The sequence below is a fragment of the Miscanthus floridulus genome, chromosome 19 (assembly GCF_019320115.1).
Source record: "Miscanthus floridulus cultivar M001 chromosome 19, ASM1932011v1, whole genome shotgun sequence".
In the NCBI taxonomy this organism is placed as follows: domain Eukaryota; kingdom Viridiplantae; phylum Streptophyta; class Magnoliopsida; order Poales; family Poaceae; genus Miscanthus; species Miscanthus floridulus.
The window spans coordinates 87,279,110-87,348,186 of record NC_089598.1 but is presented as its reverse complement, the minus strand read 5'-3'; the positions used below and the strand labels follow the sequence as shown (position 1 = coordinate 87,348,186).

The 69,077-nt window shown below is 46.4% G+C and overlaps 7 protein-coding genes, 1 long non-coding RNA gene and 2 pseudogenes across 13 annotated transcripts; 8 read left to right on the top strand and 2 right to left on the bottom strand.

Moving 5' to 3' along the window:
- The first annotated feature begins 9,022 nt into the window (after positions 1-9,022).
- On the top strand, positions 9,023-14,087 carry LOC136527994 (plant UBX domain-containing protein 4-like). Its single transcript, XM_066520869.1, has 4 exons — positions 9,023-9,681; positions 12,046-12,334; positions 13,310-13,405; positions 13,496-14,087. The coding sequence occupies exons 1-4, from the start codon at positions 9,089-9,091 to the stop codon at positions 13,853-13,855; spliced, it is 1,338 nt and encodes a 445-aa protein (XP_066376966.1). The 5' UTR covers positions 9,023-9,088; the 3' UTR covers positions 13,856-14,087.
- Positions 13,979-21,847, top strand: LOC136527993 (protein STRUBBELIG-RECEPTOR FAMILY 8-like). Of its 5 annotated transcripts, XM_066520864.1 has the most exons (13): positions 13,979-14,077; positions 14,165-14,257; positions 17,457-17,589; positions 18,592-18,673; positions 18,819-18,884; positions 18,957-19,028; positions 19,119-19,190; positions 19,920-19,991; positions 20,067-20,132; positions 20,225-20,290; positions 20,379-20,683; positions 21,007-21,266; positions 21,563-21,847. In XM_066520864.1, the coding sequence occupies exons 1-13, from the start codon at positions 13,979-13,981 to the stop codon at positions 21,845-21,847; spliced, it is 1,671 nt and encodes a 556-aa protein (XP_066376961.1). The 5 variants fall into 5 exon arrangements, with proteins under 5 accessions (XP_066376961.1, XP_066376962.1, XP_066376963.1 ...); XM_066520865.1 differs by lacking the exon at positions 20,067-20,132; XM_066520866.1 differs by lacking the exons at positions 13,979-14,077; positions 14,165-14,257 and adding an exon at positions 16,909-17,324 and having other exon boundaries at positions 18,663-18,734.
- A 2,035-nt stretch (positions 21,848-23,882) lies between these two features.
- On the top strand, positions 23,883-27,747 carry LOC136527350 (nudix hydrolase 2-like). Of its 2 annotated transcripts, none has more exons than XM_066520054.1 (9): positions 23,883-24,291; positions 25,174-25,394; positions 25,858-25,923; positions 26,228-26,365; positions 26,541-26,618; positions 26,709-26,759; positions 26,867-26,901; positions 27,231-27,339; positions 27,469-27,747. In XM_066520054.1, exons 1-9 carry the CDS (start codon positions 24,099-24,101, stop codon positions 27,664-27,666), a joined length of 1,089 nt encoding a protein of 362 aa, XP_066376151.1. In that variant the 5' UTR covers positions 23,883-24,098; the 3' UTR covers positions 27,667-27,747. The 2 variants fall into 2 exon arrangements, with proteins under 2 accessions (XP_066376151.1, XP_066376149.1); XM_066520052.1 differs by having other exon boundaries at positions 23,884-24,291; positions 25,165-25,394.
- Positions 27,748-32,975: 5,228 nt separating this feature from the next.
- Positions 32,976-35,985, top strand: LOC136529002 (nuclear intron maturase 4, mitochondrial-like). The gene is made up of 2 exons (XM_066522021.1): positions 32,976-33,146; positions 33,253-35,985. The coding sequence occupies exons 1-2, from the start codon at positions 33,068-33,070 to the stop codon at positions 35,607-35,609; spliced, it is 2,436 nt and encodes an 811-aa protein (XP_066378118.1). The 5' UTR covers positions 32,976-33,067; the 3' UTR covers positions 35,610-35,985.
- A 4,363-nt stretch (positions 35,986-40,348) lies between these two features.
- Positions 40,349-43,358, top strand: LOC136528976 (nuclear intron maturase 4, mitochondrial-like). Its single transcript, XM_066521988.1, has 2 exons — positions 40,349-40,519; positions 40,626-43,358. The coding sequence occupies exons 1-2, from the start codon at positions 40,441-40,443 to the stop codon at positions 42,980-42,982; spliced, it is 2,436 nt and encodes an 811-aa protein (XP_066378085.1). The 5' UTR covers positions 40,349-40,440; the 3' UTR covers positions 42,983-43,358.
- A 954-nt stretch (positions 43,359-44,312) lies between these two features.
- LOC136526320 (uncharacterized) lies at positions 44,313-45,908 on the top strand. Its single transcript, XM_066519023.1, has one exon. The coding sequence runs from the start codon at positions 44,313-44,315 to the stop codon at positions 45,906-45,908; it is 1,596 nt and encodes a 531-aa protein (XP_066375120.1).
- Positions 45,909-48,969: 3,061 nt separating this feature from the next.
- LOC136529921 (uncharacterized) lies at positions 48,970-60,623 on the top strand. Its single transcript, XR_010777475.1, has 3 exons — positions 48,970-49,228; positions 49,314-49,449; positions 60,093-60,623. It is a non-coding gene; the product is annotated as an uncharacterized lncRNA (long non-coding RNA).
- On the top strand, positions 49,966-51,339 carry LOC136528614 (uncharacterized; annotated as a pseudogene).
- Positions 53,593-55,633, bottom strand: LOC136528612 (uncharacterized; annotated as a pseudogene).
- LOC136529920 (uncharacterized) lies at positions 57,453-59,332 on the bottom strand. Its single transcript, XM_066522969.1, has 5 exons — positions 59,206-59,332; positions 59,013-59,059; positions 58,793-58,925; positions 58,202-58,251; positions 57,453-57,758 (listed from the first exon to the last, which is right to left on the bottom strand). The coding sequence occupies exons 1-5, from the start codon at positions 59,330-59,332 to the stop codon at positions 57,453-57,455; spliced, it is 663 nt and encodes a 220-aa protein (XP_066379066.1).
- Positions 60,624-69,077: the final 8,454 nt, after the last annotated feature.

Sequence of the window (69,077 nt, the reverse complement as noted above, 5' to 3'; positions counted from 1 at the left end):
GTAAAAATTGTACTAAAGCATACCATATGTTTACTTTGTAGATCTACTCATGTGGAGTCCAACAAAATTAAAATTTTCATTTCATGATTTTCCTATGATTTACTATGATTTTTCAAAAATTTAGCCAAAATAAATAAAAAAGAAAAAGACAAAACCGTCTTTGAAAACCGCTTATAACCTATCAGGGTGGTAAAATGAATGGTTTTAAAAGTTCAGAGAGGTAGTTTACCTGATTTTAGAGTTTATGGAGGAAAGGTAGACTTTCGCAAAAGTTAAAGATAATGTTGACTTTTTCCGACTATAAATCTTAAATCTCAGGAGCCCAACCATTTGGCCCGAAAGCCTGCATTTTGGTATTGCGCACAACCAGCCCTTTCGCATGCCACGGCCTAAGGCCCACGGCCCTGATGGAGAAGGTAAAAATAAAAGGGCACCTAAAAATGGAAAAAGGAAAAAATGAGACGGCCAAGCCCCAACAAAGACGGTAAAGTTACAACGTAACTTTCTCTCCATCTGAGCCCTCCAAATCAGATCCAAAGGCTGTATTTTCTCTCAGCTCTTGGGACAACCTGTCAGCCACTCGTCGCTCTTCCCTTCGGCTCTAGTAGTCTGGTGGCAGGCGGAGGAGCAGCACCATGTAAGGTTGGGGAATGGGGGAGTCAGGCTCCAACGACGGCGCCAGCGGCGGCCATGTGCAGAAGTTGAAGCTCGACTACTGGTTGTTCACAACTTCACGTTCAGCGGGAGCGGGCTTGCTGGCGGCGATGCGCGAGGGAGCTCAGCGCGGGAGGCCTACAGCGGCGCGACGCCACGCGATGCGAGATGCCGGCGGCGGTTTGGCACTGCAGGCCAGCAGTGGGTCGGCGCAAGGCACCGGAGGCGCTGGAGGCCTGCGGTAGAGCGGCAAGATGCGTGATGCCTGCGGCGTCATGGTGTGGTAGTCACCAGCTGGAAGAGCTATACTGGACCACACACCCGAGTCGTCACTACAGCAGCTGCGCCAGTAGGGCTAGAGACCGACCTCCTGCTCTTCCTGCTGCTCAACGTCGTAATGTACGGAACCAGGTCCTCCGTGGTCGTCTGGGCCTCCTCCCTACAGGTCTGTGGCATGCGCTGCGAGCGTGCGCGGCCGGCGTGGCGAGCTCATGCCTCGCGACTAACGCTGTGTGCCTGCACGGCCAGCGCGTGGGGCGGCGTGGCGAGCTCATGCCTCGTGGCCAACGCTGCGTGTGTGCATGGCCACCGCGCGGGGCGGCGTGGGCACAGGGCATGTCGAGCGCGCAAGGCCACCGCGGAGGTCTGCACGGCGAGCGGCTACCGTCACGGACACGGCGTACGGCGGCCGTCGCGGACATGGGACACGGCGAGCGTGCCGCCATTGCGATGGGCGGCGTGGTGAACGCACATGGCCGGTGTGCCGAGCTGGCGGCCAGCGCTGTGTGCGTGCACGGCCAGTGTGGCGAGCGACCGGTCGGCATGGGCACAGGGTGCGGCGAGCGAGTAGCCGTCGCGGGCATGGGATGCGGCAAGCGTTTGCGGCTGTTGCGTGTTAGGATTGATCTCCCACCAGTTAGGCCCAACGGCCTAACTGGGCCTTGTTCTCATGCCCTGATTGGGGGCGCCCAACCCTACATGGTTGGTGGGCCCCCGTCGCACAGCGCTATAAAGGAAAGGTGGGGGCCGAGGCTCGTAGTACGAGGTTCACCGCGCCACCAGTCTCCCCACCGACATCCTAACCCTAGACCCGATAGAAAGAAGGGGCGCTGCCAGCGATGGGAAGTACCACCGACGCCGGCAACGCCACCCAACGCACACGTCGCCACCGAGGACGCCACAGTGCCGACTCCCTCTCCACCGAACGTCGCTGCCGGCGCACAGATGGCATCCGTCAACGAAACCCCAGCCAGAGCTTCAACAACTACGGCATTCGATGGTTTGCGACCTATCACCTCTTCCTCTATGTCTCTCTGTGAAATCCGAATACTCTATTACTATGCTAAGTATCCCGATCCGATGAATATACCTAAAATGAAACCTAACAATGGTGCCGGAGCCACGGTTCGACAAGAAATCAGATCGGGAAGAGAAACCGACCGATCTGATGCGGATCGGGAAAGAAAAATAGAAAAACCAAACCCTAAAGACCTAACCCTAATTCCCCAAACCAAATCTGAAGAAGGGATTGAAGAAGGGAAAAGGGGAGGGTCGGATTCTAAGAACTCTAGACACAAATCCGAAAGAGAGAAAAGGGGAAGAAGAAAGAAGAAGGGTCGAACCCTAACCCTAATCCCATTTTTTCCATTCGGATGAACGAAAAGAAAGAAATAAAAGGCAAAGAAAACGAATTGGCAAGAACAAAACCTTAACCCGAATTGGCAAGAACCAACCCTAAACCTAACCCTAGTTTTTTTCCCATTCGGATAAACCCGAAAAGAACAACTCAAAGAAAGAAAGGGGAAAGAAGGGGTAGGGTTAGGGTGCGTCGGATGAACTTTCACCGGTGCGGAAGAAGAAGAGCCGAACCGGTTTTTCACCGGCGCCGGAGAAGAAGCCGAGCCGGGGCGCGGGCTCGCCGAGCTCGGCCAAGGTAGCGCCGCGGCCAGGCCGCTCGACGGTGGCGTGCTCACCCGTTGGGGAGCACGCGCGTCAGCGAGGGGGCCGGTGACGGCGCAAAGGACCGCCCGCTCTGCTTTCCTTGCTCGCGGCTGCTCGGTGGCGGCTGTCCTCGCTACTGCGACTGAGAAAGGAGAGAGAGAGAGAGAGCAAGAGCCGAAATGGCTAGGGTTTCCAGGGCGCCGGCCGTGGCCTGGCTTTTGATCCACGCGAAATGGCCGCTCGACCATCGGATCAGATCGAACGCTCGAGATGCGCTGGGCCAACTCGCCGGCCTAGGTGGGAGCGAGCGCGCGCGGCGCTTTGCCGGCCCAGGCCCAGGTTGCGGCCTGGGTGCGGCCTGTGCGCGCGAGGCAAGCCGGGCCGAGCCGGTTTCAGCACATTTTGGGCCGCGCTGGGCTGAAAATGAAAAGAAGAAGAAGGAATTTTTTTCTTATTATTTTCCAAAAGCAAATTTAAATGCATATTTTGATGAATTTGAATGATTTTGACACAATTTTCTGTGCAAATTTTATCCAACGATATTTTGCTCCGAAAACAATGAATTTTTTAGTGCTTCTGGAAAATGATAATATGAAAAGATTATTAATGTTTCCGCTGTGCATGATAATTATTGTTCTCTTTGATTAAATTTGAACCAACGGGATAATTTAATTTTAAGAGAAATGAATTTCTGATAATTTTGATGCGATTATGATATTGTTATTTCCTGACCAACGTTGTTAATAACAATATTATAATTTTTGATCCATGAGAAATTGTGCATTAATTTTACTTCTGCCCAACGGTGATGTAAAATGTTTGTATGAATGAATTATAAGTTTTAATTTGACCAATGTTGAGTTAAAGCATGGAATTTTATGTATAAATGTTTCTTACTTACTCTGGTGTGATTTCAGGAGGCAAATGCATTGTGAACATTGCTAACATTCCGACACTCAACGGAACCAATCACCGTATATGGCGGGAGAAGTATGAATTGGAACTTGCGTTGGGAGAGGTCGATTTTGCCATCACCTCACCATGTCCTAGTGAGCCAGAGGACCCGGTGAGAGGTGATAATGAATCTGACGCTGATTTTGCTTCTCGGAAGCGTGATCATGCTGAAATAAGAATGAAATATGACCTTGAACACAGGCAATGGATTCTCTCCAACCACAAGTGCCTGTTGGTGGCCAAGGCCACCATAGAAGATCAGATAAGGGGCTCAATCCCTAAATGTGCTACTGCAAAAGAATATCTTGAGAAAATCAAGAGTCAGTTTACTGGGTCTACCAAGGCCACAGCAAGTTCACTGATTAAGAAGCTTGTGAATGAGAAATTCACTGGTGGTAGCATAAGAGAGCACATTTTGAAGATGAACACTACGGCATCTAAGCTAAAAGAAATGAATTTGAAGGAGGAGGATTTCCTGATTCATTTGATTTTTGCTTCTTTGCCGAAAGAATATGACACCTTTATTGTGAATTACAATATGCAGCCTGAAAGATGGGGCATAGAAAGACTCATCTCAATGTGTGCTCAAGAAGAGGAGAGGATAAAGTCCTCACAAGGTGAATCTGCTCATTTTGTGAAGGACAACAAAAGAAAGAACTTTAATGGCAAGAATTCTAAACCACAAGGGAAACCTAAGTGGGATAAGTCCTCATCCTCCAGTTCACAGGGAAAGAAACTCCAGGATTCTGAGAATCAGCAGTATGGTGGAGCTGAAAAAGATCAGTGCAAGCACTGCTTCAAGAAGGGACACTACAAGAGGGATTGTCCAGACTTCCTGAAATCTCTGCTAAAGAAAGGTGATGAATTTATTACATTTGTAGATGAATCCCTGTATTTATGTTATGATACATCCACTTGGTGAGTTGATTCAGGTGCAACTACTCATGTTGCCAATTCCTTACAGAGGTTAAGTGGGACGAGAACCTTGCAAAGAGGAGAAAGAACGATTAAAGTTGCAAATGGAGTGCAAGCCAATGTTGAAGCCATTGGAGTTTTTTCTTTAGAATTGAATAATGGTTTTGTACTAAGACTTAAAGAAGTACTTTATGTTCCCTCTTTGCGTAGAAATTTGATAAGTGTTTTGAAACTTGATGATGATGAAATTGATTGCCATTTTGGTGATGGCAAGTGTAAGATACTGGTTAATAATAAATGTGTTGGTCTTGCCTTCCGACAAGACAAGCTTTATTTATTATCTCTTACTGAGAATGCGAACAATGTATGTGATGAGAATGTGAATGATTCCCCATCTGTGGATGTAACTAAGAAGCGGAAGAGAATTGATATTGTCTCTTCGAAATTATGGCATTGTCGCTTGGGCCATATTTCGAGGGGGAGAATGGAACGATTGGTTAAGGAATCAATTCTCCCGCACTTAGAATTTTCAGATTTAGAACAATGTATTGATTGCATTAAAGGAAAGTATGTCAAGAAAATTAAGAAAGATGTCAAACAAAGCACAGGAATTTTAGAAATAATCCACACAGACATATGTGGTCCTTTTCCTGTGAAAAGTGTGGATGGTTATGACTCATTTATAACATTCACAGACGACCACTCTCGTTATGGCAATATTTATCCAATTAAAGAAAGATCGGAAGCATTGGATAAATTCAAAATATTTAAAGCTAAAGTTGAAAATCAGCACAATAAGAAAATCAAGATAGTACGATCAGACCGAGGTGGAGAGTACTATGGGCGACATACCCCATATGGCCAAATTCCTGGACCATTTGCAAGGTTCCTACAGGAAAATGGCATAGTTGCTCAGTACTCCACACCGGGGGAGCCTCAGCAGAATGGAGTGGCTGAAAGACGTAACCGTACCTTAATGGATATGGTAAGAAGCATGATGAGTTACTCCACATTACCGATTAGTTTATGGATGGAGGCACGGAAAACCGCTATTCACATACTTAATCGAGTACCAAGTAAATCGGTGCTTAAAACACCGTATGAATTATGGACAGTAAGGGAACCCTCACTTAACCATTTGCGTGTGTGGGGCTATCCAGCTGAGGCAAAAGTGTTTAACCCAAACATAGGAAAGTTAGACTCTAAGACAGTCAGCTGCCATTTTATTGGCTATCCAGAAAGATCAAAAGGATATCGCTTCTATTGTCCTAACAGATATACGAAGATTGTAGAAACAAGACATGCTGTGTTCTTGGAGGATAACATGATCAGGGGGAGCATGGTAGCATGAGAAATCAGCCTACAGGAGAATCAGGTACATGTACCCACTCCGATGGTTGAAGAACCATTCTTCACGCTACCTGCTGCTGTTGCACCGACAGTGTAGGACACTGTAGTGCCAACACCTGTTATAAGTTCTCCTGTGGCGATAATGAATGAACATGAGGAACCTGTCCTTGAGGAACCTATCCTTGAGGAACCTATAGAACCAAATGTTGCACATGAGGAAGAACAACAACAGCCCAATGTGGAACAAGTGCCGGAGGCACCTAGAAGGTCTCAAAGAATAAGAAGATCAACTATTACTGATGACTATGAAGTTTATGAAACAGAAGAATGTCAAATGGGGGATGATCCCACCTCATTTGAAGAAGCCATGAGAAGCGACCACTCATCAAAGTGGCTTAAGGCCATGGAAGATGAATTGAAATCAATGAGTACCAATAAAGTTTGGGACTTAGAAAATATTCCTAAAGGAGCCAAAACAGTAGGCTGCAAATGGGTCTACAAAACAAAATATGACTCCCAAGGGAATATAGAAAGATTTAAAGTGCGACTTATGGCGAAAGGCTTCACGCAAAGAGAAGGAATTGATTACAATGAGACATTTTCTCCAGTCTCATGTAAAAATTCCTTCAGAATTATAATGCCACTTGTAGCCCACTATGATTTGGAGTTACATCAAATGGATGTAAAGACGGCTTTCCTAAACGGGGATTTGGAAGAAAATATTTATATGGCACAACTGAAAGGTTTTGTCGTAAAAGGAAAGGAAAATATGGGATGTCGCCTGAAGAAATCAATCTACGAATTGAAACAAGCTTCAAGACAGTGGTATTTGAAGTTTGATAGAACGATAAAAGGTTTTGGGTTTGAAGAAAATGTTGAGGACAATTGCGTTTATGCAAAGTTCAGGAATGGAAAGTACATATTCCTAATTTTGTATGTGGATGATATCTTGCTTGCTAGCAGTGATATCAATCTACTAATGGAAACGAAGAAATTCTTGTCCTCGAACTTTGATATGAAAGATCTCGGTGAGGCCTCGTTCGTTTTGGGAATAGAGATTCACCGAGAAAGGAGAAAAGGGGTTCTAGGATTATCACAAAAGGCATACATAGAAAAGGTCCTGAAGAAATTTAGTATGCATGCGTGCAGTCCTTCACCTGCTCCTATAGTCAAGGGCGATAGATTTGGGGAACATCAGTGTCCCAAGAACCAATATGAAATTGACCGAATGAAAGCGGTACCGTATGCTTCAGCTATTGGAAGTTTACAATATGGTCAAGTGTGTACACGCCCTGACTTAGCTTTTGTTACCGGGTTACTTGGCAGATATCAAAAGAATCCAGGAATTGAACATTGGAAATTAGTAAAGAAAGTCATGCGTTATTTGCAGGGTACGAAAGGCCTCATGCTTACGTATAGAAGATCTGATTCCCTGCAAATAGAGGGGTATTCAGATTCTGATTATGCGGGAGACGAAAGAAAATCCACGTCAGGATATGTATTTACTCTCGCAGGAGGGGCTATATCATGGAAAAGCTCCAACCAAACCGTAACTACATCCTCGACAATATATGTCGAGTTTGTAGCATGCTATGAGGCAACGGGGCAGGTGAATTGGCCGAAGAAATTCATACCCGGATTGAAAGTGATTGATGATATAAATGAACCACTGAGATTGTATTGTGATAACAATCCAACGGTACAGTACGCTCACAACAATAGGTCAAGTGGTGCTGCCAAACACATTGACATAAAGTACTATATTGTGAAAGATAAAGTTCAGGATCATATAATAAATCTTGAGCATATAAGTATAGAGAAAATGCTCGTGGATCCGCTCACAAAGGGCTTACCACCCAACGTGTTCAGAGAACACGTAGCCGGCATGGGTTTAAGAAAAAGCCTATGATACCCGAACATACGAAGGGCCCAAAGAAAGTTTACATTTCAAAACGGAGAAGTGTATTGTGGCTGTTAGTCTAACGGCACTAATTGCTGTGACGATGGGACAGTTCTATGCACTAATCTATAATGAAATAGGATGGAAGCAAGAAAAATATGAATTGAAAGTTTTGAGTATGAAATTGAAGAACGAAGAATAGATGAGAGATCAAGGGGGAGAATGTTAGGATTGATCTCCCACCAGTTAGGCCCAACGGCCTAACTGGGCCTTGTTCTCGTGCCCTGATCGGGGGCGCCCAACCCTACATGGTTGGTGGACCCCCGTCGCACAGCGCTATAAAGGAAAGGTGGGGGCCGGGGCTCGCAGTACGAGGTTCACCGCGTCGCCAGTCTCCCCACCGACATCCTAACCCTAGACCCGATCGAAAGAAGGGGCGCTGCCAGCGACGGGAAGTACCACCGACGCCGGCAACGCCACCCGACGCACACGTCGCCACCGAGGACGCCACAGCGCCGACTCCCTCTCCACCGAACGTCGCTGCCGGCGCGCAGATGGCGTCCGTCAACGAAACCCCGGCCGGAGCTTCAACAACTACGGCATTCGATGGTTTGCAACCTATCACCTCTTCCTCTCTGTCTCTCTGTAAAATCCGAATACTCTATTACTATGCTAAGTATCCCGATCCGATGAATATACCTAAAATGAAACCTAACATTGCGAAGGTCGGTATGGCGAGTGGGGCGGCCAGCGCGGCGACGATGGGTCTCCTTCGGAGCGGAGCGGTGCCTCAACGTGGCACTTCTGGGCCCTCCGGGGAGGCGCGGATGGCAGCGAGATGCAGGAGAACTGCGGTGTGGCAAGCTGCGATGCCGTGATCTGCTCTGCTCCTACAACGTTCTCGCGTTGTTGGACATCGGGCGTCTCGCCGGGCGCCCAGGCCGACCTGACCACCGGTGCCATCATGGTTGCGCTCCTGTGCGAGGGGATGGCGACAGAGGCGTACGAGGTCATCGTGAAGCATATGGATGCCGAGTGGCCGACGGCTTCATCCGAGACTCTCGGAGATTCAGAGTTCGAGCGACTACGTGGCCGCCGGCTGGCCGGCGAGGTGCACGCGAAGCCGCGGAGGTTCGGTGCGACGAATGGAGCTTTCGAGTCTTCAATCCAGTAGTGCGGCCGGGACGTTCGCGTGAAAGAAGAAACAGGTCACAAGCCTTGAATCCATCTCCCTCGTTGGATCTTGATTGGACGTTGGATAGCATAGGGAAAGTTACAACGTGACTTTCCGAAGCAAAGTCACTGAATCTGCGTCCACACCAAACCCCGGCCCCAGCCGCCAGACCATCTCGACACGCGCCCGCCGCAGACGAGATGGCCGCCGGGGACGCAGGCCGCGCGCCGACGGCAGCGGCCGCGCAATCGCTGGTGGAGTCCTTCTGTGGCGTGACCTCCGCGACCCCCCAGGAGGCGGCCTTCTACCTCGAGAGCCACAACTGGGCCCTGGAATCCGCCGTCCGCTCCTACTACGACTCCGCGGACGGCGAAGCCGACGCCGGCGCGGCCGATCCAGTGCCCCCGCCACCAGCTGCACCTGCCGGAGGCGGGGAGGACACCGAAGATGAGGATTACGTGGTCGGCGGCGGCGGCGACGAGGACGAGGATGATGAAGACTACGTCGATGGCGACGACGGAGACGATGAGGACGCCGCGCTCGCCGCTGAGGCCGTGGCGGAAGAGGAGAGGAGGAGGCCTGTGAAGAGGCAGAAGAGAAGCCACGACACGCGGGGTGGGAGCGGTAGCAGAAGCGGCAGCGGGGCCAGGGCGGGTGGTGCGAGTGCGCGGGGGAATGTGAGGACGCTCTCCGATCTCGGTGGTGGCAAGGGAACCGCGGGGTCCGACGAGAACTCCGAAGACGACGATGAATGGGCACCACCGCCCGAGTACTTCACTGGCGGCGAGACGAGGTGATCTATAATCTCTAATCTCTAGTGTTGGGATAGTTGTCTCCTTCCCAACTAGATCGAGGTACTCATCTCTAGGGTTTTAGATTGTCTTGTTTAAGTTCAAAATGGGTTGCTGCTGGGATGATGCTATAATTAATTGTTCTTATGTTGAGATGCTGCTATAATTAAATGTGTTTGTGTTGGGATGATGCTATAATTAAATGTGCTTGAAGTGGGGATGCCTTCGTGTTTCTGATTAATCCCCCATTTGCTGCATTTAAATCTGACCCATACTCTGCTCAATGGAGGTGTTTTGATCTCTAGTTCCTCTAGATTGCTTGATTTGTTCTTCATCTCTAGTTCCTCTAGATTGCTTGATTTGTTCTTCAACATTAATAACACTAGCCATTAGCCACAAATAAACAATGCAGACCATGTTGCAGCACTTTTGAATCTTTTGATAATGGTGCAATGACCTTCCATAGGCTAGGAGTTTATGTTTTAATGATAAGGTGCTAGACATTATGATTGGTACTGTTCTGGAGGGCTATGTGTTCGTTTTGACTTACAATCATGAGAAAAGAGGTCCAAAACTTGGGTATCTAGCCTGTATCTAACAATATGTCCAATTTTAGAGTTGCTTAGGCTTGCTATGCAGCAATCAGAAGCCACTGGTTTACCCTAGCTAGAAAAACCTAAGAGTAAATTATTTGTGAAGGTAACATTCACAAAATTTGATGGGAATGCATAGCATGATCTCATTATTCTTAGCAGTAGACTTGAGTTCTGAAATCATTCAAGTGAGGGGTCAGAGGCTAGATTAGCACCCTGCTTGACCTGGAAGCAAAGGAGATCGGGGTTTGAACTGAACTCCAGCTGGCCGTCCCACAACTATATCAAGGGTGCGACCAGCTGAACTGGAGGCCAACTCAGTTGGCCTGAAATAGAATTTCTTGTCCCGATTGTTGACATCTAACCTCTGTTTAGCATTGGGTGGATTATGATATCTTGTTTGGTACATCTGCTTTTAGATATTTAAGACCTGTGTTCCTTTTAATCTAGGTTGCAAATGAAGATATTAATGTGTATTAGACTACCCAAGTTAACCCCAGTGAGGACCAACAATTGTATGATAGAACTTACCCTAATATAATTGTCTGAACTTACTTTTGGACTTTCCAAATACTGCTTTTTACAGCAGCTTAAAAACCACTGTGGCACAGCACAGGGCAGCTACTGCAAAGATGTCCATAGCATGATATGTTCATGAAATCCTGGTAGTTTAGGTACTAAGTAGTTAAGAATGATAACATGCTTTGGATCTTTAAAATGCATGCCTTCATTGTTGTAAAAAAGTTAGGTGATAGACGAGTGGCAGGGCACCACCTGCAGCCTGACAAGTGTTTAGGTGGGCTAGGGCTTGGCAGAAATTAGCTCATGCGAAGAGAATGCCATGTGGCGCATAAGTGGGGCTCTTAAATGACTTGTTAACGGATTAAAGCGATGGCCTGAGCCAAAACCCCTGGAAACTTTTAGTATGACAACTAGTTACTGATGAAAGCAGGTTGAATTGGTGAGCCCTGCTAAATGTTAAGCTTCTTGGTTGGCAATCTATTTTATGTGTTGTTGATCAGTTATCAGGTTCAGGGATAGTTGATATCTTTCTGGTTGTACTTGTTTAGATTTAACTCCTTAGTTTGGATCTTTTCTTCATTATCATATTAAAGCAAGAACAACATTTGAATTTTGAATGCTGATGGGTTCTTGGTTGCTCTGCAATCAGCCATTTTTTGGGGATCTATTTGAGTCGTGGAATTCAGCATTCTGCAATTAACCAATTAAAAATTGCATGTTGGATGCTTGCCTCAGCTAAACAGGAGGAAGTTGGAATAGTCCTAGTTCTGTTGTAAGATAGTAACAACTTGTCAACTCCCTCAACAGTTACCCTTTTTTTTTTGTTCAACTGTTTCCATATCATATCATGCCTTTTCTGAGAAAAATAAGTTATATTCTCATCAACAGCATTACAACACCATTGAAGTTGGCAGGATCTCGTCTTTGCTTGCCACTTCTTTCATCGTTAAACTAACCAGGATTCCAGTCCTGACTTGCCTCATTGATTTGTACACTGTACAAGTTTGGAAGCTGTAATGTAGAATCTTGTAGATGAAAGAGTGGAAGCAGTCTGATGGTGTTTGTTTTATCATGTACTGACTTTTTAGTCACAGTTCTTTTTTACTCTAATGTATATTGGCACGGGATCCATGCTTTTGATTCTTACACAAATTATATAGCAATGGTCAGTAATTTAATCATATGCTGTGCACCCTTGATATACCAGTAGTCATCTATATTTTATGCTTAATTTTTTTCTTTTGTCTTCAGTGGAATGGTTGTTAGAGATCGATCAAAACGTAAAAACAACACGGATGAGGTATTCAAGCAAGCTAAAAGGAAGGGGGCTAAGCAAGGTCCGTTTGAGGCTCGCCGGCGATCTAGTTCGAGGAACTTTACTGGGACTGGCAGACTTCTGACAGGTGAAACTGTAGAGCGTGATGCACCACAGCCACCAGAAGAAATTGTCCATAACATCTACTTCTGGAGTAATGGCTTCACAGTAAACGATGGCCCACTTAGAAGTTTCGATGATCCAGCAAATGCATCTTTTTTAAAGGTAAAGAACTCTGTTCTGTGGTACTGCGCCTATCACATTTCTGCTTTACTATGCCTAATTTTATGTGAAGCACCACCCATCTTTTCTTCAAACATATATATAGCGTGTTCACCCTTATTTTCAATCCAGAATGGTACTTCTAGTTAATGTTTTTGTCCTGTTGGCACATAGCCCAGTACAGTACGATGTGTGTCAGACTTTATATTGAATAATAGATTTCTGAGTAATTAATGAGTTAGAAGAATCAAGGGATCATATGGAACTGTATTTTCTTTTCACTTGGAACAAGTATTATTACTTCTCTGCTGGTTTTCATCATAATGGTTTGCAACTGTTTTGTTTTTAGACTGGTCTCCTAATTATTATATGAATGGGGCAGGAGCTGTTTGGTAGGTGAGAGGGAAATTTTTAATAACCAGTAGCCTCAAATTTCCCACAAGGGGGCAGATTGCTTCTGTTTGAGAAATCTGTTTCTCAGCGAAGTCTTATTCACGCCTGAATTGGTATCTGGTTAGGAAATGATAACTCAACCTAATTTAAAAATGGAAGTAACACTTTGACGTATATTTGTCAAGTTTTATGAACCAACCAATTCAGGCATAGGCCAAGGGATTAAGCAAATGCTTATTCTTATTGAGTTATATATACTTAAGCACTTACCTCATATCTGAAGGTTCCACCAGGTATTCAAAATGGAGTGGAAGAGAGTCATGGTATTTTTTTCCCTAAATTGCTTAAGTCGTGTTGCAAACTCGGGGCCTCTTGGCTCTGCACTAGAAATAAAAGGCTTAAGCTATAGATGAAAGGTGGATAATGTATGTTTCAACATTAATAAGATATTTTTGGTACATTGTCGTTTACTGCCTTTTATCGTGTCTTCTTGATACTTGTTATCTCCTTCGGTTGTTATTCTTTCTTGTTTAGTTTGTGGCATTGCATGTTAGTTTCTTCATTCCCTCGTATTCTTTTTACTAGAACATTAAGGATTCTGTCTGCCCAACTGAGCTTGAGCCGGCTGATGGGAAATCTAAGGTGAATGTGAATCTTGTCCGGAAGGAAGAAGAATTTACTGTGAGTATCATCAGCCTGAAATGTTAGATTGCTTCAATCAGTTGTTCAAGTATCTAACCTTAACGGTATCTATCTCTGCCTTGGTAACAGGAGCCAGTCAAGCGTGCTGCTCCTTTTGAAGGGGAACGAAGAACCCTCATGGAACCTTCTGATAATAATACTTCCAATGCTGCTGCTTCCAGTAGTGTAACTGCTCCTCGGACAATCACAGTGGACGATTCTTTGCCATCAACCTCCCTCCAAATCAGGTTCGCAGACGGCAGTCGCTTGGTTGCCCGTTTCAACACAAGCCACACAATTAGTGACGTGCGGGCATTTATCGACGCGACAAGGCCAGAAGCCAGCGATTACACGCTGCAGGCCGGGTTCCCCCCAAAGCCGCTTGAGGACGCGACCAAGACCATCGAGGAAGCCGGCGTGGCCAACTCGGTGATCATTCAGTCGGTCTAACTCAGGGGAACAGGTGCCGACCCTATTCCATCAAACACGCTAGGCATCTGAAGCTATCACCTTCCTTTGCTTTGCTGTTCCTTCATTTTTGTTTCTCATCAAACCTGGCTTTTAACCTTCTATATGGCTTGGTCATCCAGTAGCTACTTCTGGTATTGGGAGTGTAAAACAGTGAGATCTGGGTGTCCCACATCTTTATATTCATCTAAAGCATATGGTACAGTACGTATTACTTGGCCTGCTTGTCTCCTTCAGCGTTTGGTGGGTTAAAGTGCCCTCTTGTTCTTATCTCATCCCCCTGGTTGGTAGAATGTCGGCACTTGTGGACAACGTTGGTTGCACCAGATGGCCAATTCATTCCCTATTGCGGTTACTGATGTCCGGACGATTGCGATCTGCAAGGTGAGTTCTTTGTCCAGCTTTTCATATGTGAACAAGTTATATGTCGTTGGCATTCCTTCATGGTGCTGCTGCATAATGGGGTCTGGTCGATCGCAAGTCTTTTCCAACGTTACTAAATAACTGCACATTCATGTGCTACATTTGGTTGACCATAATTTGCGCTCCCATTCCAGTTGCGCGTTGCTATCTGGTGACCTGAGAGGTGAAAACCCCAGCGCCCATTCCGGCATTCCCTCCCGTTGATCCTTCCGTTTTCGTGCATTTCCTTTCCTTTCGTAGTCCAGCAGTTGCGACGTGGCTTTTCAAGCAGCAACGGTAGTGTACGTCTCAGAGTGATCATCGCCCGTCAACTAGGTGAGCGGTGAGCCTCGTCCGCTCCGCTGCCCCTCAGGCCCCGCTGCAAAGAACCCAATGATTCGCGCGTCGTCGTCCCACATCACTGTAGACTAGAGTGTGTTTCAAAAAGAGAGAGAGAGAGAGAGAAACATCACTGTGGAGTGTGGACTACTGGACTGTGTGGTCACTGGTCAGGTCCCATCCGGAATCCTGGATCACGGCTTGAGCCTTGTCGCTTGATGATGCGTTGGCCGCCGAGTGATTCCTCCCCTTTCCGTACGTGCCCAAGGCCGCGCGCGACATCCGGCCGGCCATGAGATGAGACTTGGGAGACCGCCGAGCGCCGACAAAGCAGAGGCGCGGACGGAATGAATGAAATCAGCTGTAAAACTGGCTGCTAGCGCACCCAATCGAGAGTAAACGACGCCGGAACGCGAGGGAACGCCACATGCCGTGGCTGCCCGCGCACCCGTCTGGATCAGGCGATCAGCGTGGCCGATCGCGGGGGCGAACTGGGGAATGGGCGAATGGCCACAGTGCAGGACAAACCGGGAGCTCGCTTTGCCTGGCGCTGCGTTCTTTCTCGAGTGTCTTTGTTGGGAGGGGGCCCTACCTGTCACGGGCAGCAGGGCCACCGCGCAGGTGGCCACAGGCCACCCAAGTCACGGGCGCTCGATTACCTTGCTTAAGTGGTGAGCTCATTGGTGCGCCGGGCTTAAGCGTCGGCGTCAGATTTGCCTCGGCACATGCCATGTCTAGCAGGACGTGCACGAGTCACGACGGTTGCCATCACTTGCTGCTATGATGCCAACTTTCGACGCACTAGTTAGTAGCAGAGCCTGGTATAAAACAGACTGATCGAATCGAGTTTGTATTATGCAGGAGTACTGCGTAGAAGGGAGTACTCAGGTGCAGTACCAACACGTTCCACAAGGTGAGGTGAAGTCAAACTCATCTGGATCTTTTAGACAGCAAGGCCGCGTTTAGTTCGTCTCCTGAATCGGCGCCGGCAAAATTTTCAGCACTGTAGCTACACTGTAGCGTTTTGTTTTTATTTGGTAATAATTGTCCGATCGTTGACTAATTAGGCTCAAAACGTTCGTCTCGCAAAGTACAACCAAACTGTGCAATTAGTTTTTGATTTCGTCAACATTTAGTACTCCATACATGTATCGCAAGTTTGATGTGACGGGGAATCTTCTTTTTGCATAGTGTCAAAGTTGAGAGTTTTGGTGGAACTAAACAAGGCCCAATTAGACGTTTGGACGTACACTGTCTGTTACAGTACCGCAACCGCGTTGTTCCTTCGTCCGTTTCAGCTATCTGCTGTCTGCGAAGAAGAAGAGGTGTCGGTATGGCTTTGCCCCCCATGATGAACATGAAACAACCTTTTTGGGGTGCTGGAGCCTAGAGCGGGCCCAGCATGCTTGATTAAGGGTCTGTTTGGAATGTGGGATTTTTTTTCTCATTCCTGTGTTTTTCCTGTGAAATTGAATTGATTCCTATAAAATTCCTGTGTGATTCCTGTGAAATTCCTGCGTTCCAAACATGCCCTAATGGTTTTTCTGATGTTCCACCCCAACGAATACTAAGGCCTTGTTTAGATTGCAAATTTTTGCAATCTGAATACTGTAGCACGTTTCGTTTGTATTTGACAAACTTTGTCCGATCATGGACTAACTAGGCTCAAAAGATTTGTCTCGTGATTTACAACCAAACTGTGCAATTAGTTATTTTTTTTACCTATATTTAATGCTCCATGCACGCGTCCAAAAATTGATGTGATGGAGAGAGAGTGAAAAAACTTGGAATTTTGAGGCAATCTAAACGAGGCCTAATCAATCCGGCATCCGGCACCCGTCATTCCGATCGCCCACTTTTTTGAGTTGTTTAGAGCTCGCAATCGTCCTCGGTATGGATGAAAACGGTACGGATATTTTTCGACCGTATTTGAAACCGAATTCGTTTAGAAGGGTTGAGATCTGTCCGTATCCGTATCCGAGTCCAGATATCCAACATCCGATACCATATCCGTATCCGAATACTCAAATCGCATATTTATGTTGTCGATATTCAATCGTATCAAATCCGATATAGTTGATACTGTCCGTATTTAAATCTGAATTCGGACAGAAATATAAAAATAAATATAATATCCGTATCCAATCCGTTTTCATCCATACTCGCAGCGTATGCGAGACCCCGGTCGCACTCCACATTTGGCGGTAGTGACAATCGCGCCGCCCGTCCTAGCTCTCCACCTCTCCATTCTCTTCTCTTCTCCCAGCTGCATTTTTAGATACATCCGCCCGGAACCCACGCTGTACCCACACCACACACACACTGCAGCCAGCAGCACAGCAGAGAGGGAGAGGAATTATGCTTTGCCGACACCACACTGCATTCCCTCGGCTGCCTGAAGCAAGCAAGCAACCGCTTCTTCCCAGGCCGCGCGCGCGTGCCTGAGCTGTCGCTGATGGATGGATGATAGATAAAGCTGTGGAGCAGGGTGAGGGCCGGGGGAGGTGCTGCCCATGGTGACCATCGCCATGGCCGTGTAGAGGAGCGCTGCAGACGGAAGAGATTTTTCAGATACAGAGAAAGAGAGAGTAGGGAAGTAGGCACTAGGCAGGCAGGATGAAGTCAAGAACTGCGACGCCGGCGGCCGGCCTCCTCGTCGTCGTCGTCGCGCTTGTGGCGGGGGCGGAAGCCGACACCGACGCCGGCGATGGTAATGCAGTTTTAGCAGGCCACGCTGCGGCGCCGCCTTCCCCGGCTCGGCGTTCTTGGTTTCCTTAAAATGTGTTGTAGCAGCTAAGCTATGAGTATGCCTGCGTGATCGGTGCTCTGGTTGTTCTTGCAGTTGCCGCATTGCGGAATCTCTACAGCTCCTGGAACAGCCCGGCGCAGCTCACCGGGTGGTCCGCCAGCGGCGGCGACCCCTGCGGCACCGCGTGGACGGGTGTCTCCTGCTCGGGCTCCGCCGTCACCTCAATGTATGTAAAAGAGATTCTCAGGCCCCGTGGTTTCTACGGGGCTCCTAAAATATCGGTCACACGAATCTTCAGACATATGCACGAGTATTAAATATAGACTAATTACGAAACTAATTATATAACTCGCGACTAATTTGCGAGATGAATCTTTTAAGTCTAATCAGTCTATGATTTGACAACGCGTGCTACAGTAAACATGTGCCGATGACATATTACTTAGGCTTAAAAAAACCGTCTCACAAATTAGCCTCTATCTATATAATTGGTTTTATAATTAATATATATTTAATGCTCTTTATTAGTATATAAACATTCGATGTGACATGAATTTTAAAAACGACTAAATAACCAAACACCCTCTCACACACCGAATCTAGACTTTCTAGCGATGAAAACGACAAGATATTATGTTCTGTCACATTGAACTGTGATTCTATCTAGTATGACTATGGAAACGTCGGTGTTTACTCTTTTCTTCTCTCACTTCACTCCGGCTCCTTCCAAAAAAAAAGGGGCACGGAAAGCCTCTGATCAATTATCTGAACCTTTTCTCTCATGCCTAGTGGTGCCTAGCATTTACAAGTACATCCACTGCTGCTGTTGCTGCTGCGGCTGCCCTGCTTTTCCACGAAAAAAATGGGTCACCACTGCTGTTATGGCCAAATGGATATTATAATAACGATCAGCACACTGTACTGGTCCTGGAGATAATATATAGATATAACGCACTGCTTTTTCATGCTTGCTATGATGAGAGCTATGGACCTATGGTCATACATTGTGTTGTTCTGCTCCGGTAGGATAGTAAATGCTGTTCGGCATAATTAACTGAAATTCATAGTTTTTTAAGCAAAATTGCCCTTGACAATATCTTCACATATGCTTTGTTAAGCTATTCAAAACTGGTTTAGTATACAAATGAAGTTTGCTGTATAGAAATATTTCCTTCAAAATGCATGTGGACTCTATCATTTTCATTTTCCTATTCAAAATCACTGCTAGATGAACTTATCTGTTGCCTCAACTGGAGATGCTCAAAACTGAAGTACTCTGTCTCTTTCCACGCTTTGCAGCAAACTTTCTGGTATGGAACTGAATGGTACTCTTGGTTATCAATTGTCAAGTCTACAGGCACTGAAAACAATGTAGAAGCTAACACTTAAGATTATAGTTGTTCAGTTTTCTCGTGTCCTTTTCATAATTTATATCTTCCATTTCTAAACTTGCAGGGACTTAAGCAACAACTACTTGCATGATTCAATTCCTTATCAGTTGCCATCAAACCTTACCTATCTGTAAGGCTTCCCAACCTGTACATGTTTATTCATGCTATTTGATTCTTGAAATTTGATTCAAAGCGAACGCAGGAATTTGGCAAAAAATAACTTCTCTGGTAATCTTCCGTACTCTATATCCAACTTGGTTTCACTTGAGTACCTGTAAGTTGCTGTCCATTGCAAAGATGTAATTTCTTCTGTGATGATCTTTTTAGTTAACACAATCTTACTGCAATGAACCACTGTGTGCAGCAATCTCAGCCACAACTCATTATTTCAGGAAATTGGTGAACTATTTGGAAGCCTCAATTCACTTTCAGAACTGTAAGGACTACTGAGCCGTTGTTTTCGTATGCAAACTTGACTTGAATATTGTGTGGTTGAAATTATTAATCATGCACATGCTATTTCAGTATTGAATGTCCTCTTCAGAAAATAAGTGTAATTTTGAGCACAAAAACAATATTCAAAATATAAAATCGCCACCAATAAAATTGCAACATACTTCTTTTGATCACAAATGTAAGCCCGTCTACGTCTGTCTTAAGTTAAAAAAAAGACTCCAATTAACAATAGTATCTGAAAGGAAAATTTATTAATATTATAAAACAAACGCACCTGAACACTTATTTCACTAAGAGGAGAACTATATTATAAAACTAGATTTTATAATGAATCTAGTAATGACAATCTTGTGTTGTAAATCTATATAAATTTTTGGATAATTGATGGTCAAAGTCAAACTAGTTTGACTTAGGACAAAGCTAGATGGACTTCTATTTCCAATCATAGGAGGTATCTGTTGAATCTATAAAAAGAGGTTTTTCAACAAAATTTACTGATGCCATTTTCATGCGGACAATCTAACAATCATATAGACATTATTGGTGAAAATTAAAATAGTTTGACACATGGATCCTAGGGTGACTTATATTGACTGGAAGGAGTATCCATTTTCAAGTGAGGATGATGATAATTTTATTAGTGTTAATACAATATAAGATTAGCTGCTCTTAAACCCTATGAATTCATCTTATGCTAAAATCCTTACAGAGACGTATCTTTCAACAACCTGACGGGGAATCTTCCTTTCTCAATGGGCTCTCTGTCAAAACTTTCTAGCCTGTAAGTATTCAGATCTTCCCCCATTTGTATTTCTCTTTCATGGTTCTGATTGTTTTCTTCTTGCCTGCTATGCAGTTATATGCAAAATAATCAACTATCAGGCACAGTTGATGTCCTCAGCAACATAAGCCTTGCAACACTGTAAGTAGCTTCCCACATATTGATATGACTGCTAATTTTCCTTTCATGAATTTTTATCTGATAATTTGTTATTATGATCAACCTTCAAACAGAAATATTGCAAACTACAATTTCAGTGGCATGATACCTCAAGGATTCAGCTCAATTCCAAATTTAATGTATGCACAAGTATGCTTTATTTTTCTCTTTTCTATTTTAATCATCAAGTACATACATGCTGATGTGTTGGTGCAATTGCAACCACAGAGTTGGAGGAAACTCATTTGTCAATATGCCTGCCTCCCCGCCACCAACTCTGAATCCACATGATCAGCCAAACGATCCTCAAGGACCTGTTAGTGCTCCAACTATCCCAGAGACTCCTATTGATCAAGACGACAAGAAGATGCAAACAGGTCCTCTTATAGGCATAGCGGTTGGCTCAATAGCTGCTGCCTCATGTGTTCTTTTCGTGTTGGTGTTCTGCCTTCACAATGCACGAAAAAGAAATGATGATGAGAGCAGTGAACCAAAAGATATTGTGGGTTCTCTTGCAGTAAACATAGAAAGAGGTATGGTCCTATTTCTTTCTCCACTGTAGTGTTCTACTACCGTACCAGCAATTATTATCAGCTAGTGACTGATAATTCATCAGAACAGAATCGTGATATTGCTCTGAATAGGAAACACTAAAAATAAACTACTAAAACCACAGGATCTAGTGATTTAGTGAGGTAAGCAAAATGGATCAGCAGCTCACGATTTTGCTGTTGTCATAATTTTTTATAAGAAAAGAGTAAAAATAAAACAGCTAAGGTAGGTCTGGCTTGAATTGGTAAATCGTTGCTGCTCAGTCAGTCATATTTTTACATTTCTTGGTGTTTCGTTGCTGCAGCATCTAATAGGGAAGTCCTGAACAACAACCATGAAAATGCTGTTTTAGCAGCTTCAGATCTTCAACCTGCTGGAAAGATGACTCCGGACACAGTGCATAGTACAAATGGTTCTACTGCCAAAAAGCCAAAGGTTCCTGTGACAGTGACTTCATATACAGTTGCTGCTCTCCAAGTTGCTACGAATAGCTTCTGTCAAGACTCTCTCCTTGGCGAGGGTTCGCTTGGTCGTGTTTACAAGGCTGATTTTCCTAATGGGAAGGTAATAGTATATTTGAATATCTGACCTAATTGAAAATTTTGAGCTGTGCCATTTGTATCCCATGTTCCTTATATCTGATACAATACAATAGTGAAACACTGTGACTTGTCAGGTTTAGTTTCCATATTTGACTGTTTGGATCATTTTTACCTTTCTTTTTTGCATTATCAACAACACACGGTCAAATATATATAAAAAATAATGTTGACATAGCATTTCTTATGTCAATTAATTATTAGTTTGTTTTGTTTCGTTATGATTCTGAAACTAAACCTTGCCTGTAAATGTGATGGCAGGTACTTGCCGTGAAGAAGATAGACAGTGCTTCGCTGTCTCTGTATGAAGAAGATAACTTTCTCGAGGTTGTCTCGAACATTTCTCGGCTCAGACATCCAAACATTGTGCCTCTTACAGGCTATTGTGTTGAGCATGGACGAAGGCTTCTTGTGTATGAGTACATTGGAAACGGAACACTACATGATATACTGCACTTTTCTGATGATGGGATGAGCAAGAAACTCACATGGAACACCCGCGAAGGGAAAAAAAACGTGTATTTTTTTATGTGTAAAATTCTTTGACAAGCCGCAGACGGTGACCTGTGCGTCCTGCAACTAGCCTTGCTTTGCGGCGAGGGCAAGCCAAGATTCTCCGATTTGCGGCGCGGCAATTCGGCGAACGCCTTCTGGCTTATAGCTTGGAACGCATGGAGGCACTCAGGCAGGCCATGGTGTTGAGTTCAGCCGCTGGCGCCTAGCGCCTGGCGCCGATGTCAAAAATGGGGGCATTCGTCGATGCCGACGGCTTTGGGATATCCGTGCTGGGCTTTGCTGGGGTTACCATCCGCCACTACGCTGATGGTGACGCCGTCCGGGTCATTTCGAATGGAAATTGTTCGTTTACTGCAGTGCAGCAGTGCTGACCGACCGAAGGAGCGAATCTCTGCGAATGGATTGGGTTGGCAGGCGGGAATGACGCAGGCCGACGGACCGGACGAGCGGTTGGAAGAAGGATTCGACAGCGTGTCACACGACAGTCGACACATATAATAAGGTCTTGTTTAGTTTCTTACCCTAAAATTTACTAATTATTCCATCGAATCGAACGTTTGACATATGCATAGAGTATTAAATATAGATTAAAAATAACTAATTATACAGTTTACGACTAATTTGCGAGACGAATCTTTTAAGCCTAATTAGTCCATGATTTGACAATGCGGTGCTACCGTAACACATGCGCTAATGGCGGATTAATTAAGCTTAATAAATTCGTCTCGCGGATTACTGACGGATTCTATAATTTATTTATTTTATTAATATCCAAACACCATGCAACACCCCTATGTGATACTCAATATAATACCTCAAAATTTTGGGGCCTGGATTTAAACAAATCTATCTGACGAGAGTTGTTGGACGTCCAGTCAGCCAAGCTTGCACTCACACGTAAGACTAGCTGTACTATGCACGTAGCCTTCCGCTGTCACATGTGCGTACACCGGGTGGCTGGCCGCCAATGGCTATCCCTATACGCGTAGCCTAAGTGGGGAAGTCGGCTCTGCTCGGCTCGATGAATCTCAGTTGAAAAATACTGTTTTGACTAAAATATTATTAGAGAAAAATATTATTCCGGTTAAAAAAAAACTGAACAAACCAGATATGGAGTAAGTTGAACGGGGCCATTGCCTAGTGGGCAATAGTAGCCTACGCGTAGCCAAGCTTGCACTCACACGTAAGACTAGCTATACTATGTTGAGGAAAATCAAATCGTTCGATAGCGATGAAATTTATAATCGCTACTGAAAATTATAGATTCCCCTCCCTTTAATGCTATGAATTTAGATTTTTTATCACCTAGTAAATGTCATTGCTGTGATTTTTCATACAGAACTTGAAAGTCCAGCAAGTTTTGTACCCTTTTTACCGGCGCAGCGCACCTGCCCAAGCCGCGCGCGATCCCGCGGCGAAATGGCCAGATCACGCACCCCAGGAGGCAGGAGCGGCCAGCCACGCACCCAGCGAGGCAGCAGCCGTGCGGCTGCGCCGGAGCGACGTCGCTTGCCTGCCCAGCCCCGGAGCACACGCAGTCACGCTCGGACGCTCGGTCCCAGACCACCGTCGCCGTCAGGCTACAGCGTCACAGGCACGCAGATACCATTCGGATACCACATTTTAATAAATATTTAATAATTAAAAATATCAATTAATTAACCAATCAATATTATATTTATATAAACAATATCATAAAATATAAAATTATATAAAATAATTTATATCAACAAATAAATAAACTAAAGTATTAAAATAATCTAAAACAACAAATATATTAGGTTTAAACTAAATTAGAAAAATACGAAAATTAATTTAATCTTTATGTATCCTTTATAATTTTAAATTAATACTAAAAGTTATTTATAGATACACTATTAAATGGTCCCAATGCATCCTTAGTAACAATAAAATTAAATAATTAGTTACTGTTATGGATAGAAAACTTTTAAATAGGTTGATGATACCTTGTTTTCGAATATATCCATTTAGTTACCACATTAAAAACAGATAAACGGACATCTTTGTTACAGGTTTTAGCGGATACGGATATCTATTTCCAGTTTCCATCCTTAGCCTCCTCCTCGGCCAGTTCATCATCGCTTGCTCGTCGTCGTACCAGCCGCCCTTCCCACCACCCTCCTGAGCCTTGACCGCGCCGCTTTCTGTTCTCTTGCCAGCTTGCTTCCTGCCGGTGCCACCGGCAGGCGGACCTCCATCCCCACCTGCCCCTCCTCCCTTCCTCCCAAAATAAAAGCGGGAGGGGGATGCGCTGAGCCGGATGGCGGCCCACTCGCTCTCGCTCTCCCTCCCCGCCATCGTCACGCGCTCGCGTGTGCCCCTCGCGCTTCGCCGCCACCACCTCCTCCTCCCGCACCGCCGCGTCGCCGCCCGGGACCAGGCCCGCCGAGGCCTCGCCTCCGCCTCCGCCTCCGCCGCAGCCCCATCCCGGGCGCGGCCCCTCGGCTACGGAGGTGCGTATATACATACATACGTTCTCAACCCAGCATCCGTCGTGTGCTCCCTAGCCTCGCCGCAGGCCAAGCCCAGCAAATCCGGACGCCCGACGCGTCGCGTCTGGTAGCATTTCGAGGGATTAAGTCGATCCCCGATTCTGCGACGATCGATCCGTCGGTACCTTCTTCCTCTCTCTGTCTTTGCGAGAAGGCGCGCTGCGCGTCGAATCATCGATGTGGGAGTTGATCTTACATGCGCGTCCTGCTCATCCAGCCGAATCCCGAGTCTGATGCTCACCAACTTCTCTGAATTCGCACGCGAATTGGAAAGAGTGGAATGAGTGTACCGGTGTATGGTACGGGTGAGCAGACGTGGGCCGTCCCAGTGGCGGATGCGATTGAAGTGGGCCTGGTCTCTTCTTCTTCCTCTCCTTCTCCATTTTTCTTCTTTCCTCCGTCTCTTCTTGTCCCACATGGCCACATCCTCCCCATATTTCTATTGATGCACCAGCTGTAGGGGAGCCCAGCCCCCTGTAGATCCGCCCCTGGCCGTGCCCATTCCCATGTTCTCGGATACGGCGGGTTTTTTTAGATCTAGCACAAGGAATCAAACAGGGATGGTGGATGGATGGACGAAAAGGTGACTACGATGCATAGTGAAAGGGAGGACACGGGGACAGTTTAGTGGCCCTAGTCCTTTCCCACCCATCCTCAATTAGCTCCGTCTTGTCAAATTCGTTTTGGACGTGGTACGGGGCTTTAGGAGCCGGAATCGTGATCACTGTTCACACCTTGGAGTCTGCGTGGCTGGTTGTGCTTATCAGCTCATGCTATATAAATGTGTGTTTTCGCACAAATTCAGTCTCTGAGTTTATTTTTTCTGAAATTTAGTTGGTGCAGGGAGAAGGCCTAGTGGTGGACTGGACCATAGAGCCATGTCAAGTTCCACGAATTCAACAGTGGCCGCGGAGGTGTATGTGGCTGAGAAGAGTGGGGATATTGAGCCGCTACCTTTTGTGCATGACAAACATGGAGGAGTCATCATTGAGATGACGACTCCGATGGACCCTGGAGTGTTTTCAGCTTCCTTGAAAGCAGCTCTGGCGAAATGGAGGAAGCAGGTGATCCCCCTCACCATCAATGTTATGTATCCTGTCATGCTGAGATGGCTTGTCAGAAAAATGCTATCGGCCTCTAATTTGATATAAGTGCATGCCATTTAAATATCCCAACATTTAAATTTTGAACTGTGGACAATTTACTGCAAAGATCCTGGAAGCACCTTTATACGGTAGGATTGGTAGGTGAAAAAAATTGGTACCACGCATAATGACTATTTTAAAGGTTTAAGTACACTGTAATATCTTCTATGAACCTTGAGGAGCCATCAACCATATTCAAGGCATGTGATATAGACATGCGGAGATTACTGTACTTGCACATTATTATTACCAATTCTAGTTATTCATGGGTACCTCAAGAAGGAGAGATGAGGTTGCAAATGCATAGCCTGCACTTACTTGTCATTGAAATAGGATTTTATGTAAGAGCTTTACATTTATTACTGTTCTTTCCTCATTGTAGGGAATAAGAGGTGTCTGGATCAAATTGCCCATCACCCTTTCCAACCTTATTCCACCAGTTGTAGAGGTAATTAAACTCACCTTTTCCATGTTTATACTAGTGTAACTAGTTTCTTGATGTAACTTGTATATTTCAAAGTGAAGTATTTTATTACACTATTTGAATGACCTGAATTCAATTTTTGTTTTGTTTTGATAGTAGTTGGGAACGGCAACGCTCACAGTTTGCTAACTATGTCTTTTCGATGACCTTTTGTCTTTTCAAGAGAAATAGTTGGAAATGATCATACTGTGTAGTATAGTCTAACAGTATGGAAGGATTCATATTGAATTTGTCTCTGAAAAATGTTTTTACCTCATTGTGTATGTAGGAAGGTTTCTGGTACCATCATGCAGAGGAAACTTACTTGATGCTTGCATACTGGCTTCCAAATACAACACATACACTACCAGTAAACGCAACCCACCGCGTTGGTGTTGGAGCTTTTATAATGAATGACAAGAGAGAGGTAAAAAATGAATGTGATAATTTTTAGGATTTAGCTTGTTATTGTTCTGTTACCTCCTTTACGAACTCTAAAGCATATATCAATCGTTATGAATTATGACACAGGACATTCTGTTAGGCATTATCCATAGATAAAGCTTTTATCCTCCATACCCTGAAATTCTTATTTTTTGCAGATCTTGGCTGTGCAAGAAAAGAGTGGTGTGCTTCGAGGCCTAGGTGTGTGGAAATTTCCAACTGGTGTAGTTGAACCGGTAAATTCTGCACTGAATATGTAGATATAATAAGTATATTCTTTACCAACTTGTCCTATTATAATTCACAAGATATTGGTATATATACAGGGGGAAGATATTAATGTTGGAGCCGTAAGAGAAGTAAAAGAAGAGACAGGGGTATGTACTAGTGTGAACAGAAGCCCAAGTTGTTTCCAATAGACTAGTTTGATTAAATGCTGCCATTGGTTGCTCATTCTTTTTTTGCTTTCTGGATCATATCTCAGATTGATGCAGAATTTGTTGAAGTCCTGGGCTTCAGGTAACGACTGGATTCTAGTCCCAGTTCTTCCTATATTTATCTAGTACTGATTTACCAACTATCTTGTCACACTTGGCTTTATTGCCCATTTGCGGAATATACCAACAACACCAAAAAAAGAGATGTATTGTGCAACAAAATATGTGCAGACATTTTTAATTCATAGCTAGAGAACCAAAAAAAGAAAAAAAATGGCAGTGTTTTCCATTTTTGTTCATTATGAATTTTTCCTAAGACCTGTTTTCCTTTCTTTTTTTTCATTCTCTTGACTCAATCTATTGTGATGACAGTGTTTAGTTTGAAATAAAACATCTCTCCATCATTTGCAGGCAGAGCCACAAATCGTTTTTTGATAAATCGGATCTATTTTTCGTGTGCCTGCTACGACCACTTTCATATGACATTACGAAGCAAGACTCGGAAATAGAGGCATGCCAGGTACTTGGAACCAACATTTTAATGTTTATTTCAAACAGAAAACCCCCATAATATTAAAAGTTTACTTCAGTCCTTCCAACTCAAGCACCATTTGACCAAATGCTTTGATACTGCACTTCTCCATTGCAGTGGATGCCAATAGAGGAATTTGCAGCGCAACCATTTCTCCAGAAACATGAGCTTGTGAAGTATATCCTCGAAGTAGGCCTGGCTAAAGTTGACAAGGAATATGCAGGGTTTTCGCCAATCTCCATAAAATCAGCATTTACAGACAAATTGTCCTTATTTTACATGAACCGGAGGGACCTCGACAGGGCCTCAGGATAGAGTAATATGTAATGAGACAGTGAATTCAAGATAGTGAAATTTCACTTTTGGTATGTGAAAGCGAGCTAAGTCCTTCATACTTGGTTATTTTGTTCACAAATTGGTAGCTTGGGGCATCGGGCACTTGTAATTTTTGACCATATGTCGTCTGCTATACGTCTGTGTGTCAAAACAGTATCGCAATCCAAAAGTACAGCTGAAACTGTTGTACTTATGGACAGTGGCGGAGCTAGATAGGGGTCCCATGGACCACCTTTTAATTTTGGCCCAAGACTACTACCCAATACGTACTAATTTTAGCAGATGCAACTTCCGGACTCACTAGATAGGGGATGTATGCGAGCGTTCGTCTTGCTGGCCGCCTAATAGTCAAGACGTTTAACTGCACGAGTCCCAACGAACTAAGTTCACAACGTCCACGCCACCCTTCGTCTTTGTCGTCACGGCAGCAGCAGAGGCGAGCAGTGCTGCAGCACCATTAAGGTCGTAGGCATAGGGTATGCATCGCACTACGTAGAAAGGGAGGGCGGTTTGGGCGGTTTTGCCAGCCGCTTCTACGAAAAAGTGGCTAAAAATCACTGATTTGTAGGAGTGGTTTATAGTCCGTCTCTACAAATCTGATTTTTAAGGGCGGCTGGATATTGAGTCGCCCCTACAAATCAATTTTCAGAAACTACGAAAAAGAGGTAAAAAAATAGCAATTTTTTTTTAACCGAGGAGGTCCCCACCGGCAGCCACACACCCTCACTGATTTGTAGGGCCGGATTCCAGTCCGTCTCTACAAATCTAATTTGTAGGGGCAGCTGGATATTGAGCCGCCCCTACAAATCAATTTTTAGAAACCACGAAAAAGAGGCAAAAAAATAGCAATTTTTTTTAACCGAGGAGGTCTCCACCGGCAGCCACACACCCTCACTCTATGGTTGCAGCATTTTTTCACGATTTTTGCACACTTTGCGTCGGTCGAGATTCGAACCAGCGACCTCTCTCGCGCGCCATCTCCTCTACCACTACACCTCACATTCACTTGTATCCATAATCCATTTTGATTCCTCATGTATTATACAAAACTGAGCATAAATTGATTGTTGAGGTCCTAAACTAATTCAAATGAAAAAGTTGTCAACTACAAAGTTTTATAAGTTTTCGAGATCTACAACTTTCATTTTGGTAGTTTCTCCATCCGAGGTCACTTATAAAATTTGAATTTGAAATAATATAAATTCGAACGTAGTTTTCCATGACAAGATGGTTTCAAATGAGAAAGTTATCAAGTATAAAGTTTCATAACTTTTCAATATCTACTACTTTCATTTTTCTGTTTGTCCATCCGAGGTCGTTTAAAAAATTCAAATTTCAAATTTTTGGAAATTCAAACGTAGTTTTTCTTGACAAGATGATTTCAAATCAAAAAGTTGTCAACTACAAAGTTTCATAACTTATCGAGATCTACAACTTTTATTTTGGTTGTTTCTCCATCCGAGGTCATTTACAAAATTTAAATTTCAAATTTTAGAAATTCAAACGTAATTTCCTTTGACAAGATGATTTCAAACTAAAAAGTTGTCAACTATAGAGTTTCATAACTTTCCGAGATCTACAACTTCTATTTTGATCATTTATTCATCCGACATAGTGGTAGTAACATTGTTCACAAATGTTACATATCCCTCTTATTGTTTATGAAACTATAAGAGAGATATATAAATTTTGTGAACAATGTTATTACCACTTTATCGGATGAAGAAATGACCAAAATAAAACTTATAGATCTTGATAAGTTCTGCAACTTCTATGTTCATGATTTTTTCATCTGAAATCAATTAGTGTTCCAAAATAACGTTTGGCCTTCTCTATGTGCTCCTCTAAATATTATTCATCTTTTGTCCCTCTCTTTTTTTTCTATTTTTGGGCTGTCGTTGTTTTTTGGGGAAATTTTGACTTTTTATTTTATTTTTTGATATTTTTTCTTTACTTAGGAGCACAAAAGAAGTAACCACATAAAATATGAGCTGAAACAAGTGAAAGACGTGGCCTGTGGAATTTTTAGAAAACTTGCTCAAAATCGACAAAAATTTTGTGACCACGAAAAGAGGATCTTGTGACCACTTTTTGACCAATCTAAAATTTCTGAACCCCGAGAGAGCTGGGGATGGACGGATCCGAAATTTTTTTTGATCGATTTTGATATATGGAACGTCGAAATCGGAGTTCGTATGCGAAAACTAGACCAGTTTTAATAATTGGCTCGAAATTAGAGGACAAAACGGGAACCATAGTTTCAAACAGTATTTTCAAGTAGTAAATGATCTCAACTGAAAAAGTTATCAACCACGAAGTTTCATAACTTATCGAGATCTACAACTTTCATTTTGATTGTTTCTTCGTCCGAGGTCGTTTACAAAATTTAAATTTTAGTGCTTACTTTTTAATATTCGACGTCCATTTGTAGAGGCACTTCATCGTTGAGCCGACCCTATAAATCAATTTATAGGGGCGGCTGGATATTGAGCCGCCCCTACAAATCAATTTGTAGGGGCGGCTGGATATCCAGCCGTCCCTACAAATCAGGCCATTTGTAGGGGCGGCTGATAACACCGCCCGCCCCTACAAATTCATTTGTAAGGGTGGCTCATTTGGCAACCATTTGTAAGGGCAGCTCTATCAACAGCCGCCCCTACAAAAAAAAATTCATCCCATTGCTAAAAAAACGTTTTTTACGTAGTGTCGATCTATGACCAGTTGCCCTATGTATTTGTGTTTCCCTTATTTCTTGTTCTCATCTCTTTAGATTTTCTATTTAACTTTAGTTTAAACATTTTAGTGCATCTGGAATGGTAAATTAAAGCCTTGCACAACTCTCTTGTAGATTTGTTGAATATAATTAAAGAGGAGTGGAGATATATTACAGTTCCTTTTAAAAAAATATGCATAAAAAGAAGGTCGAATGGTTTCAAGGGCCTAAAAAGCAACATATAATAAATACTTACCTATTGATGATACATTACAGTGGTTAAAAAAACTATTTTGCAATAGACCATCCGAGACTAAAATCCTAGCTACGCCACTGCTTATGGATTTGTATTTGTTCAGTCCATAGGCCTTGTTTAGTTGGCGAAATGGTACTGTAGCACTTTTGTTGTTATTTGACAATTAGTGTCCAATCATAGTCTAATTAGGCTTAAAAGATTCGTCTCGTGAATTTCGTCTAAACTGTGTAATTAGTTTTATTTTTTATTTATATTTAATGCTTCATGCATGCGTCTAAAGATTTGATGTGACGGAGAATCTTGAAAAATTTTGCAAAATTTTGGAAACTAACACTACCTAATAAAACGTTGGTTTCCTTTATATATAGAGAAACGCTGAAGTGCTTTTGTTCCGGGGGGGTGTTTTTTGATAAACTTTTGTTCTAAGCCTGTTCGCTTGCTCGTATACAATCGTGGAGATTATAAGTTGGAACAGTATTTTTCTCTCATACTAAACCAGGCAGCAGTAAATAATTCACGATCGTTTACGATGAAACAAATAGGCTGCTAGATGTTCGGATGCTTCTGTTAGATTTCTCTTCCTCTCTCTTTAGGAAAGACAACAAAAGTTGTGCCTCGATTTTTATTTATCTTTCTCTCTCTTCCTGCTCAAACATCAGTATTTTCGTTATGCTTTTATGGAAATGGGATCCGGAAAAAAAAATATAAAAACGCTGGATAGACTTAACACAGGAGGTTTTTCAGCCTGTTCGCTTGGTCGTACTTGGCTTATAAGTCATGGCTTATCAGCCAACGAACAGTATTTTTCTCTCACCAAACCAGCCAACAATACTTTCAGCCATGGCTTATAAGCCAAACCAGCCCAAACGAATAGGGCGTTTTGTTTGGTTTTGTGTTGAACCGGTGGATGCAACTCTCGTTTTAAAATTCGGTGTGGCTAGCGTTTGGATGCCCGTGCAACCCACCCCTGTCCGTACTCGCCCCGCCCAACGCACGCACTCCGCCCTCGTCTCTTGTGCCTGCCGATCCTTCTCCTAACCCCTCTCTCTCCGCGCGGGTGGCACTCGGGAGCCGAGATGAGCGGCTGAGGACGAGCACGCCCCGACCACTGCACCCTTGTTCGCCGGCCCCCCCGTGCCCCCAGCTCGCCCTCATTCGAACAATATAAAACACTTGCAACATGAAAAAACATTTGAATGCAATATATGTCTGAAAATAGATGAAACATTTAGAACATGCACTTTCAACGTATGTGTGAAACACGTGAAACATCCAAATAAAACACTTACAACTTGCAACATGAAACCACTTGATGCAACATCAGAACGAAACAGCTGAAACATTAAGAACATATTGTTGCAACATATGTGTGAAACATATACAATATCCGGATAAAAAACGATTGCAACATATGGCTAAAAACAGATGAAACATTTTGAACAAACGCTTGCAACACGCCTCTAAAACACTTGCAACATCTTCCGATCTACTTTTGCAATATTAAAATAAAATAATTGCAACATATATCTGAAAACTTTAAACATACATGCAATGCAACATAGCGGCGGGGATGGTCAGGGCCGGTCGATTCTAGCCTCGGGGTGGGAGCCGGCGGCGAGCTGTGGTGCGTGAGCACCACCAGCACTAGCCGCGCTCGTGGGTGCCTTTGGCTCGACTAGGGAAGACCTGAGGCGCCACAACACATGCGCCCCAGCGGCCATGGCGGGGTCAGCAGCGCGCAACAACGATGGGGACGGACGAACGGCGAGGGAGCAAGTGGCGCAGATGACTGGGACAAGGCGCACATGCGCCCGGCGATGGGACGCGGGGCGGTTGGGTGAAGGGCACGGCACGGCAGCCGACGAGCGCACGACAGGGTGGAGTGGAGCGGGCGGATGTGCGTCCACACAGTCACGCCGAGACGAACGGATGAGCGAATAAGCGCAGTGGATATATTCTTTTTAAGACAGCGGATGAGTGGATGATGATGAGCCATATCCGAATGGAACGCACGTAGCCAAGCATTATTGTTTAAAATTTTGATTGTAATTAATTAATTAATTTTGTAATCAGACTATGGTTACAAGATTTTAGGTTTTACTTTTGTTGACGTCGCTGACTCGGGAAAAAAATTGAGTGGGGCCCATAACACAGCGTGAACACCCACCGTGGTGATTCGTGGGCCGCGGCCTCGTAGGTCTTCTGGCGTTGTGGTCCCTGATTGCTACAGAAGGGTCCTAGAGGGTTAGGCCCCACCAGCTTGATAAACGGGCCGAGGCGGCGAGGCCCGCGCGGCCGATTCATCCCTGCGGATAACAATGCCGACAGCGCCGTCGTCTCCACTGCGGCGCCGCGCACACCACCTGTTCGACGGAATACCCCACTAGACCAGGGCCAGGACGCCTGACGCCATGTCCTTCTTGGGGTCCGGTCGCGGCCGCCTGCTCCGGGCGCTCTCCAGGCGATGCACGCAGCGGCCTCAACGGCAAGGTGCCTCCATTTCTCCCTCATACCAACTCCGCCCCCGGGCCCCGGCGTCGAAACGCTGCGGAGTGCTGACGCCTCTGTGTTTTTTCCCGTTTGTTCCTGGATCCAGGAGACTATGCCGCGTGCTTCCGGCGGTACAGATCGCATCACTCCTCGGTCGATGGAGTTGAGGACGCGGCGGAGCAAGCCGTCGAACCGCCGCCGGTGTCTCTGGCGAAGAGCCTGGCTTCTCTCGCCGAGGAGTCGGCCGTGGCCGTCCAGAGGCAGAGGAAGCCCCTCACGCGGATGGAGCGGAAGCGACTGGTGGAGCTCCGCATCAAGAAGAGGATCAAGGAGCAGTACCTCAACGGCAAGTTCTACGGCCTCATGGATAAGGTGGTGGCGAATGCTGCGACGCTGGAGGATGCGTACGACATTGTGCGTCTGAATTCGAACGTTGACCTAGCGTCCGCAAAGGATGATGTCTGCTTTGTCACGCTGGCAGAGGAGCTGAGGAGCGGGGCGTTTGATGTCCGAGCAAACACTTTCTCGGTGGTGGCGAAGAGAAAACGAGGAGGACACCTTGTTCTTCCTAGGCTGAAGTTGAAAGTGGTTCAGGAAGCGATAAGGGTGGTGCTTGAGGTTGTCTACAGGCCTCATTTCTCAAAGATATCACATGGCTGTCGCAGTGGGCGAGGATATCACTCAGCTCTCAGGTTCATATCTGATGAAATCGGGGTTCCAGATTGGTGCTTTACTGTCCCGTTGCACAAGGAGGTTGATAGCAATGTGACCTCTAAGCTTATTTCGCTAATACAGGAGAAGATCGATGACACACTGTTAGTTGCATTCATGCAAAATATGTTTGATGCCAAGGTGATCAATTTGGTATTTGGTGTGTACCCCAAGGGTCATGGGCTGCCTCAAGAAGGAGTACTTGCACCAATCCTGATGAACATATATCTTGACAGTTTTGACCATGAGGTATTCAGGATTTGCTTGAAACATGAAGGCCTTGGTTTAGAGGCAACAAATGTTTCAGAAGACCGTGGGTCAAATTTGCGGTGCTGGTTTCGGAGTCAACTGAAGGGCAGGGGTGAAAACAGTGAAGATCAAACAGATTGCCAGACAAAGATAAAGCTATATGCTTGTAGATATATGGATGAGATTTTTGTCGCAGTTTCTGGATCCAGAGATGTCGCGGAAGATATGAAATCTGAAATGGTTGCTTACTTAAACAAATCACTTTACTTGGAAGTTGACGATAAAATTCATCTTGTGCCAATCAAAAGGAACCCACGGGGCTTACAGTTTGCTGGTTTTGTGGTCAGAGTAGAAACGAAGGAAAATGCTAAACTGAAAGCTGTGCATAAGCTGAAGGAGAAGATTCGTTTGTTTGCTTCTCAGAAGCAAGAGATTTGGGACACTATGAATCTTAGAATAGGAAAGAAGTGGTTGGCATATGGCTTGAGAAGAATAAAAGAGAGTGAGATCAAGTCGCTTGGCCTTAGCACCCCTTTGCTGGATCACATTGCACAATTTAGGAAAGAGGGAATGAAGACAGATCACTGGTTCAAAACTTTGCTAAAGGTATGGATGCAGGATGTCAATGCCAAAAATGAGCTAAATGAGGATATTCTCTTATCAAAATACATTGCTGAACCGGCACTGACGCAAGAACTTAGGGATGCATTCTACAACTTTCAGAAGCAAGCTAAAGATTACATTTCATCAGAGACTGCTGCAACGGAAGCATTATTGTCCAATTTGAAGAGTGAGGAATCAACTAGTACCTGCACTGATGGCAGTGTTGTTAAAATTCATGCACCTCTTAGCTATATTCAGAAGTGCCTTCATCGCTATGGTATAATTAATCTCGAAGGTTTCCCTAGGCATGTTTCAGCCCTTGTCTTGCAAGATGATGAGTTAATAGTAAGTTGGTTTGCAGGAATAGTTCATCGTTGGATAATATGGTTTTCTGAAGTTGACAATTTTAAAGAACTTCAGCTTATGTTTGTGGAATGTGTCAGAAAATCCTGCATCAGGACACTATCTGCGAAGTATAGGATGTATGAAAAACTTACAGAAAAGCGGTTTGAACTTGATGATCATGGCATTCCAATGGTGGAGGATTTTGAGGCAATAATTAAGCCTTTAGAATCTAGTTATTCTGTGGCTTCTACTGATGAAGCTTTGGCGTATAGCATTTCTGGAAGCGGTTTAGTTGTGCTAACACTGTCAAGAGTTAGAGTCCCTACTCGACAATTCAACTGCTTTGTTATGGGCTGCCAATCTGCATCACCAAGTATGTATGTGCTTCATGTGAAGGAGAAACAACGTTTCCCTGGATGGAGGACAGGTTTCTCGTCATCAATCGATGGGATTTTGGATGGTAAACGAATTGGATTGTGCACCCAGCATATTAAAGATATATATCTGGGACACATCTCCCTTCAATCAGTTGATTTTGGTTCCCTGATTAGATGACTCAATGATATGGTACCTGCGATTTTCTAATAGTTGAAGGCTTTGTACTGAGTACTGACTCACATGATAGTATGTTCAGTAGTTGTAAATCTAAACATGGTTATACAATCATAGTATATTTTGTAGACACAGCTTGAGTGGTATGCTTGTGGACTATTTCAAATAGAAATTAGCCTACAATTTGAAGTTGCTCCTTTTCAGTGAATGGTTCAGACTTGTGTGTCTGTGCGTGCGTGCGTGTGAGGAAGTGGTCTCTCTGGTCTCTCCCCTGTAACTTATTCTCTCTTCTTAATGAAATTACACGCAGGTCTCCTGTGTCGTCCGAGAAGAAAAAAAATCTAAAATGTGCTTGGCACTAGGTGAAGGTGAACCATGGGTGGTGCTAAGCACTGCCTAGGTAGACTAGATGGCCATTAGCATTAGGTGCTAGGCATTGTTTGTCTAGGTGGTTTAGGTGGCTACTTTGATTTTTTTTCTTTTCTTGAACGCTTAGGTGAAATGTGTCTTGTTGCATTAATTGGAAGAAAACGGTCCAATTACATGCCAAGTCCATGGCTGGGGCTAATCTCTTCAGTGGCAACTTTAATTGTATCAGTGTTTCTAGAAGTTGTAGCTGTAAGCCCTGTTTCCCAGGCACATTTAGTGTATTTAAGTTTTTAGTTAATCTATGTCATTAAGTCCTTAGGTAGCTCAAGAGTTGTGCGGGTACCCAGGCAGCTATTCTGTCTAGTTAAAGCTCTAGTGAGCTGTATGTAATCAATGCAGTACTTATCCTCTATATATTGCAATGCAGTCGCCTGGGAGAGTAGCCCTGACTGATTATTTCTCTGTTACCTCCAACAATTGGTATCAGAGAGTAGGTTAGACACCTTCTCACCTTCTCATCTTCTCCATGACGTCAACCTCCTCTGAGCGCCGGGCTAGGAAGACCAAGGGAGCCACTGAGGGCGAGCTGGGCGACCCCTCTGGCAGGGCTGCGCGCCTGAAGGCAGCAGAGGAGGCGGCGGCGCTGGCTATCGACGCGGCACAGCAGGCTGCAGCAGCCGCGGAGGCGGCGGCCAGGACAGCGCAGGAGCTGCGGGCGGAGATAGCAGCAGAGAAGGGAGATGAGGAGGAGGAGGAGGAAGAAGAAGAGGAGGACCGGAGGAACCGGCGGCCGCGGACTCCGCCGCGGGACAGGCGCCGTTCGTAGTCACCACTGCGTGACCGAAGGCGTCGTGGCGGCGGTCGCTATGAGTCGCCGCAAGGCAGGGTGGTCTACCGCGATTCCGGCAGCGGCACATCATGGCCAATGCTGGACAAGACAAATTATTATGAGTGGAGCCAGACGATGAAGCTCAGGATGCAGGTGCGCGACCTCTGGGAAGCTGTCGAAGGAGGCCCAGTGCAGATTCGCGACGACAGGCGAGCTCTGGAGGTGATCGTCGCTGCTGTGCCCAAGGAGTTGGGGCTCCCGCTCCTCGACAAGGCGACGCCAAAAGAGGCATGGGATGCCATCGCTGCGACTCGTATCGGTGTGGACAGGGTCCGCCGAGCGACGTTGCAGCGACTGCGTCGGGAGTGGGAGAACATTGACGTCAAGCCTGGCGAGCCGGTGGAGGATTTTGCCCTGCGGCTGTCAACTCTGCACCAGCAGCTGGTGCTTCATGGAGACAGGGACATCGATGAGGCGCGTGTCGTGGAAAAGTTTCTGCGCACGGTGCCGACCAAGTACGCGCAGATCGTCGTCGCCATTGAGCAGTTCCTCGACTTCGAGGCGCTCACGCTTGAAGAGGTGACAGGAAGGCTCAAGGCGGTGGATGACCGTGAAGCGCAAGCTGTGACAGAGCCGGTGTCCATCAACGGCAAGCTGCTGTACACTGAGGAGCAGTGGCGTGCGCGTTTGAGGAAGGAGAAGAAAGGCGCAGAAGAAGCTGGCGGTTCTGGTTTCAAGAACCAGCGCGGCGGTGGCGGAGGACGCAGCCGCGGAGGTGGACGCAGACGGGGCAGAGGTGCTGGCCGTGGCGGCAGACGTGGAGAAGGCAATGGCGCCGGCCGTGTTGGCCCCAACACGTGCCTCAACTGCCATCAGGAAGGGCATTGGGCGCGTGAATGTCCCCAGCCGCACCGTGATGGAACAGAGCGCGGCGGCGGGGGAGGAAATCGTGGTGAACGCGGCGGCGGAAACCGTGGAGGAGGCCGTGGCGGCGGTAACCAAGCTGGGCAGCAAGGAGGACATGAAGGGCGTGCCCAGTTTGCTGAGTGTGAGGAAGATGCAGCTCTGTTTCTGTCTCACGGCTTCATTGAGATGGAACAGAGCACGCCGGAGCTCAACTATACAGCGCAGCGCGTTGAGTTCTTTGAGCCACGTGCGCGTGCCTATCTGGGAGCAGATGATGAAGAGATGGCTGGCGGCTGGTACCTTGATTCAGGCGCAACACACCACATGACTGGGCGGCGTGACCTGTTTTCAGACCTGAATACGGACGTTCGAGGCACGGTTCGGTTCGGGGACCCACTGCTTATGGATTTGTATTTGTTCAGTCCATAGGCCTTGTTTAGTTGGCGAAATGGTACTGTAGCACTTTTGTTGTTATTTGACAATTAGTGTCCAATCATAGTCTAATTAGGCTTAAAAGATTCGTCTCGTGAATTTCGTCTAAACTGTGTAATTAGTTTTATTTTTTATTTATATTTAATGCTTCATGCATGCGTCTAAAGATTTGATGTGACGGAGAATCTTGAAAAATTTTGCAAAATTTTGGAAACTAACACTACCTAATAAAACGTTGGTTTCCTTTATATATAGAGAAACGCTGAAGTGCTTTTGTTCCGGGGGGGTGTTTTTTGATAAACTTTTGTTCTAAGCCTGTTCGCTTGCTCGTATACAATCGTGGAGATTATAAGTTGGAACAGTATTTTTCTCTCATACTAAACCAGGCAGCAGTAAATAATTCACGATCGTTTACGATGAAACAAATAGGCTGCTAGATGTTCGGATGCTTCTGTTAGATTTCTCTTCCTCTCTCTTTAGGAAAGACAACAAAAGTTGTGCCTCGATTTTTATTTATCTTTCTCTCTCTTCCTGCTCAAACATCAGTATTTTCGTTATGCTTTTATGGAAATGGGATCCGGAAAAAAAAATATAAAAACGCTGGATAGACTTAACACAGGAGGTTTTTCAGCCTGTTCGCTTGGTCGTACTTGGCTTATAAGTCATGGCTTATCAGCCAACGAACAGTATTTTTCTCTCACCAAACCAGCCAACAATACTTTCAGCCATGGCTTATAAGCCAAACCAGCCCAAACGAATAGGGCGTTTTGTTTGGTTTTGTGTTGAACCGGTGGATGCAACTCTCGTTTTAAAATTCGGTGTGGCTAGCGTTTGGATGCCCGTGCAACCCACCCCTGTCCGTACTCGCCCCGCCCAACGCACGCACTCCGCCCTCGTCTCTTGTGCCTGCCGATCCTTCTCCTAACCCCTCTCTCTCCGCGCGGGTGGCACTCGGGAGCCGAGATGAGCGGCTGAGGACGAGCACGCCCCGACCACTGCACCCTTGTTCGCCGGCCCCCCCGTGCCCCCAGCTCGCCCTCATTCGAACAATATAAAACACTTGCAACATGAAAAAACATTTGAATGCAATATATGTCTGAAAATAGATGAAACATTTAGAACATGCACTTTCAACGTATGTGTGAAACACGTGAAACATCCAAATAAAACACTTACAACTTGCAACATGAAACCACTTGATGCAACATCAGAACGAAACAGCTGAAACATTAAGAACATATTGTTGCAACATATGTGTGAAACATATACAATATCCGGATAAAAAACGATTGCAACATATGGCTAAAAACAGATGAAACATTTTGAACAAACGCTTGCAACACGCCTCTAAAACACTTGCAACATCTTCCGATCTACTTTTGCAATATTAAAATAAAATAATTGCAACATATATCTGAAAACTTTAAACATACATGCAATGCAACATAGCGGCGGGGATGGTCAGGGCCGGTCGATTCTAGCCTCGGGGTGGGAGCCGGCGGCGAGCTGTGGTGCGTGAGCACCACCAGCACTAGCCGCGCTCGTGGGTGCCTTTGGCTCGACTAGGGAAGACCTGAGGCGCCACAACACATGCGCCCCAGCGGCCATGGCGGGGTCAGCAGCGCGCAACAACGATGGGGACGGACGAACGGCGAGGGAGCAAGTGGCGCAGATGACTGGGACAAGGCGCACATGCGCCCGGCGATGGGACGCGGGGCGGTTGGGTGAAGGGCACGGCACGGCAGCCGACGAGCGCACGACAGGGTGGAGTGGAGCGGGCGGATGTGCGTCCACACAGTCACGCCGAGACGAACGGATGAGCGAATAAGCGCAGTGGATATATTCTTTTTAAGACAGCGGATGAGTGGATGATGATGAGCCATATCCGAATGGAACGCACGTAGCCAAGCATTATTGTTTAAAATTTTGATTGTAATTAATTAATTAATTTTGTAATCAGACTATGGTTACAAGATTTTAGGTTTTACTTTTGTTGACGTCGCTGACTCGGGAAAAAAATTGAGTGGGGCCCATAACACAGCGTGAACACCCACCGTGGTGATTCGTGGGCCGCGGCCTCGTAGGTCTTCTGGCGTTGTGGTCCCTGATTGCTACAGAAGGGTCCTAGAGGGTTAGGCCCCACCAGCTTGATAAACGGGCCGAGGCGGCGAGGCCCGCGCGGCCGATTCATCCCTGCGGATAACAATGCCGACAGCGCCGTCGTCTCCACTGCGGCGCCGCGCACACCACCTGTTCGACGGAATACCCCACTAGACCAGGGCCAGGACGCCTGACGCCATGTCCTTCTTGGGGTCCGGTCGCGGCCGCCTGCTCCGGGCGCTCTCCAGGCGATGCACGCAGCGGCCTCAACGGCAAGGTGCCTCCATTTCTCCCTCATACCAACTCCGCCCCCGGGCCCCGGCGTCGAAACGCTGCGGAGTGCTGACGCCTCTGTGTTTTTTCCCGTTTGTTCCTGGATCCAGGAGACTATGCCGCGTGCTTCCGGCGGTACAGATCGCATCACTCCTCGGTCGATGGAGTTGAGGACGCGGCGGAGCAAGCCGTCGAACCGCCGCCGGTGTCTCTGGCGAAGAGCCTGGCTTCTCTCGCCGAGGAGTCGGCCGTGGCCGTCCAGAGGCAGAGGAAGCCCCTCACGCGGATGGAGCGGAAGCGACTGGTGGAGCTCCGCATCAAGAAGAGGATCAAGGAGCAGTACCTCAACGGCAAGTTCTACGGCCTCATGGATAAGGTGGTGGCGAATGCTGCGACGCTGGAGGATGCGTACGACATTGTGCGTCTGAATTCGAACGTTGACCTAGCGTCCGCAAAGGATGATGTCTGCTTTGTCACGCTGGCAGAGGAGCTGAGGAGCGGGGCGTTTGATGTCCGAGCAAACACTTTCTCGGTGGTGGCGAAGAGAAAACGAGGAGGACACCTTGTTCTTCCTAGGCTGAAGTTGAAAGTGGTTCAGGAAGCGATAAGGGTGGTGCTTGAGGTTGTCTACAGGCCTCATTTCTCAAAGATATCACATGGCTGTCGCAGTGGGCGAGGATATCACTCAGCTCTCAGGTTCATATCTGATGAAATCGGGGTTCCAGATTGGTGCTTTACTGTCCCGTTGCACAAGGAGGTTGATAGCAATGTGACCTCTAAGCTTATTTCGCTAATACAGGAGAAGATCGATGACACACTGTTAGTTGCATTCATGCAAAATATGTTTGATGCCAAGGTGATCAATTTGGTATTTGGTGTGTACCCCAAGGGTCATGGGCTGCCTCAAGAAGGAGTACTTGCACCAATCCTGATGAACATATATCTTGACAGTTTTGACCATGAGGTATTCAGGATTTGCTTGAAACATGAAGGCCTTGGTTTAGAGGCAACAAATGTTTCAGAAGACCGTGGGTCAAATTTGCGGTGCTGGTTTCGGAGTCAACTGAAGGGCAGGGGTGAAAACAGTGAAGATCAAACAGATTGCCAGACAAAGATAAAGCTATATGCTTGTAGATATATGGATGAGATTTTTGTCGCAGTTTCTGGATCCAGAGATGTCGCGGAAGATATGAAATCTGAAATGGTTGCTTACTTAAACAAATCACTTTACTTGGAAGTTGACGATAAAATTCATCTTGTGCCAATCAAAAGGAACCCACGGGGCTTACAGTTTGCTGGTTTTGTGGTCAGAGTAGAAACGAAGGAAAATGCTAAACTGAAAGCTGTGCATAAGCTGAAGGAGAAGATTCGTTTGTTTGCTTCTCAGAAGCAAGAGATTTGGGACACTATGAATCTTAGAATAGGAAAGAAGTGGTTGGCATATGGCTTGAGAAGAATAAAAGAGAGTGAGATCAAGTCGCTTGGCCTTAGCACCCCTTTGCTGGATCACATTGCACAATTTAGGAAAGAGGGAATGAAGACAGATCACTGGTTCAAAACTTTGCTAAAGGTATGGATGCAGGATGTCAATGCCAAAAATGAGCTAAATGAGGATATTCTCTTATCAAAATACATTGCTGAACCGGCACTGACGCAAGAACTTAGGGATGCATTCTACAACTTTCAGAAGCAAGCTAAAGATTACATTTCATCAGAGACTGCTGCAACGGAAGCATTATTGTCCAATTTGAAGAGTGAGGAATCAACTAGTACCTGCACTGATGGCAGTGTTGTTAAAATTCATGCACCTCTTAGCTATATTCAGAAGTGCCTTCATCGCTATGGTATAATTAATCTCGAAGGTTTCCCTAGGCATGTTTCAGCCCTTGTCTTGCAAGATGATGAGTTAATAGTAAGTTGGTTTGCAGGAATAGTTCATCGTTGGATAATATGGTTTTCTGAAGTTGACAATTTTAAAGAACTTCAGCTTATGTTTGTGGAATGTGTCAGAAAATCCTGCATCAGGACACTATCTGCGAAGTATAGGATGTATGAAAAACTTACAGAAAAGCGGTTTGAACTTGATGATCATGGCATTCCAATGGTGGAGGATTTTGAGGCAATAATTAAGCCTTTAGAATCTAGTTATTCTGTGGCTTCTACTGATGAAGCTTTGGCGTATAGCATTTCTGGAAGCGGTTTAGTTGTGCTAACACTGTCAAGAGTTAGAGTCCCTACTCGACAATTCAACTGCTTTGTTATGGGCTGCCAATCTGCATCACCAAGTATGTATGTGCTTCATGTGAAGGAGAAACAACGTTTCCCTGGATGGAGGACAGGTTTCTCGTCATCAATCGATGGGATTTTGGATGGTAAACGAATTGGATTGTGCACCCAGCATATTAAAGATATATATCTGGGACACATCTCCCTTCAATCAGTTGATTTTGGTTCCCTGATTAGATGACTCAATGATATGGTACCTGCGATTTTCTAATAGTTGAAGGCTTTGTACTGAGTACTGACTCACATGATAGTATGTTCAGTAGTTGTAAATCTAAACATGGTTATACAATCATAGTATATTTTGTAGACACAGCTTGAGTGGTATGCTTGTGGACTATTTCAAATAGAAATTAGCCTACAATTTGAAGTTGCTCCTTTTCAGTGAATGGTTCAGACTTGTGTGTCTGTGCGTGCGTGCGTGTGAGGAAGTGGTCTCTCTGGTCTCTCCCCTGTAACTTATTCTCTCTTCTTAATGAAATTACACGCAGGTCTCCTGTGTCGTCCGAGAAGAAAAAAAATCTAAAATGTGCTTGGCACTAGGTGAAGGTGAACCATGGGTGGTGCTAAGCACTGCCTAGGTAGACTAGATGGCCATTAGCATTAGGTGCTAGGCATTGTTTGTCTAGGTGGTTTAGGTGGCTACTTTGATTTTTTTTCTTTTCTTGAACGCTTAGGTGAAATGTGTCTTGTTGCATTAATTGGAAGAAAACGGTCCAATTACATGCCAAGTCCATGGCTGGGGCTAATCTCTTCAGTGGCAACTTTAATTGTATCAGTGTTTCTAGAAGTTGTAGCTGTAAGCCCTGTTTCCCAGGCACATTTAGTGTATTTAAGTTTTTAGTTAATCTATGTCATTAAGTCCTTAGGTAGCTCAAGAGTTGTGCGGGTACCCAGGCAGCTATTCTGTCTAGTTAAAGCTCTAGTGAGCTGTATGTAATCAATGCAGTACTTATCCTCTATATATTGCAATGCAGTCGCCTGGGAGAGTAGCCCTGACTGATTATTTCTCTGTTACCTCCAACAATTGGTATCAGAGAGTAGGTTAGACACCTTCTCACCTTCTCATCTTCTCCATGACGTCAACCTCCTCTGAGCGCCGGGCTAGGAAGACCAAGGGAGCCACTGAGGGCGAGCTGGGCGACCCCTCTGGCAGGGCTGCGCGCCTGAAGGCAGCAGAGGAGGCGGCGGCGCTGGCTATCGACGCGGCACAGCAGGCTGCAGCAGCCGCGGAGGCGGCGGCCAGGACAGCGCAGGAGCTGCGGGCGGAGATAGCAGCAGAGAAGGGAGATGAGGAGGAGGAGGAGGAAGAAGAAGAGGAGGACCGGAGGAACCGGCGGCCGCGGACTCCGCCGCGGGACAGGCGCCGTTCGTAGTCACCACTGCGTGACCGAAGGCGTCGTGGCGGCGGTCGCTATGAGTCGCCGCAAGGCAGGGTGGTCTACCGCGATTCCGGCAGCGGCACATCATGGCCAATGCTGGACAAGACAAATTATTATGAGTGGAGCCAGACGATGAAGCTCAGGATGCAGGTGCGCGACCTCTGGGAAGCTGTCGAAGGAGGCCCAGTGCAGATTCGCGACGACAGGCGAGCTCTGGAGGTGATCGTCGCTGCTGTGCCCAAGGAGTTGGGGCTCCCGCTCCTCGACAAGGCGACGCCAAAAGAGGCATGGGATGCCATCGCTGCGACTCGTATCGGTGTGGACAGGGTCCGCCGAGCGACGTTGCAGCGACTGCGTCGGGAGTGGGAGAACATTGACGTCAAGCCTGGCGAGCCGGTGGAGGATTTTGCCCTGCGGCTGTCAACTCTGCACCAGCAGCTGGTGCTTCATGGAGACAGGGACATCGATGAGGCGCGTGTCGTGGAAAAGTTTCTGCGCACGGTGCCGACCAAGTACGCGCAGATCGTCGTCGCCATTGAGCAGTTCCTCGACTTCGAGGCGCTCACGCTTGAAGAGGTGACAGGAAGGCTCAAGGCGGTGGATGACCGTGAAGCGCAAGCTGTGACAGAGCCGGTGTCCATCAACGGCAAGCTGCTGTACACTGAGGAGCAGTGGCGTGCGCGTTTGAGGAAGGAGAAGAAAGGCGCAGAAGAAGCTGGCGGTTCTGGTTTCAAGAACCAGCGCGGCGGTGGCGGAGGACGCAGCCGCGGAGGTGGACGCAGACGGGGCAGAGGTGCTGGCCGTGGCGGCAGACGTGGAGAAGGCAATGGCGCCGGCCGTGTTGGCCCCAACACGTGCCTCAACTGCCATCAGGAAGGGCATTGGGCGCGTGAATGTCCCCAGCCGCACCGTGATGGAACAGAGCGCGGCGGCGGGGGAGGAAATCGTGGTGAACGCGGCGGCGGAAACCGTGGAGGAGGCCGTGGCGGCGGTAACCAAGCTGGGCAGCAAGGAGGACATGAAGGGCGTGCCCAGTTTGCTGAGTGTGAGGAAGATGCAGCTCTGTTTCTGTCTCACGGCTTCATTGAGATGGAACAGAGCACGCCGGAGCTCAACTATACAGCGCAGCGCGTTGAGTTCTTTGAGCCACGTGCGCGTGCCTATCTGGGAGCAGATGATGAAGAGATGGCTGGCGGCTGGTACCTTGATTCAGGCGCAACACACCACATGACTGGGCGGCGTGACCTGTTTTCAGACCTGAATACGGACGTTCGAGGCACGGTTCGGTTCGGGGACACGTCCAAGGTGGAAATCAAGGGCGTTGGCTCAATTGTTTTTGAAGCAAAGACTGGTGAGCATCGTGTTCTTCATGGAGTTTATTTCATTCCGGCGTTGAAGAATTCGATCATGAGCCTTGGTCAACTTGATGAGAATGGCTCAAAGGTGGTGATTGATGATGGAGTACTGCGGATTTGGGAACGCAGCAGCGGTCGCCTACTGGCCAAGGTGAGGCGTGGCGCGAACCGGCTGTATGTACTGCATATGAAGACAGCACAGCCAGTGTGTCTTGCTGCGCGCAGGGATGAGGAGGCGTGGCAATGGCATGAGCATTTTGGGCATCTGAATTTTGAGGCCCTGCGGAGGCTTGGCAAGGAGGAAATGGCAAGAGGGATGCCAAAGATCGATCATGTTGAGCAAGTGTGTGACACTTGTGTCACCACCAAATAGAGGAGGCGATCATTTCCTGCTGCAGCAACATATCGTGCTCAGGATCACCTTGAATTGGTGCATGGTGATCTCTGTGGGCCAGTTACACCAGCAACTTCGGCAGGTAATCGCTATATTCTGCTGCTTGTAGATGATGCCACACGATTCATGTGGGCAGTGCTGCTGTCATCTAAGGATGCTGCAGCAGATGCTATCAAGAAGGTGAAGGCTGCTGCAGAGGTGGAGAGTGGGCGTAAACTAAAAGTTCTGCGCACAGATAATGGAGGAGAGTTTACTATTGTAGAATTTGCTGCTTATTGTGCCAATGAAGGAGTCAAAAGGCATTACAGTGCTCCTCATTCACCACAGCAGAATGGCGTGGTGGAGCGTAGAAATCAAACCGTGGTGGCCATGGCACGTGCCTTACTCAAGCAGCGCTAGATGCCAGCCAAGTTTTGGGGGGAGGCAGTGATGACTGCTGTGCATATTCTGAATCGGTCACCAACCAAGGCTCTAGGTGATGTCACTCCCTATGAAGCACGGCATGGCCGAGCACCCACTGTTGGCCATCTGAAGGTGTTTGGTTGTGTGGCATATACTCGCCGTTTGTCTCAGCTCAGGAAACTTGATGATCGTGGTGAAGCTGGAGTATTTATTGGCTATGCTGAAGGAGCCAAAGCCTATCGAGTTTTTGATCCAGCATCTCAGCGTGTACGTGTCAGCCGAGATGTGGTTTTTGATGAAGGAAGAGGTTGGGATTGGACATCACCAGCAGCAGGTACGTCTGGGGCAGCTGGTAGTGATTTTGTGGTGGAATTTCCTTGGGAGGAAGAAGTCCCTGGAGCTGGAGGTTCAGTGCAGTCACACTCATCTCCTCAGCCCCATTCTGCCTCACCTGAAGCTTTCCCAGCAGTAGAATCGGTGCTTGATGCAGGAGAAGAGGTGTCTGAGACATCCAGAACGCCTTCACCACCACCAGCTCCAGCCAGCCCACAAGTGGAGCACGTGACTCCCTTGGAAGATGATGAGGAACGGCTGGACACTTATCACAACGACGAGCAGCTGCGCTATCGTACCATAGATGGCATATTGGGCGGGGAACAGGAAGTTCCGTCGCCGGCGCAGCGCTTGTTCGCAGAGCTCCACCTCACCCACTCTGGGGAACCCATTTCTTATGTAGAGGCAAAAGATGATCCTGCATGGCAGGCAGCAATGAAAGAGGAGCTGCGCGCTGTTGAGCGCAATGGCACCTGGGAGCTTGTGTCTCCCCGAGCTGGCCATCGGCCAATTTCTCTAAAATGGGTCTACAAGCTGAAGAAAGATGAGAAAGGAGATGTGATCAAGCACAAGGCTCGGCTTGTTGCTCGTGGGTTTGTGCAACAAGAGGGTGTTGATTATGAGGATGTGTTTGCTCCTGTTGCGCGCATAGAATCAGTGAGACTGCTGCTTGCTCTAGCTGCCTAGGAAGGATGGACTGTTCATCATATGGATGTCAAGTCAGCTTTTCTAAATGGAGAGCTCAAGGAAGAAGTATATGTCCAGCAGCCACCTGGGTTTGCTATTCCTGGGGAAAAAAGCAAGGTATATCGCCTGCACAAAGCTTTGTATGGGCTGAAGCAGGCACCCAGGGCGTGGAACGCTAAGTTGGACTCTACTCTGAAGGAAATGGGGTTCAAACAGAGCAAACATGAAGCAGCAATTTACAGGAAAGGTTCAGAGGGCTCAGTGTTGCTGGTTGGGGTCTATGTTGATGATCTGATCATCACTGGAGCAGTCAAAGATGAAGTAAAGGCTTTCAAGGAAAGGATGAAATCCACCTTTGAGATGAGTGACTTGGGTTTGCTCAGTTTCTACCTTGGCATTGAAGTGCAGCAAGACAAGAATGGGACCACCATGAGGCAGACTCACTATGCCAAGAAAATCCTAGAACTGGGAGGCATGTCTGATTGCAATCCAGCAGCTACACCAATGGAAGAGCGCCTGAAGCTCAGCAAGCATAGCACTGCCAAGGAGGTGGATCCAACTCAGTATAGGAGGCTGGTTGGAAGCTTGAGATACCTGGTTCATACCAGGCCTGATTTGGCTTTCTCAGTGGGCTATGTGAGCAGATTCTTGGAGAAACCAACCACTGAGCACCAGCAAGCAGTCAAGAGGGTGCTGAGGTACTTGGCTGGAACATTGGACTATGGTCTGCAGTTCAAAAGAGCCCCAAATTCTGCTAGGTTTGTGGGCTACTGTGATTCAGACCTAGCCGGTGATATTGACTCTAGCAAAAGCACAACAGGTTGTCTGTTCTTTTTTGGCAACAGCTTGGTCAGCTGGCAATCTATCAAGCAGAGGGTGGTGGCTTTGTCTAGTTGTGAGGCTGAATATGTGGCTATGACTTCAGCAGCAACACAAGCCCTGTGGCTGTTAAGATTGTTGGCTGATTTGTTGGGAAGAAAGGTGGAGACTGTGGAACTGAGGGTTGACAACAAGTCTGCAATTGCACTTGCTAAGAACCCTGTCTTCCATGACAGGAGCAAACATATCAGAGTTAAGCAACATTTTATCAGGGATTGTATTGAAGAAGGCAGCATCAGGACTGAGTACATCCCTACAGCTGATCAATTGGCAGACATTCTCACTAAGGCTTTGGACAAGGCCAAGCTTGAAGATATGAGAAGCAGAATTGGCATCAAGCAGATCAAGAAGGGTTGAAGCAGGTCTTAGGGGGAGAACTGTAGCTGTAAGCCCTGCTTCCCAGGCACATTTAGTGTATTTAAGTTTTTAGTTAATCTATGTCATTAAGTCCTTGGGTAGCTCAAGAGTTGTGCGGGTACCCAGGCAGCTATTCTGTCTAGTTAAAGCTCTAGTGAGCTGTATGTAATCAATGCAGTACTTATCCTCTATATATTGCAATGCAGTCGCCTGGGAGAGTAGCCCTGGCTGATTATTTCTCTGTTACCTCCAACAGAAGTTCTGAAAATTTGATGGACGGAAGCACATTACCATGATTAATTGATAGTATTAACTCATGTTTCTCTCAAAGAAACAAAAAAGAAATGTTCTTGTGCATTTATCTGTAGTGGGATGTAATTTCCTTTCTGCACTTTTGATTATTATCATGGTACTTTGCTTACCAAGATTTTACCCTCTTTTTCATGATATCAAACCATCAAGAAACCAAGCTACTTATGCAAAAAATAATGTTGAAGCAATAGATCCTGTGCCTTTCATTTTGATAAATTTGTGTTTCTCTCCTGCATATAAATATATGAGTCCTGGGTTCAAATTAGCCTCGTCACAAAATATATATGAGTCCTGGGTTCAAATCAGCCTCATCACAAAAATAAGCAAGGGTAAGGCTGCCTAAAAATTCCCTTTATCCTTTTTATTTACATATATGAGTGATAATATCGTCTGAAACTCAAGTTCATTTGACAGATAAGAATTGCAAGCCCTGCTGGATTGACTCGCTGGTTGTAACGTAAATACAGTGGTAGTTTCTGGGTTATAAGTTCCTAACTGGATCAGGCAGTAAACATATGTCGTATTTTTTGTCTACAAGACTTGGGCAAAGGTAGTTTTCTCCTACATACTCTTTATTTAGTCTCTAATCTAAATCATGAACTAATTACTTTATTCATAAGATGTTGCTTGTGATCTATTCATAAAATGGTTACTGTGGGCCTGACTATGCATTTATATCTCTTAAGGCTGGGTTTCAAGATTTTGATAGCTTCATATAGTATTTGGCGCACTGGAGAAAAACCACCATAGATAAGTATGAACGGGGGCGCATTATTCCTTGTTACACACTGTTAGGAAATAGAATATCCCCTGCTAATTATGGATATCACAACCATAATTAGCAGCTGTAAATCAGGGATCAGTTGCTATAGTTAGCAGATGTAAATAAGGGAGATTACCCCCTGCCTTGTAAAGCAAGGCCAGCCGGCCATATAATAGAAGGCGCCCCCTCACATTGAGGTGTGGCCAATTGCCCCAAACTCTATTCTTTTACATGGTATCAGAGCACCGGGCCTTGATCTGATTTCCCACCTCCCACGCCGCCTCTCCTCCTTCTCTTCCCGTGGGAACTGCCTCAGACCTCACCTCTGCCACCAGCGGCACCCTAGGGGCTACTTCTGCCCCGACCATCTGCCCCTTCACCACTATCAATGTCAAGCTGCACGTCCCCATGGTCCTCGAGTTGAAGCCCTCCAACTTCACCAAGTGGTCGATGGCTTTCCGCGCCATGTGCGGGAAGTTTGGCCTGCTGCAACACCTCGACACCGCCTCCCCTGTGCGCCCCACCGACGAAGCATGGCAGTAGGCTGACTTCTGCGTCCGCGGATGGATGTACAACACCGCCTCCGACTCAATCCTCAACCTCGCCATGACCAACACTCAGCAGACGGCATGCGCACTGTGGCAGGCCATCGACGACGTGTTCCAGGCGAACAAAGCTCCTCGTGCCATCTTCCTCAATCACGAGTTCCACTCGATGATTCAAGGGGATTCCTCCATCGACGACTACTGCGTCCGCATGAAGGCGAAGGCCAACGAACTGCGTGACGTTGGCTAGACCGTCCTCGAGAGCACCCTCGTCCTCAACCTTCTGCGCGGCCTCAACGAGGTCTACTCTACGATCGCCGACAACATCGCCGGGCAACAGCCCCTCACCTTCTCCTCCGCTCGCCATCAGCTTCTCCTCAAGGAACTGCGGCTACAGAATGACGAGAAGGTACGTGCTGCCTTGGCGCTCTTCACTGCTGCCTCCTTTCCTGCTGGTGGCCAGCAGTAGCAGCAGCAGGACAACCGGCACCCCAACAGCAAGAAGGGCGGCCAGCAGCCCTCCACCTCTGGCGGCCGCAACCCCAACCGGCGCCTACCCTGGGGCTTTAACCCCTGGACTGGCGAACGCGTGGCTCTTGGTGAGCGGGTCACCCCTCCTGGACAACGCCGCCATAGTAGCTTTGGCGGGTCTGGTGGCCCCAACGCCCAGTCTGGGCGCCAGCAGGGCCTCCTCGGGCCTGCTCCCTAGGCACACAGCCTTCGCTCCTGCGGCAACCTCCGGCAACTCCAGCAGCTCCACCTGGGATGCAGCCGGCCTCATCGCCACCCTACAGGCCATGAACATGCAGGGCAACTCACCCTGGGTCATCGATTCCGGCGCCTCAACACATATGACGTCCTCGGATGGTATGATTACCCAGCACCTACCCCCTTCCATCTCAATAACAGTAGGTAATGGCACTACCATTCCAGTCACATCTAGAGGTCACTCCGTCCTACCCACTCCCACATCTAATTTTATTCTTAAAAATATCTTTGTCGCACCATCTATAGTTCGTAACCTGCTCTCTGTTCGTCAATTCACTCGCGACAATAGCTGTTCATTTGAATTTGACGCTCATGGTTTTTCTATCAAGGATCTTCGAACGGGACGCGTGACTCTTCGCTGTAACAGCGACGGGGACCTCTACACCATGCCCGTCTCCACCCCTGTCGCCCTCTTGGCTGCTTCGTCGACCCTATGGCATCAACGTCTCGGTCATCCAGCACCTGCTGCCTTAGCGCACCTTCATAAAATTCATGTTGTTGCCTGTAAAACAGTAGATCGCTCCATCTGCCATTCATGTCAGTTAGGCAAGCACACACGTCTACCTTTCAGTTCTTCGCATTCCACAACTCATGCGCCCTTTGAACTCATTCACTGTGATGTATGGACATCACCTATCAACAGTCTGTCTGGTTTTTCCTACTATTTGGTGTGTCTAGATGATTACAGTCATTTTTGTTGGGTTTTTCCTCTCCGCAAAAAAGTCTGATGTTCACCAACATTTAGTTGAGCTCGCTGCCCTCGCCCAAACTCAGTTCAGCCTACCTATCAAATGTGTTCAGGCCGATAATGGCACTGAATTCCTTAACACCACCACCACCCAATTCCTTGCCGCTCGCGGCACTGACCTCCGCCTCTCCTGCCCCTACACATCCCCCCAAAACGGCAAGGCCGAACGTATAATCCGCACCCTTAATAATTCCGTTCGCACCATGCTCCTCCATGCCTCCCTGCCACCCACCTACTGGGCCGAGGCCCTCCTGACAGCATGCTACCTACTTAACCGACGTCCATCCTCCTCCATCCAGCATGACGTTCCCTTCACTCGCCTGCATAAACAGCCACCCACCTACAACCATATGCGTGTCTTTGGGTGCCTCTGTTACCCAAATCTGCAGGCCACTTCCAAACACAAGCTCGCACCTCGCTCCGCGGCATGCGTCTTCCTTGGATATCCACCCTCTCACAAAGGGTACCGCTACCTCGACCTCTCGACCCGTCGCATAATCATCTCCCGTCATGTCATCTTCGACGAGTCCACGTTTCCCTTTACAGCAACCCCAGACGCCCCATCCCCCACCTCCCTAGATTTCCTCTTAGACGACGATATGGTTTCGGTGCCCTGTCCTACTGTTATTGCAGGTGGAACTCCTCCCTCGACGCCCGTGGTCGCTCCATCCATCTCGGATGTCGAGCAGCCGCACACCGATGCCGCACCTACATCACCAGCAGCCGGATCAGCTTCTCCGGCACCGGGCGGGCGCCCTCCTGTGGTTCCCTTTCCACGGGTCTACGTCCGATGCCCCCACGTGGCGTCCGCCCCTGCCCCGTCACCGGCTACCCCGGCGCCTCCAGTTGCGCCGGCACCACCTCTGGTTGCGCCGGCGCCACCCGCGCCTTCGACAACACCACCACCGCCACCTCTGCCGCGAGTCACACGCACCATGACTGGTGTCATCCCTCGCGTCAGCTATGAAGGGCTGACGGCCACATCATCCTCGACCTCGCCTCTCCCGACGAACTATTGCAGCGCGTTGGCCGATGCCAACTGGCGCGCAGCGATGACGGATGAGTACCAGGCTCTTGTCAACAACAACACCTGGCAACTCGTCCCGCGTCCCCCCGGTGCCAACATCGTGACGGGAAAATGGCTCTTCCGACACAAGTTCCACGCCGATGGATCTCTTGCCCGCCACAAGGCTCACTGGGTGGTCCACGGCTTCTCTCAGCGCGCGGGCATCGACTACGATGAGACCTTCAGCCCGGTGGTCAAACTGGCCACCATTCGGACCGTCCTCAGCATCGCCGCATCTCGCGCCTGGCCGATCCACCAGTTGGACGTGAAGAATGCTTTCCTTCACGGTCATCTCGAGGAGACTGTCTACTACTAGCAGCCACCAGGCTTCGTCGACCCTAGCGCCCCCGACAGCGTCTGCCTCCTGCAGAAGTCCTTATACGGACTGAAGCAGGCTCCGCAGGCCTGGCACCAGCACTTCTCCACTAAATTGCACGGATACGCGGATACGGATACCGGTACGCGATACGGCGATACTCCGATACGCCATTTTCCCCAAAATGCATATACGGGGATATGGCAATATATATAAAGAATAAAAAATAAAACATACCATAAATATTACATAACATAACATGGTTCAGGGCATAACGTTCAATAGTTCAAGGCATAACGTTCAGGCCATCAAGCCATAATTCAAACTTAGGTATGACACACACACACATAACATAGCAACTAGATTAAGGACACGACATGATGAAATGATAAAACGATAACTGATAAAGTGATGAAATGATGATGCATGAACAGTAGCTGGCCATGGCAAACTGGCAATCATCCATCAATCCATCGATCCAACATCTTCAGTCAGACCCAGCAGCAGCACCAGAGCTTTCAGTTATTTCTAGCGCCCCAAGATCTTCTAGAACTCTTTCAAGGTCTGGTTCATCAAGTGATAGATCAGCATGCTCAAGAAAATCAGCACCACCCTCAAAATCAACCTCAAAAGTATCAGCTCCAATATCCCACATTGCTGATGGACCATGGTGGTATTCTTCAGTTTTCCTTGAAAGAAGGCGCAAGTTCTGGTGTGTGAAAACTAAATCCTCAGCACGGCCAGGATTCAGCCTACAAAAGCAATTTGCAACCAGGAATCAAACTTCATGCAGGCAGCAAAAAATAAGGCAATTAAGAAAATGACAATACGAGGTAGAATTAGAACCTGTTTCTCATTTCTGAAATTTCCTCATCATTGTGAGGGGCTACTCGGTTTGGAACCTCACTGATCCATGCTTCAGTGTAGTACTTGGAATTTAGTGAGTGTGCTAAGCAGTGCAAGGGGGTGTTACTTTTTGCCCATCGACTCACCAAGATGTCTAGCACAGCTGAGAAGAAGGCAGCTTCTTCATGTGGTTCTAGCCCTTCATGATGATAGATCACAGCCTTCACCTTCTCTATCATTGTATCCCACATTTCATATATCAAATGCAGGCATGGCTTGTCAGTATCAGCTGCCCGTATCATAGAATAGATAGGTTCAGTGAAACTGAGGAAGTAGCGCACCTTATCCCACCACACATCATTCACAATCTTGTCTTTGACAAATTGGGCCTGACCTGAATTATCATCCCTGTAGGCAGACCACTTGTCACTCACTACCATCACTGAAAGAGCATCTTTTATAGCAACAAACCTCTTCAACATCACAATGGCAGAGGCAAATCTTGTCTCAGCAATGGCAAGGAATTTCAGCTTGCTATGCTCATTGAACATAAACAGCCTCATAGAGTGATTCATGATGTAATTCTTTATCATGCTGGCATCTGCAATAACCTCGCTGATCCACTGGAATTCATCATGAAGCTCATCCTCAACGTCCCTAGGAGCACAAATGTTCTTCAAGGCAAGGTTCAAAGTATGCACAACACATGGGGTCCAGAAAATATGAGGGTGCTTCTGCTCAACAATGATACCAGCAGCTCTGCAATTGGAAGCATTATCAGTGATCACTTGCACAACATTTTGTGCCCCAACCTCATCAATTACAGCTAGCATCTTCTCTGAAATGTAATCCTTGGTCTTGGATATTCCTTCAGTGTTGATTCCTCTAAGAAACATTGGACCATCTTCTGTTACAGCCAAGAAATTCAAGAGTGGACGCCTTTGAGCATCTGACCATCCATCTTATACAATACTCACACCTTTAGAGCTCCATGTCGCCTTGATGGGCTACAGCATTCTCTCGACATGTGTCTTCTCTTGCACAAGAAGAGTTGTTCTCAGCTTGTTGTAGCTTGGAGGGACATATCCTCCAATTGGCCGATTGGCAGCAAACATGAAAGCCTTCCTAAAATATGGGTTACGTGCAAGATTAAATGGTAGGCCTGCTGTATAAAACATTCTAGCTATCAGTTCATCAAGCTGGCTACGGACTTCTTGATTGAAGCTAGATTCAATAACTGAGACACCCTTCCTCTTTCTCATCTTCTCGTTGCCCTCAGTAGGAAGTGGAATATCTCTAGGCATGGTCCTGGCAACAGCAGCATTGGCAGCAGCAACTTCAGCTTGCAGTTGTTTAAGAACATGTACAGTCACCACTCGACAAAACTTTACCCCAAAACCAGAAATCTTTAACAGATGTGCTTTAACTCTAGAGTAGCTTCCTTGAAAATGATGGTCACAAAGTCTACATCTCATCTTTGAGTTGCCCTCCTGACCCTTTCCAATTCTCTCAATTAACTCAACATACCTCCACAGTGTCTTCTTAGCATCATCATCTGAAGGTGGAGGAGTCACACCAGCAGCAGCTAAGACCTGACTTGCAATAGCAGGGTTGTTGGCGACAGGAAATCCTCCACTTTCAGAACCATCAGTAGATGCAGAAGCATTCGAAGAAGTCGCCATTGGATCTAATAACAAGAGGAGAATCAGACAAGGAGCAGGGAGATAGCTAAGAAGTGAAGGGAAGGACCAGATTAGAGAAGAGAAGAAAAAACGGACTCACCGTAGAAGGGGAAGGAGCCGCGGCCGCCGATGGCGTGTGGAGGTGGCAGGGGCTTGAGGACGTGGTCCAGGGAGAGAAGACACAGGCGGAGAGCTGGAGAACGAAGGGGCGGCCGAGCGGCGGCGGTCGAGCAGCGCTGCTGCCGCAGATCTACGGCATGCTGCACGCCTGCTTCAGAGGAGCGTGTGTGCAGCGGCGGTGGCTGCTGTGGCCGCACGAAAAGGGATTACGGAGGGGCATAGCTGAGCGGACAACTTTTATACGAACCGAACGAGTGGTTTTAAGGGTTATCAGGTATCCTATAGGTATCGGCAAGGTATCCCAGGAGTATCCGCATATTTTTATTATTTGAAAATTGTGTTAATTTCCGATACGTCCGGGATACGTATCCGGCAGTATCCGTGCAGTATCCGTATCTGATACGGTATCCGATACCGGTACGTGAGTTTTGCGAAGTATCCGCGTTTCTTAGCTTCTCCACCTTCGTCCGGCAGCTCGGCTTTGTCGCCTCCGCCTCCGACGCGTCCCTCTTTGTTCTCCAAGAGGGGACGCACCTCGCCTACCTACTGCTGTACGTCGACGACATCGTCCTCACCGCCTCATCCACAGCTCTCCTTCAGTGCATCACGGCCCAGCTGAGCTCTGAATTCGCCATGACGGATCTTGGCAAGCTTCATCACTTCCTCGGCATCGCTGTCACACGCTCCTCCGACGGCCTATTCCTGTCTCAGCACCAGTACGCCGTCGATCTCCTTCAGCGTGCGGGCATGGCTGAGTGTCATCCTACGGCGACACCTGTTGACACTCAGGCCAAGCTCTCCGCCCATAACGGGGAACTCCTGTCAGAGAAGGACGCCTCCGAGTATAGGAGCCTGGCTGGGGCGCTCCAGTACTACACTCTGACTCGTCCTGAGCTGGCTTATGCTGTCCAGCAGGTGTGTCTCTTCATGCACGCTCCCCGAGAGCCGCACCGTGCGCTGATCAAACGCATCCTGCGCTATGTGAAGGGCACCCTCTCCTCGGGTCTACACATCGGCGTCGGGCCCGTTGACAAGCTGACGGCTTACTCCGACGCCGACTGGGCAGGCTGTCCTGACTCCCGAATGCTGTTGGCTCCGACAGCTCCTCCAGGAGCTCCACCTACAGCTACCCTCTGCCACTGTTGTCTTCTGTGACAATGTCAGCGCCATCTACATGACGGCCAATCCCGTCCGCCACAAGCGAACGAAGCACATCGAGATCGACATACACTTCGTCCGCGAGAAGGTGGCCCTTGGTGCGATTCGGGTACTCCATGTGCCCTCTTCTCATCAGTTCGCCGACATCATAACTAAAGGGCTTCCGACGGCATTGTTTCTAGACTTTCGATCCAGTCTTTGCGTCCGGGAGCCTCCCGCTGCGACTGCGGGCGGGTGTTAGGAAATAGAATATCCCCTGCTAATTATGGATATCACAGCCATAATTAGCAGCTGTAAATCAGGGATCAGTTGCTATAGTTAGTAGATGTAAATCAGGGAGATTACCCCCTGCCTTGTAAAGCAAGGCCAGCCGGCCATATAATAGAAGGCGCCCCCTCACATTGAGGTGTGGCCAATTGCCCCAAACTCTATTCTTTTACACACACGATGAAGTAAAACAGCAGTACATCATACTGGCTCATCATTAGAGCATTAAGTTAGGTTACAAGACTAGGATTTGGCATAAGCATCTTATCCGTTCTCAGTTGTGAACAGGTTTCCTCTTATGGGGAGAGGCATGGTAATCCTTGTTAAGAAATTTTAGAACTTCATCACTGGCCTCTAGCATTTTCTCCTTCCAATCCTCATTAATTTTATATAAGGTTCTGTGAACTACTGAATCCCTCAGTTCTTTTTTGGAGCCTGCATTTGAATTCCTGGAGTGCTTCGATGGCAATGTTCTTAGACGTTGAGGATTTGGAATGCTCAGTGCTATCACTGATGTACTTCCTTCTAGTTTAACTCTGTTCCTGGATGGTCCTGCCTTCATCCGGGGCCTACTACTATCCTGAGACATTTCACTAGGAAATTAGTAGTGGCTTATACCACTAATAAGGAAATGCAAGGAAAATAAAAAGATAAACAGTGGTAATTGCTATTATGACTTTCTGGGACAGGTTTATATTCAAAAGGGATGTTCGTGTACTGGAAAAATATTAGTCTGGTATAGAGTAGTGTGCAGTGTGCACATGTATGTGGCCATGTGGTACCTCAAACTTACTCTCCCATTTTACCATTTGACAATATTTTGTAGACCTTTGACATATCTGAAATGTACACATGTTCATGTTTATTTATTTCTGGTATGCACACTCTGATATCAGCATTAAAAGTATGAAGTTGCAGTTTTAATTTCACCATTTTCACGTGACTACTATAAAAATTAAATTCATTCCATCTTTTGACCCAAAAAACATGTTGATGTAATGTTGGTAAGGAGGAAGAGATCACCTTTATGTTTGACGGCACACGTGAATTAGTTGAGTAATTCTTATTTTCTCCTGCATTAAGAATGTAAAGATATTCAAACTGAACAGAAAATGGAAATGTAGTAGTTCATTGTTATTTTTCTTGGGATTTTCTTCCTTTGTTTGTTAGATTTTTTTGTCAAACTTTTAACATCTAGAAAATTGAAAGTTACAAGTCTATCTTGAGTAAAATGGTGCATAAATGCTGAACTTTTTCCCAAAAGAAATGTAACATAAGTATCATGATTCACGACATAGGAAAATGACCATTTATTTTTTTAGTTATAACTAAACACATGTATCTAACAAGAAGGAAAAGCCTTATTTGACATATAGGATGGCAAACCAAAAGAGAAATGGAAGGAAAACAAGCTAGTTATAGTTACTTGGCTATATCCTATCTACTTCTAGTTGTTCTTGGGAGGGTGTTTCCGGGGTGAACGGTAATCAGCAGTGAAGGGAATGTGGCCATCAAAGTAAACCTTTGGTGGAGGTTTTCTACTTCTAAAGTTACAGTTCATACTCAAATCCTTCCCTCCTCCATGCCTGCATTTTCCAACAGAATGTTTTGCACCTGAGCTTGTTCTGCTTCCAGAATTCTTTGTTTCCTTCTGCTCCATGACTGCATCTCCAAAAGCCAACCTTCGACCTGTCAATACATCGCTTCTGACTTCCTCATCTGTCCTGATCTTGTCAACGCTGAGTTCCTGCATTCGACACATCATTAGTTTCTGTAGCCAGAGGATGAGTCCTGGCTACATAATTTATTACTTGATAGTGCTTCAGATTCTTACCAGCTTGATTTCTGCTCCTCCCTTGCCGCCAGTTACTGACAGTAATTCTGAAAACAGGCGGAAGGTGTATCAGTTCATCAAACATGCATGCTTAAACTGAGAAGGGAATGAGCTGGGAAGTCTTAGAGATACTAGAAGAATAAGGTTAAAAGTAGGCAGAGCTGCAAATGCAGGAGAGATGATTATGTCTAACCTCTATGTGCAATGGCGACGAAGGGGCCAAGGGTGGCCGAGAGGATGGCCAGCCCAAGCAAGAAGCTTATACAGTTTAACGGCTGCATAACTAACTGTTTAACCCTGCTTTTAGGTATGTCTGTCATTTAACTAGCAGAAATGGAAGGAGAAAGCAGAACAAAGGAAGGGTAGTTTTATAGGCCTTCAGAGACATGGGCACTCCATTGGTCAAAGTAGAGTTGCGATATCTCCTATATTCATTGAATGCTGCACCTGTACTTTTAATCCATATACAATTAGCTAGGTCCTCGGCAGTTTCTTATTGGCTTAAGTATATTCATGTGCCTGGGAGATCTCAAAGTTTGTCCATTTCCATTTGCCAAGCAGTAGGAGTAGTTTCCAAGGATCTCATGCACAGTAAAAGTGCTTCAAGGATCGGCAAATTACTTGAGATGGAAGATTTTGAGTGCATTGGGCCTTATGCCGCGGTGCTGCCAATGCATCGTAGTGAGGAAGAAGAGGCAAACTTTAGTGGCCAACTAGAAAGGTATTCAGTAAACAAGGCCAGAACCTAGAGTTTCACCTCCCGTTGATCTTAAGCAATGCTCTCGGTGCCCCCACATGTATCGTAAACCGTATTGAATCGTCAGACTCCTAGGTCTAGGTGATAGTAACTTGACAACTGTGGTAGTGAATTGGTGGGTGTGTGAAACAGCCACCCTCAGCACGCAATGTCAAACCTTGTGTTTGGCCACCATTGTCGGTAGCATTGAATCGGGTAACTTGGGAGACTGAAGGCATGGAGAATCTTTTCAGCTGGTTGAATTTGGTCTGTTTCTTTTCGCGGGGTTACACTCACTTGATTCGAGCATAGACTAACCATCCATATGGTTTTCCTCTTTTCAGGTGTTGGCCATGGCAAGTGGCCTGGAAAAGCATGACCAGGATGCCAGCTTGGGTTTTGGTTCTGCTGCTGGATTGTACGGGTTGGGAAACAGGTCCTAGGCTTCTCTGCACCTGGTGTCAAGATTCATACTACATTCATACGGCCATACTGTACCTGGAGAGACAGTCAACACGATCTTCTGGGACTCGAGTCGTACCAGCTGCGTGCCAATGTCTCGGCACTGCGTTTGCCTATTCCGTTCATCTCAAGTGAAATGATTCAGATCACCGCACTGCGTAGTTCATTTTTGTCCACTGACCGAGGTCGTCGGTAATCTGTTCTTCGGATGTTGGGGGATTTGCTCGTCATACGGTATTTGTGGTAGAATCATTGAGCTGAACGAATTTCCCCTCTAGACACTATGGCCTGAAGCCCTGAACAACCCTAAATTTGGGCCTTCCATTGAGATGCGTAACTGTTGGTAGATTTGAAGCTTCCAGTAACAGAAGTTCCTGAACCATTACTGAGGACGACAGCCTGTTCGGTTTCAGCTTATTCGCTCGTATGTAGCTTATAATCCACGGCTTAAACAGTGTTTTTCTCTCATATCAAACCAGCCAGCAGTACTTTCAGCCATGACTTATAAGCCAATTCAGCCGAAACGAACAGGCTCAGCGAGTTGGCACTTGGCAGAAATACTGAAGGGACCACCGAACCATAATGGGTTCGCAACCGTGTACGCTGGCTGTTGCTAAATTGGAGAAGTGAACACATTGTTGCCAGCTTAAGTTGTTGGAAAAGGCGGATAGTTCACCTACTTCATATGTCTGAATTTAAATTAAGTCAAACTATGCTAAGTTTGAATAAAATATGTAGAGAGAGGTATTAATTGACACCTCCTACATCAAAGATGTAAATTATGAAAATATGTTTCATCATATATTCAACAATGCTAATTGGATGTCGTAAATATTATCGTTCTTTTTTTATAGATTTGGTTAAACTTAGCATAATTTTACTTGGAACAAACTCAGATTTCTTATATTATAGAATGGAGAGTTTATTTTAACACCCACTCTCACGTGGAGGTGATTTTACGCCTTACACGTACAATAGGAGCAAGCAACTTTTTTTATTGCACCAACCACCTTTTGCTCTTAAAAGTTGTATGCACAAGCACTAATCGATTGCACCTAAAGGCTTTAGGTGATGGAAAGACATACAATCATTTATACTTCTCATATAGCGTTTCAGGTGATGAGAAAGTCAGTCCTCTCATTTTCTGGGTGAGGCGATAAAAGTAATACTCGAACGTCAATCGTTAGGAAGGTTATAAGTAGACTTTGTTCTAATAAGATGTGTCCTTTTTTTTCTCTATGTAAAAGTTGAGCTCTATGTTAAAATTTTGTACAGTAATAGTGGATACGATAACTTATGTTAAAATTACATTATAAATCATTATCATTATTTTTTATACAATCTTGTATCTCTAGGGTTATTTTATTATAAGATGTTCAAAAATTCATAAAACTTTGACCTTAGTTATGATATCAATAAAAAAATTAACTTAGAACTCAACTTGTAAATGAAAAACAATTATTAAGAGTAGAATGAACTAACTAAAATATTTGGTGGGAGAAAACCGATAAAAAAAATCAGTTAAAAGGCACAGGGCGTTACTTGGGTGAGTAATTTGATCTTTTTTCCCCATATGAGAAAAATTCTTACATGGAAGGAACGGTGAAAATCGGCAGGAGCAAACGTTCTCAGCTATGAGCTCTCGGGCAGAACACCGGTGCCATCGCGCTGCAAGCGTGAACAGCGTTTCGACGCGCGGGATGGTCGACACGACACGCAGGCTGCCGCCGCTTTGGGCGACGCCGTGGACCGCGCGCGGTGCACCTGCCGCGGCGGGGCCGGCTACGAGGTCCGATCTGGGTCCACCCGACAGAGCCGGCAATGGAGGAAAACCGAGGGAGAGAGAGCGCCGGCCATCGGTAGTGCCGCCGGGCGAACGTGCGCCGGGGCCTCGGGCGCCGCCGGACGCATCATTCGCATTAATTTGACTGGGGAGGCGGCGTCGAAGGACTAGAGCGAGGGAGGGGGACTGGGGATGCGGAGCACGAGGGCGTGCGCTCCGTCGCTCGCTCCGATCGCGGCGGCAGGCAGCGACACATTTTCCTCCTCGCGGCAGCCGCAGCTCGAATCGAGGGTTGTACTTGTACCAGTCCGAGTGAGTTCCAAGGTTATGCTGGCAATAGCACTTGACTACGCATATTTGATACACATTCACATATTCACAATGAGGGTAAATAAAAGGACATGGGCAGCGAGATTCTGAAGCAACAATTTCGCCTCTTCCATCGATAGATTTTAGAGAGAGCATTTATAACAAGTAAGCCTTGCTCAATCCTAACATTTTTTATTTGTTCCAAAGTAAAAAATAAAATAAAAAGATGGACACATACACATCCAGTCATACACATTTGGCCACAAACAATCAGACAGTAGACAGTGTGAAAGCTCTAGTTTAATTTTGGTTAATCGATGAAACTCTAAGTGTTAACCTAGTTTATCAAATGCTCATGAGATATGTAGCACATTTCAAGTGGTGAAGTAAATGAAGATCATGACATGATGATGGTGATGCAATGGTGATGATCAAGTGCTTGACTTGAAAAGAAGAAAGAGAAAAACAAAAGGCTCAAGGCAAAGGTATAAGTGGTAGGAGCTATTTTTGTTTTTGTGATCGAGACACTTAGTGAGCGTGATCACATTTAGCATCGATAGTCATACTATTAAGAGGGGTGAAACTCATATCGAAATACGGTTATCAAAGTGCCACTAGATGTTCTAACTCATTGTATATGCATTTAGGATCTAGTGGAGTGCTAACACCCTTGAAAATATTTGTGAAAATAAGGTAACACATGTGCACAAGGTGATACACTTGGTGGTTGGCACATTTGAGTAAGGGTTAGAAACTTCACCGACGGAGTGTCCGCCCGTAGAGTGCGGACAGTTCGACTGTGCCACCGATGCCCTGTAAAAAAAGACAGGGTTTCACAGAGTGGACCGGACGCCGGTCTCAACTGGACCGGCGCGTCCGGTTAGTGAAAGCAGAGAAGACGCTGGCGTCGGTTTTCGACCGGACGTTGGGTCACTTGGTGACCGGACGCTGCGTGGGTGTGTCCGGTCCCGCTGACGTGGCAGTGCACAGAGGAGACGTTGAGTGACCGGACGCTGGGTGAGTCCGGTCGGGCATGACCGGACGTGTCTGGTCGTGAATTTTCGCGAATGGAACCTTACTAGAAACGACCGAACGTTGGGGTCCTGCGTCCGGTCACTTTGAGCAGCGCGTCCGGTCACTACTTAAATGTACAGATGACCGTTGAGATCGGACGATCAGCATTTGAAGTCGATAACACGTGGCAAGTATCGGGCGACCGGACGCTGGGGTCCTACGTCCGGTCGATATGACCGGAGCGTCCGGTCACCACGAACTGTGTCTAGTGAAGGGGTACAACGGCTCTATTTCGTGGGGGCTTCTATTTAAGCTCCATGGCCGGCTCAAGCTTACTCTCTTGGCCATTTGTATTGACATAGCAACCTTGTGAGCTTAGCCAAAGCTCTCCCACTCATCTCCATCATTGATTCATCATCTTTGTGAGATTGAGAGAGAATCCAACTGCATTGCTTGAGTGTTTGCATCTAGAGGCACTTGGTGTTCGTGTTTCGCTGCGGAATTCGGTTGTTACTCTTGGTGGCTGCCGCCACCTAGACGGCTTGGAGCAGCGAGGATCGTCGAGCGGAGGTTGGTGATTGTCTCCGGCTCCGATCGTGGTGATTGTGAGGGGTTCTTGACCTTTCCCTGACGGAGAGGCAAAAGGCATGAAAGGATCAAGATGCCCAAGAGGGGGGTGAATTGGGCTAATTCTAAATTTCTTTGCAATAATTAAATCCAACGGTTAGCCCAATTAACCCCTTGTGCCTAGAAAGCGTTTCTAATATTCTATCGCACAAAAAGTCTTGCAACCTAAGTTCCAATCCTACTCTAGCATGGTAATTCTATGAATGTAAAGACAAGTATTGAATTGCTCAAAGTAAATGCTTAAAGTAAAGAGAGAAGGAGGAACGCGGCGATATTTTGTCGAGGTATTGGAGAGTCGCCACTTCCCACTAGTCCTCGTTGGAGCACCCGTGCAAGGGTGTAGCTCTTTCTTGATCCGCGCAAGGATCAAGTGCTCTCTACGGGTTGATTCTTTGACACTCCGTCGCGGTGAATCACCCACAACCACTCACAACTTGAGTTGGGTCATCCACCAGCTTCGTCGAATGATCACCAAGCTCCCAATCACCACCAAGCCGTCTAGGTGATGGCGATCACCAAGAGTAATAAGCACGAACTCTCACTTAACCACAACAAGCCTAATGAGAAGGGTGGATGCACACTTTGCTACTCTTGATCTCACTAATAAGGGCTCTCTTTGGGATTCTCAAATCTCAATCACCTCACTAGGATCTTGCTCTTCTTGGCACTCTTAAAGGTGTTTCTTAGCTGTTGAAATGAGTAAAAGTACCCCCACACATGAATGGAGGGAGTATTTATAACATGGGCTGAAAAACGAACCGTTATGTGCCTCTGCGGGGTGACCGAACGCTCTGGTCATGTTGACCAAACGCGTCGGTCAGTTCACCCCGAATTCCAGTGATCAAATAGTGACCGGACCGGACGCGTCCGATCGTGATTTTCCCTCTCTGGAACCTTACTGGAGTCGACCGGACGCTGGCTCTCAGCGTCCGGTCACTTCACCTCTCAACGTCCGGTCACTTCCAGATGACTTCATCTTGATCAAATGAACTGACCGAACTCTGCGCCAGCGTCCGGTCACACCGAAGCCAGCATCCGGTTAGTATTTAACCCTTCATTCACTTTCAATTTTCGATCGTATGTGAATGAAGTTGCCCTAATGGATCTAAGGGCTTTTTAGGAGCTACCTAGTGCTATGTTTAGCAAGTGTGCACCACACCTAACCCACTAGACTCACCTAGGTCAAGCTACCCGTCCATACCCCCGTTAATAGTACGACCAAAGGAAAAACAAAGTCCTAAACTATTCTAAGTGTCTCTTCAACACCAAATGACACTTAGAACTAGTCCATCATTAACCTTGTCGTCCATCCTTTGAAAACCAAAACAATTTCCATCGTAGGGGCATGACCACCATGATAGCCCAATCGATCTCCATTACCATGACCTAACTTAATTGCCTCTGCAAAACACACGTTAGTCATAGTAATCACGTATTGTCATTAATCACCGAAACCCAACTAGGGGCCTAGATGCTTTCAATCTCCCCCTTTTTGGTGATTGATGACAATACCACCTCGAGTATGTGAAAGAGTTGAGGTTTTTAACATGTTTGGTTCATATAAGCTTTTGACAATAAGAACAAAAGAGTTAGGCAAGCTTATATGACCCAAGCCAATATGATGTACTTAAAAGATATGAAATAAGCATGAGTACAAGTAATAAAGCTCATTTGCATCGGAGTAAAACGTGGAAGCAAAGCAAATGAGCGTAGCACAAGTGATATGACATATAAAAAAATCAAAGTAGAGAGCACACATGTCATATATCATAATCACGTAGATATCACTATCACATAAATATAGTTTGATGCATAAAAGTAAACACATGAATGCATAATAGTATATCACACATAAAACTCCAAATGTAATAGATAATCTAATAGATAAACTAAGCTCCCCCTAAGACTGACATACTCGATCCCTCTCCCCCTTTAGCGTCAAACACCAAAACCTAAGGGTCGATCGGCGGGGCTGCAGTGGACAAGTCGGGCGCTGAGGTACGAGGAGCAAGCTGGAACTGAGTGTCATCATCATCTGAACCAAAGCTTTGAGCAGTCTAACCCTCTGTAGCTAGAAGCGACGCTGAAGCGGTCTGGGTCAGATCAACAACTAGAGCTGCTGTAGACTGTGCAGGTATGACTGGAGCAGCCGGCTCTGATAATGCCACTGAGGAAGGGAGCGTCTCTGTAGTCTTGGTAATAGATGCAACTATAGAAGGACCTAGGACATGCAAATATGGCAGAGTAGGCTGCCCTGTAAACTCACTGAAAGTCGCTCCAAGACTCCTGGAGACTGAGGTATCTAGCACTAGTAACGAGGAAGTCTGAGCCAGTGTGAAGCCTGTCTGAAGAGGTGTGAACTATGGGGCTAACACTGGCGAAGCAAACCACTGGGACACCTACTCTATAGGTGAAGCAAACTGTGCTGGTGGCTGTCCCTGACTTTGAAGCCCACTAGGCTGTAAAACTAGAGTCATAGAAGTGGTGGTAGGCTAACCAAGCTGGGGTGAAGGCTGTGGCGGTGGAACCCCAATAGCTGTCACTGCATGCTGCATAAATCCAAGGAGCTGCTGCTGCATGAGGAGCTGCTACTGATGCATGGCCTGCTGAAAGCTCTAGTTTAGTTTTGGTGAATTGATGAACCCCTAAGTGCTAACCTAGTTTATCAAGTGATCATGAGATAGGTAGCACACTCCAAGTGGTGAAGCAAATGAAGATCATAACATGATGATGATGCCATGATGATGATCAAGTGCTTAGACTTGGAAAGAAGAAAGAGAAGAATAAAAAGCTCAAGGCAAAGGTATAAACCATAGGAGCTATTTTGTTTTGGTGATCAAGACACTTAGAGAGTGTGATCACATTTAGGATTGATAGCCATACTATTAAGAGGAGTGAAACTCGTATCGGAATGCGGTTATCAAAGTGCCACTAGATGCTCTAACTCATTGCATATGCATTTAGGATCTAGTGGAGTGCTAACACCCTTGAAAATGTTTATGAAAATATGCTAATACATGTGCACAAGGTGATACACTTGGTGGTTGGTACATTTGATCAAGAGTGTCTGCCCGTAGAGTGCGGATAGTCGGACGGTGCCACCGGTGACCTAGACAGAAAAGATGGAGGTCATTGGGAGTGACCAGATGCTGGCCATGGTTGGACCAGCGCGTCCGGTCAGATGTATCAGCAAAGACGCTGGCGTTGGTCAAACGACTGGACGCTGGGTCTCTCTACGACCGAACGCTGGCAGGGTGCGTCCGGTCAGTGCTGACGTACGCTGACGTGAGGTGCACAGAGGAGACATTGATTGATCGGACGCTGGGTGAGTCCGATCAGGCATGACCGGACACGTCCGATCGTGAAAATTCATGTTTGAAACCTTACTGGAAACGACCGGACGCTGAGGTCCAGCGTCCGGTCACTTTCTAACTGACGCGTCCGGTCAACTGATGACCGTTGAAATCTGATGAACAGTATTTGAAGTTGGAGAAACGTGGCATGAATCACATGACCGGACGCTGAGGGCCAGCATCCGGTCGATATGACTGGAGCCTCCAGTCACCCCACGTTGTACCCAGTGAAGGGGTACAACGGCTCTATTTCGTGGAGGCTTCTATTTAAGCCCCATGGCTAGTTCAAGCTCACTCTCTTGGCTATTTGCATTGACATAGCAACCTTGTGAGCTTAGCCAAAGTCCTCCCACTTATCTCCATCATTGATTCATCATCTTTGTGAGATTGGGACACAATCCAAATGCATTGCTTGAGTGTTTGCATCTAGAGGCACTTGGTGTTCATGTTTCACTGCGGGTTTCGCTTGTTACTCTTGGTGGTTGCCGCCACCTAGATGACTTGGAGCAGCGAGGGTCGTTGAGCGGAGGGTGGTGACTGCCTTTGGCTCCGATCGTGGTGATTGTGAGGGGTTCTTGACCTTTCCCCGGTGGAGAGCCAAAATGTACTCTAGTGGATTGCTCGTGGCTTGTGTGATCCTCATCTTGTGTTGGTTGTGCGGCACCCTATTGAGGGTTTGGCGTGTGGAGCCAATTAGCGCGTGAACCTCCAAGTGAGTGAATCGCCACAACGAGGAGTAGCTTGCCAGCAAGCAAGTGAACCTCGGTAAAAAATCATTGTGTTCATCATTGATTCCGAGGTGATTGGTCTTCATTGTTATTCATCCTTGTGATTGATTGGTTTCTTCATCTACACGATGGTATAACCTTCTTGATCAATCTCTTTATATTACCGCAAACTAGTTGTCAAGCTCTTTAGTGTAGCTAGTTGTGAGAGCTTGCTTGCTTGGTTGGTGTGGATCTTTAGTTAGCCTTTGAGAGCACACTAACATAGGGTAGTGTCATAGCTATTGTGTGAATAGATACTATCTAAACTAGAATTGTGGTAGGTGGCTTGCATTTTGAGTAGGCTAGCGCAACACTTGCTTCGCCTCATAATTGTCTAACCATTTTGTTAAGTGCTGTTGTAGAAATTTTTATTAGGCTATTCATCCCCCCTCTAGCCATTAGGACCTTTTAAGTGGTATCAGAGCTGAGGTCACCGTGATTTGAGGCTTAACAACCTTCGGTGTAAAAATAGCTCAAATCAACAACACCAAGAAGCCACCCCAATTTGATGGCACAAATTATCCCTATTGGAAGTCAAAAATGACCATACACATCAAGTCAATCAATAGAAAGGTGTGGAAGGTGGTAGAAACCAAAATTGAGATTGGTGATCTGGAGAATCCCACCGCGGCCAAAGAAGTGCTTCTCCAAAACAATGACATTGCTCTAAGTGCTATTCATGATGCAATTGATGAGAGAACATTTGAGCAAATCAAGAATATTGAGATGGCTCATGAGGCATGGAAGAAGTTGGAAGAATCATTTGAGGGCACTCAAGCCGTGAAAGGTGCAAAGGCTTACATTCTCAAGGAGAAGTTTGCAAGCTTCAAGATGAAGGAGGATGAGAGTGTGCTGGAGATGTTTCATAGGCTTCAAGTGCTTATCAATGATCTCAAAGCACTTGGAGAAGAGGTGAAGGACAAGGACTTCTCCTACAAGTTCTTAAAATGCTTACCTTCAAGATTTGGCACATTGGTCACTATTCTAGTAAGGAGTGGTTTGGACACCATGACA

Bases quoted from the DNA above. Each gene is read 5' to 3' on its own strand.
- LOC136526320 (XM_066519023.1), top strand. From the start codon at position 44,313: ATGAAGCTCAGGATGCAGGTGCGCGACCTCTGGGAAGCTGTCGAAGGA.
- LOC136527994 (XM_066520869.1), top strand. From the start codon at position 9,089: ATGGCCGCCGGGGACGCAGGCCGCGCGCCGACGGCAGCGGCCGCGCAA. The intron at 9,682-12,045 runs GTGATCTATAAT...TTTTGTCTTCAG, and splicing joins TTCACTGGCGGCGAGACGAG to TGGAATGGTTGTTAGAGATC. The intron at 12,335-13,309 runs GTAAAGAACTCT...TCTTTTTACTAG, and splicing joins CAAATGCATCTTTTTTAAAG to AACATTAAGGATTCTGTCTG.
- LOC136529002 (XM_066522021.1), top strand. From the start codon at position 33,068: ATGTCCTTCTTGGGGTCCGGTCGCGGCCGCCTGCTCCGGGCGCTCTCC. The intron at 33,147-33,252 runs GTGCCTCCATTT...TCCTGGATCCAG, and splicing joins GCAGCGGCCTCAACGGCAAG to GAGACTATGCCGCGTGCTTC.
- LOC136528976 (XM_066521988.1), top strand. From the start codon at position 40,441: ATGTCCTTCTTGGGGTCCGGTCGCGGCCGCCTGCTCCGGGCGCTCTCC. The intron at 40,520-40,625 runs GTGCCTCCATTT...TCCTGGATCCAG, and splicing joins GCAGCGGCCTCAACGGCAAG to GAGACTATGCCGCGTGCTTC.
- LOC136529920 (XM_066522969.1), bottom strand. From the start codon at position 59,332: ATGACAGACATACCTAAAAGCAGGGTTAAACAGTTAGTTATGCAGCCG. The intron at 59,060-59,205 runs GTTAGACATAAT...GCCTGTTTTCAG, and splicing joins CGTCGCCATTGCACATAGAG to AATTACTGTCAGTAACTGGC. The intron at 57,759-58,201 runs GTGATCTCTTCC...GAAATGTCTCAG, and splicing joins GTGTGCCGTCAAACATAAAG to GATAGTAGTAGGCCCCGGAT.
- LOC136527993 (XM_066520864.1), top strand. From the start codon at position 13,979: ATGGCTTGGTCATCCAGTAGCTACTTCTGGTATTGGGAGTGTAAAACA. The intron at 18,674-18,818 runs GTATGGAACTGA...CTAAACTTGCAG, and splicing joins GCTTTGCAGCAAACTTTCTG to GGACTTAAGCAACAACTACT. The intron at 20,291-20,378 runs GTATGCACAAGT...TTGCAACCACAG, and splicing joins AGCTCAATTCCAAATTTAAT to AGTTGGAGGAAACTCATTTG.
- LOC136527350 (XM_066520052.1), top strand. From the start codon at position 24,099: ATGGCGGCCCACTCGCTCTCGCTCTCCCTCCCCGCCATCGTCACGCGC. The intron at 24,292-25,164 runs GTGCGTATATAC...TCTGAAATTTAG, and splicing joins GCGGCCCCTCGGCTACGGAG to TTGGTGCAGGGAGAAGGCCT. The intron at 25,924-26,227 runs GTAATTAAACTC...TTGTGTATGTAG, and splicing joins TTATTCCACCAGTTGTAGAG to GAAGGTTTCTGGTACCATCA.